General features: G+C 33.0%; 10 protein-coding genes and 1 non-coding gene across 12 annotated transcripts in view; 5 read left to right on the forward strand and 6 right to left on the reverse strand.

Annotated features, from left to right (window-relative positions):
- LOC106434499 (flavone 3'-O-methyltransferase 1) overlaps positions 1–837 on the forward strand; it is a 6,015-nt gene extending 5,178 nt beyond the window's left edge. The window contains exons 2-4 of the mRNA XM_013875373.3: positions 1–43; positions 151–215; positions 325–837. The exon at positions 1–43 is cut by the window's left edge and continues 268 nt beyond it. Coding sequence (XP_013730827.1) covers positions 1–43; positions 151–215; positions 325–627 — 411 coding nt within the window. The 3' untranslated portion in view covers positions 628–837. The remainder of the gene's footprint in view (positions 44–150; positions 216–324) is intronic.
- A 354-nt stretch (positions 838–1,191) lies between these two features.
- Positions 1,192–2,394, reverse strand: LOC106434500. Its single transcript, XM_013875374.3, has 3 exons — positions 1,751–2,394; positions 1,589–1,675; positions 1,192–1,454 (listed from the first exon to the last, which is right to left on the reverse strand). The coding sequence occupies exons 1-3, from the start codon at positions 2,309–2,311 to the stop codon at positions 1,353–1,355; spliced, it is 750 nt and encodes a 249-aa protein (XP_013730828.3). The 5' UTR covers positions 2,312–2,394; the 3' UTR covers positions 1,192–1,352.
- Positions 2,395–15,379: 12,985 nt separating this feature from the next.
- On the forward strand, positions 15,380–18,439 carry LOC106368414 (B3 domain-containing protein REM9-like). Of its 2 annotated transcripts, XM_013808372.3 has the most exons (4): positions 15,384–16,941; positions 17,376–17,801; positions 17,875–18,169; positions 18,261–18,439. In XM_013808372.3, the coding sequence occupies exons 2-4, from the start codon at positions 17,376–17,378 to the stop codon at positions 18,287–18,289; spliced, it is 750 nt and encodes a 249-aa protein (XP_013663826.1). In that variant the 5' UTR covers positions 15,384–16,941; the 3' UTR covers positions 18,290–18,439. The 2 variants fall into 2 exon arrangements, with proteins under 2 accessions (XP_048598764.1, XP_013663826.1); XM_048742807.1 differs by having other exon boundaries at positions 15,380–17,801.
- Positions 18,440–18,833: 394 nt separating this feature from the next.
- Positions 18,834–22,249, forward strand: LOC106434512 (flavone 3'-O-methyltransferase 1). Its single transcript, XM_013875386.3, has 4 exons — positions 18,834–19,413; positions 21,174–21,484; positions 21,569–21,633; positions 21,752–22,249. Exons 1-4 carry the CDS (start codon positions 18,998–19,000, stop codon positions 22,052–22,054), a joined length of 1,095 nt encoding a protein of 364 aa, XP_013730840.1. The 5' UTR covers positions 18,834–18,997; the 3' UTR covers positions 22,055–22,249.
- A 1,439-nt stretch (positions 22,250–23,688) lies between these two features.
- On the reverse strand, positions 23,689–25,773 carry LOC106434511. Its single transcript, XM_013875385.3, has 6 exons — positions 25,332–25,773; positions 25,081–25,243; positions 24,803–24,979; positions 24,623–24,706; positions 24,422–24,503; positions 23,689–24,330 (listed from the first exon to the last, which is right to left on the reverse strand). Exons 1-6 carry the CDS (start codon positions 25,682–25,684, stop codon positions 23,834–23,836), a joined length of 1,356 nt encoding a protein of 451 aa, XP_013730839.2. The 5' UTR covers positions 25,685–25,773; the 3' UTR covers positions 23,689–23,833.
- Positions 25,774–26,287: 514 nt separating this feature from the next.
- LOC106392956 (transcription termination factor MTERF8, chloroplastic-like) lies at positions 26,288–29,516 on the forward strand. The gene is made up of 2 exons (XM_013833721.3): positions 26,288–27,958; positions 28,057–29,516. Exons 1-2 carry the CDS (start codon positions 27,727–27,729, stop codon positions 29,322–29,324), a joined length of 1,500 nt encoding a protein of 499 aa, XP_013689175.2. The 5' UTR covers positions 26,288–27,726; the 3' UTR covers positions 29,325–29,516.
- Positions 29,517–29,857: 341 nt separating this feature from the next.
- Positions 29,858–30,075, forward strand: LOC125579705. Its single transcript, XR_007317760.1, has one exon. It is a non-coding gene; the product is annotated as a small nucleolar RNA U3 (small nucleolar RNA).
- A 507-nt stretch (positions 30,076–30,582) lies between these two features.
- LOC106434515 (protochlorophyllide reductase A, chloroplastic) lies at positions 30,583–32,774 on the reverse strand. Its single transcript, XM_013875388.3, has 5 exons — positions 32,557–32,774; positions 32,365–32,469; positions 31,748–32,288; positions 31,041–31,399; positions 30,583–30,940 (listed from the first exon to the last, which is right to left on the reverse strand). Exons 1-5 carry the CDS (start codon positions 32,608–32,610, stop codon positions 30,785–30,787), a joined length of 1,215 nt encoding a protein of 404 aa, XP_013730842.1. The 5' UTR covers positions 32,611–32,774; the 3' UTR covers positions 30,583–30,784.
- Positions 32,775–32,947: 173 nt separating this feature from the next.
- On the reverse strand, positions 32,948–36,866 carry LOC106434514 (WD repeat-containing protein 44). The gene is made up of 7 exons (XM_013875387.3): positions 35,240–36,866; positions 34,944–35,034; positions 34,503–34,660; positions 34,360–34,411; positions 34,193–34,275; positions 34,011–34,104; positions 32,948–33,880 (listed from the first exon to the last, which is right to left on the reverse strand). The coding sequence occupies exons 1-7, from the start codon at positions 36,644–36,646 to the stop codon at positions 33,330–33,332; spliced, it is 2,436 nt and encodes an 811-aa protein (XP_013730841.2). The 5' UTR covers positions 36,647–36,866; the 3' UTR covers positions 32,948–33,329.
- An 8,410-nt stretch (positions 36,867–45,276) lies between these two features.
- On the reverse strand, positions 45,277–47,186 carry LOC111197956. Its single transcript, XM_022693251.2, has 3 exons — positions 46,985–47,186; positions 46,378–46,887; positions 45,277–45,842 (listed from the first exon to the last, which is right to left on the reverse strand). Exons 2-3 carry the CDS (start codon positions 46,858–46,860, stop codon positions 45,483–45,485), a joined length of 843 nt encoding a protein of 280 aa, XP_022548972.2. The 5' UTR covers positions 46,861–46,887; positions 46,985–47,186; the 3' UTR covers positions 45,277–45,482.
- A 243-nt stretch (positions 47,187–47,429) lies between these two features.
- On the reverse strand, positions 47,430–54,068 carry LOC106434507 (cyclic nucleotide-gated ion channel 4). The gene is made up of 8 exons (XM_013875377.3): positions 53,363–54,068; positions 52,532–52,747; positions 50,343–50,656; positions 50,114–50,222; positions 49,790–50,026; positions 49,602–49,688; positions 47,926–48,290; positions 47,430–47,697 (listed from the first exon to the last, which is right to left on the reverse strand). The coding sequence occupies exons 1-8, from the start codon at positions 53,975–53,977 to the stop codon at positions 47,544–47,546; spliced, it is 2,097 nt and encodes a 698-aa protein (XP_013730831.2). The 5' UTR covers positions 53,978–54,068; the 3' UTR covers positions 47,430–47,543.
- Between the last annotated feature and the right edge of the window lie 7,821 nt (positions 54,069–61,889).

Below are 61,889 nucleotides of genomic sequence, written 5' to 3' on the forward strand. Positions count from 1 at the left end.
TTTGATCTCCCTCATGTCATCGAAGATGCTCCTTCTCATCCCGGTAATAATAACTTCTTTTTTTAATATTAACATATTCTCGGCATGTTGCAAAATCCTGGTTTTTGTGTTTAAATTTGATGAAGATTGGATTCTAAACCAATTTTGTAGGTGTTGAGCATGTTGGAGGAGATATGTTTGTAAGTGTTCCCAAAGGTGATGCTATTTTCATGAAGGTTCGGATCCGAAATAATACTAATTAACTACATATACTGAAAACTCTTGGCATTATAATGAAATGATGATCAAATAACTCTCTTTGGATTCTTCTCATTGTTGTAACAGTGGATATGCCATGACTGGAGTGACGAACACTGTTTAAAATTCTTAAAGAATTGTTACGAGGCGCTTCCAGAGAATGGAAAAGTGATCTTGGCAGAGTGTATACTTCCAGAGACACTAGACTCGAGCCTGTCGACCAAACAAGTAGTCAATGTCGATTGCATTATGTTGGCTCTCAATCCTGGAGGCAAAGAACGGACCGAGAAAGAGTATGAGGCATTAGCCAAAGGATCAGGCTTTGAAGGCATCAAAGTTGTTTGCAACGTTTTTGGTGTTCACGTCATTGAGCTGCTCAAGAAGATCTGAGAAAAAGCTTTCTTAGTGGTGCTTTATAAATAAGCATGCATGCTCTCTCTTGTACGTCTACTTCACCAGCTTAATTGTTGTACTTATGTGATCTTTTCCGATTTAAAGTCTTAGACTATGATGCTTAATCATGGTTGCCGTGCGACCTGTTTATCAATAAATTGTACTTGTGTTTTTATTTCTAAGAATAATATAAAACAATCCTCTATATATGTGATTTGAGACTGATGTGGCAAAAAGCTTAAGGTATATTAAAGCTTGCAAGTTGGGACTTGGGACTAGGGTCCAGATTTGGCATGACATGATTAAACATTACATTTGTTTCAGTCTATTAAACTCATGTGGTTAATATATAAATATCATTCTGTCCCCAAATTAATGATTCAAAGAACATGACTTGCAGGCCGTCCCGGCTTGGGACCAATAATGTGTTTTATGCTTTCTGGACGTTGAAATCGACTCATGACACTGTAAATATTCCCCGTTTTATCGACGTACGTACTGGAACCTCTCAGCAAGCAACAATTTAGCTAAGCAAATGCATTTCCAACAAGAGCACACGCACACACATAACAAATCTCATATTAAGTAATTAGGCATTGTGATTACATAAGTCTTCAAAAGCTATGTTGTTGATCTACTAATCAATTCAAAGGTCTAAATGCAAAGGAGACTGTGAACAAAAGATAATCTAATAACAAAAGATGTAAATAGTTACGCATTTGTCAATCCATAGTTCTCCACTCCATAGAGTCTGCTGAAGCACTGCAATGCGAAGACATCCACTGTGCACAAGGAGCAGGCTTATCGCAGATGCAACAGTAACACTGCATATATTCATGTTGACCTCTGTTGTTAATATAAAAGGCAGTTTCATAGGAGTCTTGAACCAATATAATCCATTCCATACCTTTTTTTTTTACTTGAAACCCTTTACTTAAAATGAGACTGAAGTATATACCAGATGACAATGGGTTGCATTAGGAGTTGATCCAAAGGGAAAATTCAAGCAAAGGTGTCTTGGATGTGGGAAATCTCTACAAGCTACCTGTTCAAAGAGATTCTATCAATTTTTCCAAAAGAAAAAAAAAGAACTACAAAGTATAAGTTTCAAAACTCAAACCTGGCCTGACTCATGGATGATAGCCAGATCTTTGTCACCCTCATGATCACCGGCAAAAGAGAGATTCTTAACGTCAAAAGAATCAAAAGGATTGAAATCGAGGATGAAGCAGTCCTCTGTTTCCTCGATTCTCTTCATGTCTTGTCTGGATTTCAGACATAATATTCCTTTGAGAGGAGTCACTTCTTCTTTCTTCGTCTCCATGTTCTCTCCTTTGAGAAGAGTGCAAGTCCAAACGTCGTACTTCCAGAACAATTGTTTGACTTGTTTCTGACTACTGAGAAAATTGAAATTAGAAGGATCAATTGCTATTACCAAAGCTTTTTGCCTTAGTAACATTAGCCCATAATGGACCCATTTAGTTATCCGGAACGTTTTGAAACAAGCTTTATTCGGTCGATAACATACTCGGCGAAAATTGAGAACAAAAAATACAATAAAGAAAATTTGTAAAAATACCTTCAAACTAAATAATTTAGGCAAATCTCCTAAATAGTCTTTTTTAAATTTTTGTTTCTTAAATAGCCTAAAAAAGATCAAAGTAACCAAATTAAATTCCATTAAAAGGATAAATAGTAATTACACACACTCATTATAATTTTACCCAATTATTTATTAAATATAAAAAATAAATAAATATTAATAATTAAAAGATTAATAAAATTTAAAATTATTTTTTTCAAAAAAATAATTTCTTAAATACTTTTTTTAAGAAAAAATTCAAAAATTTAGGAACCATTTTTTTAGGCTATTTTTTTAGGCTAATATTTAATTTTATTTAGAAAACTTCCATGTAAGTCTTTCAGAGTTTTATTCCGAGATTCTGGTTAACCTTTGGTTATCACAGAAGATTTCCGTATAAGTCTTATGCCGAAAGACTTACATAGAAGTCTTCTAGTTAAAATTAAATATTTAAATTTTATTTTTCAGTTGTAAAAAGTAATCTGAGACGACTTACATGGAAGTTTTCTATCAAAAATAAAATATTAAGTTTATTTTTTTTCGTGAAAGACTTTTGTGTATAGTCTTCTAGAAAAGTTAATTTTTTTGACACAGTTCGGTCAATTGCAAAACTAACATGTTTATCCTAGAAGACTTACCGGGAAAAATCTTCTCTGGTATTTTCAATATTTTTTCAAAAACAAAAGTAAGGCAATATGTACAAAGGAAGACTTCCAAAGAACTTCTACGTCAATGTTTAATAAATTATCATTTTTTTAAATAAATTTTTTTTAATATTTTCTTGTTAATTCATGTATATTAGTCGATATTGCAGTTCCTGAATTAAATTCATAACTTCTTATTTTTAATTATGGGGTTACCAACATTCATGTTATCAATGTTTCTAGCTAATTCAAGAAGACTTCTCTTCTACACTAGTTTTTGTATACTTGTTAAGGAACTTTTAAGATATGTGTTTTAACTTTTAAAAGTGTTAAGTAACTTCAAAAATATTAAGTCATATGGTTTAATGTGTCTTCTTAGATCATAATATATACTTTTTAACTTCCATGAAATTTGAAATTTTAATTTTCACTTAAAATTTGAGTTTTCCGCTTAAATTTTAATTTTACATCTTAAATTTTTCGCTTGAAATTTAAGTATTCTGAGAAGAAGTGTTCCGGAAGACTTCTAGTGAAATTGTTATATGTTTGAACTAATGTAATGTTTGATCTTTTTGTGAATTTTACTAAGTTTTTTTGAGAAATTTTCTCCCTTAGTTGTAGTAAATTTGACTAATTTTTCTTATGTTATTGTGTTTTGCTGTTGAAGTTGTATCAATAAATTTCAATATTGTCAAGTACTTTTGGCAAGATAATATTGTAGACATGAAGATATTTACCAAAAAAAAATTCACTAATATATCTCTTGAAATTTACAAAAGAATTCACAACTAAAAGAGTACACACTTACGAATCACAAAATATAACATAAACAAAACTATTATAGGATCATTCCTCCACAAAGAAAAGCTTGGACTCCACTTGATCTGGGACAAAACTCTGCTAGAAGACTCCGTGGAAGTATTCTGGAAGTCTTCTAGTGCAGTAAATGTTAGAAGACTCTCGAAGCTTCCGAAAAGACTTCTTTGGAAATCTTCCAAGTCTGTCTCAGATCTGAAAATCCCGCTTATCCAAAAGCATTCAATGGTTTCAAAATATAGAAAAGCTTCAAAAATAAGGTAAGAGCTCAAAGCGACCTAAAGAGTTTTCAAAACGTAAGAGCTTTAAGCAACAAGAGGTTACCAAATGAAAAAATACGATTTATATATCTACCTTTAAAGGAGTGAAATATGAAAACCATGTAATGAAAAACCTACAAAATAAGATGAATTAGTGAGAATGATATGAGATAAAAAATGATAAATTGATATAAAGTTTGGTGTTTTCAAGTTTTAAAAGATTAGAGAGAGATTTGACAGTTTTAGTTTGTGAAAAAGAGAAGCGATTTAAGCAACAAGAGGTTATCAAATGAACGAAAATCAGACATAGAAACTTACCAAAACACTCAGATCTGTTACGAAAAAAGATAAATGGGAGAAGACTCCGCCAAAAGTCTTTCAGAAGATTTATAGGAAGTCTTTCAGGAAGTCTTCTAGTGCATTAAATGTTAGAAGATTTCCAAGAAGACTTCCCAGAAAGTTTTCCAAGTTTGTCTAAAATGAGAAAGACATGCATATCCAAAAGCATTTAAATACCTTCAAAACATAGAAAAACTTCAAAAGAGTTATAAGCAACAAAAGATTACCAAATGAAAAAAAATATTATTTATAGATCTACCATTAAAGAAGTAGAAGATGAGAACCATGTAATAAAAAAACTTGCAAAAATAAAATTAATCAGTGAGAAGACATGAGATAACAATAAACTGATATAAAATTTGGTGTTTTAAGTTTAAAGAGTTTAGAAAGAGGATGGAGAGTTCTAAAATGAGAAACACTATATTTTTATTGCAGCTATTGGCGAAGAAGAGAGAGAATGTATAATTTTCTCTATATAGGGAAACAAAAATTTCAATAAGGTTAAATATTTTGATTCAGAAGAATTTCAAGTAAATCTTCTAATAGAAAATTTCCTAAAAGACTTACTTGAAAGTTTTCTAGACCATAAATTTACTATTCGCCGAGAAGACTTTTGCAAAATTCTTCTAGTGCATTACTTGTTGGAAAACTTAAGTCACTTAAACCTTAAATTCAAAATAACTAACTAATTAAAAACAAACAATTCATAAAATTTAGAATAACCTTTAAATGTGTTTAATATACACAAAATTAAACACATATAAGCAAAAATTTAATTTTCCAGAAAAAAATATCTTCCAAAATCTAACCCTAAAAATACATATAATACTACAACATATGTTACCAAACCATTAACCAACTAATACAATGACATACTAAACTCACTCGTCTTTGTTGAAAACAATTCAATTTTACTATATCTTAATTTATATCATTTATAAATGTTTATAATTGCATGATTTCAATTTTTTCCCATCAAAATATTATTTATAAACTTTATAAATTATTTTTAAAATCTACTATATGAGAAGACTTTAAAAAAGTTTTCTAAGACTTACATAACTTCAGAAAACTTTATGAGGTTATATTGTAAGAATGAATTCTGAGTTTTTGTTTGATCACATGAGCTAGTTGTTTCAATAGTCTTTTGGATTATTTTTGGAGTTGATTCAAGTTTGAATATACTTTTGGGATTAAAACTAAGTTTTTAATCATATTTGACAGATTCTCCTATATAAATATATTATATGCACGAATAAGAAATGTACCGAATCATTAGCTTTGAGTTTCATGTTGTGCAACCGACCGAAAAGATGTACAACTCATTCAGTTCAAAAAAAGGATGTGCAAATCATTTCTAGTTATCATTTATTTTAGGTTTACGTCACAAATTATTTAGGTGCCAAAGGTGATAGGTTTACATCGATAACACTTTTTACATCCCACTTATTGGTATAATAGACAAAACGTTTCTGTGATATTGATGTATCACTTTTTTTTGTCAACATTGATGTATCACTTAACACGGTGGAGTAGGTACTTTGGATTCTTTCTTTTTTTTTTTTCTTATAGGACTTTGAAAATTGAGATGTCCCGTGTTTGTTTATCATCTTCTTTGGAATAAAAAGAAGTTGACAATAACAGATTAAAAATGTTTATACATTCTTTAACTGATGCAGATTCATATAGTATAAACTAATGTCAAATGTACCGATTATATTTAGCTGATGTTAAAGCAGTTAACATCAGCAAGATCTTGATCCGCGCGCCCGCACAGGTGTATTTTTCAAAAATATGTTGCTATTTATTTTTCATATCACTATTATATATCATATATGTGCTATCATATAATTAATCATATTTTATATGTACCATCATATAAGTAATCATATAATTAATTGTATTTTATATGTAACATCATATAAATAATCACATATATTATATTTTTAAAACTTAATGTGAAATATAAAACCATAATTTAAGTTGGTGTTTGAAATTGTGCTTTGTATCGTATTTTTCTTATATATATTGGTAACATTTTTTTTATAATGTTTATTGGAAACTATTTTAGTAAAAATAAAATTTTGAATATATGTATATTTTTGAATACATTTTTGATATTAATCAATTTTAAATTATTATTTTGATTTAAAATATGTATATAAAATTGAATTTTGTTTTATGATTATTTTAGATAAAAAATTATTTTTAGATAATTAGATTGGACCATTTTCGTGTATTTTAAAACAGGCTCAGATAGATAATTTAACGTAATATAATGGACTTCTAATTTTTTTTTAATAACATAAATCCATTACTTCTTTTTTTAATATACTGATATTCATGTTTCCAAACAACATTATTCTTCTTTTTATATTGTTATCCATGTTTCAGTTTTTCAAACAATTTTCAAATGTACTTCAGTTTTAATAATAAATATATCATTAATCATTTATTATAAACCATATATTTTAGAGATTTACTGTAAGTAATTTAAAATAGTATAATAGTATCGTTTTATTATACTATTTAATAATGCTACATCATTTTTGACATTTTTATATGTTAACTCACAACAAAACTTGTAGATCTACATAAGACACTCACAAAATCCTGATAAAAGTGTGGGACTTTATGGTCCTGGTAAAGAGATGGGATTGGGATGCCAACTCGTTTCAGGTTCGATCTATCTAATGTACGAAATTAATTTATATTTTTACTGAACACCTACATAGATATGGGTCTCTGGTTATGGTCCAGTGTATATTTGGAAAAAGATCTATGGTGCAGGTTGTTCATACACCACTAAATCATTGTAATTTGTAACTGTACAATATTTTTATTTACATACTATACTCTTAAAATTTTATAATATAACAAATGTTCTTTGATAAAAAAACCTAAAATTTTCAATGGACAGTAAACAGAACGTTGATAAATAGTGAAATTAAATTGCTGATTTATATGATGTATTATATCTCTTTTTATATTAAACTCCATTTTCTTCAGTAAATTAAACTACAATTTCAAAGGACAAAAACATAAATCTAATACTACCCGAAATTAAAAATATTCATGTATTTCCAAAAGATCCACATTTCAGAAAAAAATTGTTTTAAAAAGATATATTTTCTACATTTTAATGTATTAATAATAAATTGTAGATTTCAAAAATAGTAATTATGTTTATTGAGATTCTATGGTTTAAAAGTTGTTGGAAATAGTTAATTGAAAAAAATCAATGTATTGATAATCAAAATTTAATATATTTTTGAACATATGCAAAAATTCTAAAACATGTATTTTTAATAAAAAGAGATTGTCGTCTATACTTATGGGTGAGAGACTCTGTGGTTCTATCAATGTTCAGAAGTGTTCACACAACTTTCAAAGGGGTAGGTGAGATGCTTCTCCTTGTTTGGCATACTAAGCTTAATCATACCCTAAAGTAACATGTGTCTATCAGAACATATACATTATAAAATATCAAACTATTGTGATTTGACTTTTTCTTGTGGTTGTTGTTCTGGTTGGTGTGAATAATTGAATATACAAAAAGGAATATTTGTTTGGTTAAGCAATTTAAAAAAAAAAAAATTTGACATGCACTAATTTACAAAAACAGATGCATTCGATGAATAAGAATTTTAAAGGATATCTCACCAAAAAATTAGAGGAATTTTAATTTTTACTATATTGTTATTTCTATTATTTATGTTTATCTTCACTAAATGGACATTTCACAAATATATTCTTCATTAATACGCAAAAGACTCTTATACCCTTATTATATATATTTATTTAAATAAATAAAAAATTAAATTAAATTAAAAAATAATAATAATTTTTTTATATAGTTTTCGAATTGTAAATTTTCAAATTCAAACTTTTATATAAATTTTTTTTTTGAATTTCTTTTTGAAATTAAAAAATTATTTTTGAAACTATTTTAAAAATTTTAAAGTATTTATTGATATTATATTAGATACACAAACTCTACATTCCAAAACCATACCTCAAGTGATTAAATAAACCAACTACATATTACATATAAAAATCACATGTCTAATTCAAAAATATAATATTATTAATCCAATTTGTGAATATAAATATAAAACTATTTAAATTGAAAGTAAATATTAGTTAACTATCATACTAAATTTTTTTTTTTAATATTTATATCCGTGCATGAGCACAGAAGAATCACCTAGTATAAAGTATGTTGGAATCAAACGTGACAAAAAGACAACATTTAAATTTCTATAAAGAAATATAAAATAATCATAAAATAATTAAAAAAATATATTTTCTTCCATAAATAGAATGATTAATAATTTGGTTTCATATTATAAGAATAATATCAGATTAAATTTGCGTGTGGCATTTCATATTTCAATTTTTTATTATTATTGTACGTATATTTAATTATTGATCTAATATTGTTTAGTATATAATTTGTTTTTGATGAAATTTTGGTTATTTAAGTTCATGGTTGATCCCATTTTTTTATCATAAAAATCAAAGTTAATATTAAATACATATGGAAATCAAATGGAAACTTTGGGAATTTTTTACCGAACTACTTTTCATAATTCAGAAATATTATTAGTTTAACCTAATTTCGAATTGCATGCATATTCCAATTTCACGAATGAGGATCAATGAGAGAGTACACTGTGAGTTCAGAGTAAAAATTGTGGTGGTTTTTATTTGCTTGTTTCGGGTGAGTGGTTGGGAGCCAGGGATCATTCCATACCGAGATGGATGATCCTGATCCCACCCGTTTGATTAGTCCTTTGCTAACCAGAGATCTAGCAGATGTGATACTCCGCCAACCATATGACGGAGAGTATGAACGGATCGGTTCCAGGGGTGATGCATTCCTGTAATATCGACCTTTGAAGACACGAGAAAATAAAGTATCCGGCTTCTCAATCAGACCCCATAACTGTTTACCAAGCATCGCTGTATTGAAATCAGTGATGTCTTTAAACCCCCAATCCTCCTTCCTACTTACTAATACATACCTTATCCTAAGATTTTCAATGCATTCCTCTTGTACTTCCACCAGGACTCCACCAAAAACGTGCTACCGTATTTATCAATTTTTTTGCGGTTACCTTCGGTAATCTATAGCAAAACATCACATGATTTGGCAATGCCGTAACTACTGATTTAATAACTACTTCTTTTTCACCTTTCGTGAAAAATTTGAAAGTCCACCCATTAACCCTTTTGTTAAGTCTATCTTGCACAAAGCTGAAAACCTGAATCTTTGAGCCCCCAAGATTTTCCGGTAATTCAAGATAAGTTCCCATTCCTCCAAAATTCTGAATACCCAAAATATCTCTTAATTCCTGTCTAACTGATTCTTCAATCTTGTGCCCAAATTGGATCGAAGACTTATCAAAATTAATGAGTTGACCTGATACCATCTCATATTCTTTTAAAATCCGGAGAATAGATTGACATTCTTCTCTTTGTGCTTTACAAAAGAAAAGGCTATCGTCCGCGAAAAGCAAATGAGAGATTGATGGACACACTCTGGCTTCCTTCATACCTGTCAGCTGTTTCTCACTCTCCGCCTTTTTAATATTTGCAATCAAAGTCTCAGTACACAAGATAAGAAAATAAGGTGATAAGGGATCTCCTTGTCGTAATCCACGCTGTGGAATAATGAGGCCCCTTGGTTGGCAATTCAGTAAAACTCGATATTGAAACGATGAAATACATTCCATCATTAACTTAATCCAGTAAAGATCAAAACCCACCTTTTCTAGTAAAGCCTGAATAAAATACCTTTGTAAACTATAATGGGAATGTTTTTATTCTTTTATACCTTTGTATTACCAAGTAGATTTTGGAAAGTTATCTTCAGAAAGCGAAAATAATTATTAAAAATTATATATAAATCATAAAAATACGCAAAAAGCAATATTATTATGAGAATATTTTACATTGTTTGATTTACATAAATTGAAATCCAAAACTAATTTGGACATATTGATCTAAATTTGTTAGAATGTATATCAGAACTATTTTTACAAGGATAAAATAGATATTCTAACTTATTTTATACGTTTTATAAAAGATAATTTGTATTTTAAAGTCTTCTCTATGATCTATTTAAATATAGAATATATATGCCTCAGTTCTAACAAAGATTTTTGTTATTAATAAAACATAATATATATTGTTAGCTTTTAATTTTATTGTAGAAAATAAGAAAACTTTAACTTATGTTATATCTTTTACTCTATTATATATTGTAGATCTAATTTGTAGAATGTATATTATAACTATTTTTACAAGGATAAAATAGGTGTTCTATCTTATCTTATACGTTTTATAAAAGATAATCCGTATTGTAAAGTCTTTTCTATGATCTATCTAAATATAGAATATGTATGCCTTAGTTCTAACTTCTAACCAAATTTTTTTGTTATTAATAAAACATAATATATATTGTAGGCTTTTTATTTTACTGTAGAAAATTAAGAAAACGTTAACTTTTGTTCTATCTTTTACTTTATTATATACCATATATAAAACATCGAGTTTTAATATGTATGATATGTTCTAAACATGGTAAATTTAAATTCTAACATTTTCTCTATTTCCTATTTTCTATAATATGTATTCTAACTTTTTGTTTATGTCCTATATATTCTATGTTTTTAAATCTAAGAAAATTTAGGAAGCAACCCTGTCTAATTTTATTCAAAGTTATTTTGCTATTGACGTTTACACTGGATCATGTTGAATTCAACATCTTTTATTCAACGATCTTTCTCTTTTATTTTTCTTCCATATATCTTTTTGAGAGAGAAAACACAGATGAAGACAAAGAAAAAGGAGTTGTGATGTCCGACAGAAAGAACGCTGGAGAGAACATCGGTGATAATGGCGATGAGAACGTGAAAGAATCGTCTTGGTCTAGTTTTTCTTGAAGAGACAGATTGTGAAGAGACGAAATAAACGAGAGATAAAAATTATTAGTTGTAAATTTTTTTAATGAAAAAAAAAATATTAATATGTTAAACTAATAAAATTATGTTATTTGTTAATTATAGGATTAGTTTCATATTTATAAAAGTAAAAGTATATTGAAACAAAAACAATTGACTCAAAGATGTAAGGAGACAAACCATTTTTCAATATGGCCGAATTACCCAATTTTTTCTTTTATGAGTCTTATTTGTTGATAATGATGTATTATCTAATTTTAAAATTGCCTACATTTTCACTTAAAATTTTCATTAGTATACGCTTTTCTTTTTTCTGGCGTTAGAATCATCTAGTGTATTTTGTTTCTATAATCTTCATGGTACATAATGCATATCTAAATATATGAAGCAAATATATAAAATATTGGTTTTACGAATATAAAACTAAAATTGATCCGTATGTAAAAAAAAGAAATAAACTTTATCCATAATGTTTTAAATGATCAAGTAAAATATACCAATTATCAGTTAATATATTCTCAACTTGGTAGTGTAATGGTAAGGGATAGCTTGGAACATAGATACCTAGATTTTTTTGACTAAAACATAGATACCTAGTTTGTGAATTTGATTTTTAATTAAAAAAAAATTGTTGCTATTTTCCTATTTAAATTTGAGATCCAGTCCAATTTAAATCTAAGATCGACAAGTTCAGTCCATACTCCATAACATATATAAAAAGAATTATTATATTTTCATTGATTCCTCAACATATCTACTAAATACCAAATGTTAGCAAAAAAAAAAAACATCTCTACTAAATAACAAAAGAAAATCTAGCGGTACATAGAAGTGTAAAGTACTAGCGAGGTCTCGCTTAAAATAGCATAGTTGTTATCGTTACCGAACTTAATAGCTTTATAGCAAGTTTTTTTTTTTTTTTTTTGTAACATAGCTTTATAACAAGTTTAATAGATTGGATTTTGACCCGTACACCGTGTAAATATTTTTTCATTTTATAAATTTATTTGATATTATTATAAATGTTCTAAATATATAATTTTCATTTCAGTGTTATATATTGTGTAATTCTATAATATTATTATTTATATTTCATATTCGACATTATTAATATATAGTGATTTGTTTAATATATTTTACATTGTTATTAATTTTTTATTACTTACTAATATACTTTCGAGTTAAATACAGTAAAATAAAAATCTGAAATAATCAAATAGTGAACCTCCTTCAAAATATTTTTTCTTTACTTTATACACTTTGTACATAATACTTTTTTAAAATTTATTTACTTATATTATAGAAAAGAATATGTTTAAGATAACTTATAATTACATATTGTTTTAAAAAAAAATACTTTAACATATATCATTTTAGTATTTTACGTGATGTATAAGTAAAAACATTATTTGTTTAAACAATATAGCCCTAATATTTTAGTAAATTTTATACATAGTAGCATCTATCATATTCTTTTAGTAAATATTATTGATATATGATATTTTTGGATGTTATGATATTAAGTTTAATTTTTAATTAATATTTCAAAAAAGTAGATTGATTTAATTTTTACAACATATATTTTTTGTTTTTCGTGGTGCATTTCAAAAAGTGATTATTTATTATCTATGATTTTCTCTCTTTTTTTAATTTGAAATATTATCATTTTGATTTTGAATATTTATTTTTAAAATTTTATATTTTGTTCAGAAAACTTTGGATTTTTTTTTGTTACTGCATTAATATATTATTTTATAAAATTATTTAAATTTTAGGTAATATTTTCTAAATGTATCTCAACAAATTTTGTAATAGTTCAAATAAATAAATAAAAATAGTTTTAAAATCAAATTTTGACTTTTCATTAATATTTAGTTGAATTATTAAATTTCATAGGTTTTAAATAACATATTTTCAATATTATATGAACTAAAGGTTATTATATACTACTATATTTTTGTATGAATATACTATTATATTTTTGTATAAATATATTCTTAAACAATATATTGTTGAGAGTTTCAAAATAAATAAAAATATAGTATATAGTTATATATATAAAAGTTTAACCTATGTTAAGAAATTAATTTTTGTATAAAATATTATATAGTTTACGAATTTTAATCCTTTTTAATGATGGCTGTTAATTTATTTAAATGAAATAATTAAAAAAAAAGTGTTTGTCAATTTACCTATTTAATATATTTTTCATATTTAATTCATATATCACTTCTATTTTTATATAATACAGAATTTAATTATAGAATTTATAAAAAGTTGTCTAGAATTCTTATTTTCTTGTTTTATAGTAAGATTTTAGTTAACATTGATTTATTATAATATTATATTACTAACTACGAAATTAATTAATGTGTTATTTATAAAAATATATAAAATTGTAAGTTAGATTTTATTAGATTCTTTATGAACATATTTTGTTATAATTTAAAAAAACTAATTTTATAGTTAGTTCATTATTAATGTAAATAATAAAGATGTCATATTAACTAATTCTTTATTTGACATAAATACTCGGTAGCAGGAAAAGTTAAGACTATAAGGTGTTTTTGATAGGGACCATATTAACTAATTTTTAAGTGGTCATATTATCTCCTATATATTAATCCTAGAGCATTACAATATGTATGCTTTCGTAGCCATGTGTCATTACTAGGATGATTTTTAGAATCATTAGAAATATAATTTAGTCCATATAAATATATATTATACTTTTATTAAGATAACTATCAAATTTCTTAGTAGTGTACAAAAGAATATTTTTACTTTTTTTATTAAATAAAAGTTACAAAATTACTTAATATTATTAACATATATATGAAAATTAACGAAGATGAATAATAAATATTAGATAACAATTTCTGCATATTCTCTCTTTTTTTGTTTAATTTTATATTATTAAAAGAATTTAAAAAATCACATTAACCATTCAATAAAAGTTTTAAACTTTTACTTATATGTTTTATTTAAATTTTTTAAAACGACTATAAATTACTGAAAATGGTAAAAATCTCACACTGAAAATTTTGTGATTAATAGTTTAACTATTTTTTGTTCAAGAAAGATACAAATGATCGTAAAGTCTCATTAATAGATATTCATATTATATATATATGTATATATCATTTAAATTAAATTATATACTATATAAAAATATATAAAATGTTCATTTAAAGATTTGTATTGAAAAATCTCAAATTAAAATTTTTGTGATTAACGGTTTAAATTTTGTTACCAAAAATATACAAATGTTAATAAAATCATATGATATAATAAACATTTGTATTAAAATATTATAATATATATATATATATATATATATATATATATGTATATGTGTGTGTGTGTCAATATCGTTAAAATTTAATTATATATCATATAAAGTAAATAAAATGATTATTTTGATTTATTTACCAAAAACATGATTGTAAATAAACAAAAAGTATTGCCGTATTGATTTTCATTTATGAGCTTCCTCTAATTTATATATTTCTATGTATACAAATTATTTTTTGAATAGGTGGTCTCTAGTATGTTGTTTGATCCTCGCAATCCCAAAAATATAAATTTTCAAATCAAAGTGATTTTTAATATTGGAAGCACTATATATATATATATATATATATATATATATATATTATTTCAATCATATTAAATAATTTAGTCTTGATTTTTATTCGTTAAAAGTTTTTAATGAAATATCATGACAAAATTCCAATCACCCCCTTTTGAGTTTGTTCTAAGAATGAAAAATTTGATTATTTGTCTAATATTTATTCTCCCTAATACTCTATTTAATTATTATAATTGTAAAAATGGGAGATTTAAACTATTTATTATAAGTTTTTTGGTTTATCATTTAATAAATCAAACAGTTATTAGTTTATATATAGTTTACATATACTAGAATGGTATATATATATATATATATATATAATTTTATCGATATACTCTTAAGTAACTAAACCTCAAACTGTAAGATAATAAAATAAATAATTTGTTTTGTTGTTCTAGAATTAGATGATTTTTAGATCAAATTAGTGAATATATACTAGATAGACATTTATATTCTATAACAGTTTGATATATTAAATTTGAATACTAACCTGTGAATAGAGTTTGCAGGTAATTTTTTTCAAAATTTTGATTCTTAGATATGTATCTGGAGTGAAACTAATTTTTACATGTGTCCATCTTTTTTAATTGACACTTATGTAATTCTCAGAAAAAGTTATATAAAAAAGACAAAAAAAAACTCATATCAGTGAAACAGAAACGAGAACCAAAACACAATTTGTTTTTTGTCGGGGATTTATTTAGATATTACAATTATGAGAAAGATTACAAAGACAATTCGATAACCGGCAATACTACCTGTCTTATGAGGATCTACGCTTAACTGCATCATTTGAGCCGTCCTATGAAGATCACGCCTGATCGGATTTACTTGCACCATGTTGAGAAATCCTTGTAAGCCTTTCTTCCGTAATCGCATAACTGTTGAATAAATCGCTTGCTCTGGGGATTGAAACCTGGATTTCCTGTGCAATCTGCAAGAAATTGCATAATCTGGGATTTGAACCCCAGACCTGGGTGTAGAAGCCTTTAAACTATAACCACTAGGCTACGGTGCTTCCACCAAAACACAATTTTATATATGTATAATATGTAATCACTTATGGAGATTCAATAGTAAACAAATCGAGAGCAAAAAAACTAAATCTCTTTTCGTTATTTTATAATCGATGTTGCCTATCTAATTTTGGTAATTTGTGTCAGCCGCAAAACTTAATTTTCTTTTGTGCATATGAAGTGTTAAAAATAATTAAAATGAGCTATAATACGTTAACTATTCAACAACGATAATACATTTAAGAAACCAATATTTGTATTCGTCATTTTACAATCGATACGGATTGTAGTGTTACAAAATGTTAAAACCCTTTAAATGAACAAACATTAATATAAAAATTTGCTCCGCGCATGCGCGCAGTTTATAATCTAGTGACTTGCTAATAGTAGATAAAAAAATAAAATCATAAATTAATAGATTAGATATGCAATATATGTATATATATATTGACGACAGATGCAATATATATTGTGCTACAGTAGTCGATATTTTTCAGCATAATGAATCATTGTTTGTTTTTGTTAAAGGGTATAAGATGAAATCTGAAAATATAAGGAAAATACTTGTTTCTATAAAGGGACCATAAATTCGTAACTAGTATTTGTTAGACGTATTACTACAGACATACACATTTAATCTTCTTGTGGCCTATTAGGGTCCCTTATTTAAATGATAAAATACAAAAATGACTTGTCTCTATTTCAATTGGACCATGTAAGACCACCCGCATCGGGAGTTTATGAGAGAGTCATGGGCTCGGTATCATAGGCCTTATCGATTAAAAGAAATGAATAAATGGGTTTTAACCCGTGAACCGGGTCTTCCAAGTGAGCCCGTATGATACGGGGTCATGCCACGCGGCGCAGAGGGAGTGGCTACGCGATCGCGCGGGTTGACTGCGAAAAAATGGGTTTCGCGTGAAAGACCCCATTTTCCCTTCTCTCTTCGAAATCTAGGGTTTCTCCGTCTGTGAAGCGATTTCGTGTCGGGGTCCAGAGCCGGAGATTTTGTCGATCAATTCGTCGTCGGAGTCACTCGTAAACGCTCTCAGGTGAGTCTCAATCACTCCGAGGACGAGATAGCTTCGATTTGATCTCGAGAGGTTTCTAGGTTAAGGAAGTCGATTTGGGGGTTTCGTCTTAGGGTGGGAAATCGAGAAGGGGTTTTCGATTTCTTGGTCAAAATCGACATACGGTTTCTTTTTAGGGTTCGTTTATCATGGATTTCATTTCGATTTGGGGGTTTCGTGTAAGGGTTCATGCATGATAGGATTAGAGCTTTGAACCGAATTTTTGACATAGCAATATAGATAGCATCAATGGTTACTAGTCGATTAACAGCTTCAGTATGCTTTCTTGAATGGAAAAACAAACCACATTTTTGATTTCTATAGTTATGTGGTCTTGTGTGGTCTATAGTAGTTTGATGCCATTTTTTAAAATTGGAACTCGATTAATACATGTAATTGGAACTCGATTGTTGCAGATGGAAACTCCCCGAGAACCTCATTTCTTCAAGCCTCTTCTTCCTGGTTTTCAAAGTGGCGTCGCAATACCACTTGACTTCTACTCAAAACACATACAAGGGGCTGAGATCAATAAACCATGGAAGCTAAGATCGGACGCTTCGGATCAAATCTGGAAGGTCATCCGAGAAGGCAGGACACTCACGAAAGGTTGGAAAGAGTTCACCGAAGCACATGATCTTCGAATCGGTGACATTGTCATCTTCAAACACGAAGGAGACATGGTCTTTCATGTGACTCCTTTTGGTCCTAGCTGTTGTGAGATTCAGTTTACAAATCCTCACATCGCTAAGGAAGAAGCCGACGCGGATGATGCTCATACTTTCTCATACGACTACTGCTTCTTGGCTGAGGTTACTCCTACAAATCAAAAGGACGACAAAATGGTGAGTAAAATTTAGTTATTTATTGTGTGATTCTAGTACTGCTTCTTGGCTGATGTTATGTATGTGTTTGTAGTTTCTTCCTGTGGAAGCTATGAGGTGTGGTGCTTTGAACCAACAATGCAAAGAGGTCAAACTTGTCAACAAGGAGGGAAAGTCATGGACTGCGCGCTTCGGATTTAGCGAATCAGACGGTGCATATTACATCAGCAGAGGGTGGAGAAAGTTCTGTCGTGATAACAGATGCACCAACGGAGATTTGTTTGTGTTCAACGTGGTTGGAGACGGGACGACAACTCCATTACTGTGTGTATGTCCGGAAAGGAAGGAGTGTACTGAACTACTGATCAAGCACTTCAGCAGAATCGATGGTAAGTCTTCTCATTTGACTTGTTTTTGTTGTCTATATCTTCAATGTTACTACTTTGCTTATGCTTTAACTTGTGTTCTCTTCTTCTACAGGTAGCATTGCTTCTACCTCACGAAATTAGATGGCTCTTTTGCGGTCTTTCCTCTCTATCATCTTAACTTGTTTCTTTTTGTTTCATTAGCAACTTATCAACTTATGTATTTCGCTTTGTAAAACTTGAATGGTTTTTCTATGTGAACTTTTATCCTAAGTTAAACATTCTCGAACTTAATTCCTTTGTTGAATGCGTAGACTGATCATCGAACAAAATGTTTCTATGAATTGAATTTAAGTTAAGAAACAACATAAAATTTTAAAACATAGCTTTTATACATTTGAAAACACAAACCAAAACTTAAACTCCAAAACTAAAACATAGGTTGAATAAAATGTTTTCATAAATTTTATAACATATTTTAATATTTTATTCATGTATTCTGAATAATTTTAATTTTTTAAAAAAATAAAAAAATTATTATTATTTTATTCCTATGAACTCCTTCTTCGGATTCACTAATGCAGAAAACTACAAATTCGGGTTCATAACTGTTCATGGGCCCACAAAAAAATATTAAAAAAATTTGGTGAACCCCAAAGTGGGGTTCACCAATGCTCATGCTCTAATGAAGCCAGTCAGAAATCTGAGTAAATTAAAAATATGTCAGTCGTCTACCTTCTTTTATTTATTTTCATATAAATAAACCTCTTAACCTCCTACTTCTCACCTATCACACAATCCTCTCAAACACAAAGCATTCTAAGAATATCTTAAAGATTTCAAGAAAAAAACATGGGGTTAACGGAGGAGACACAGATAACTCCGGTGCAAGTCACCGACGATGAAGCTGCTCTCTTCGCCATGCAGCTAGCAAGCGCCTCCGTTCTTCCGATGGTTTTAAAAACGGCTTTAGACCTCGATCTTCTCGAGATCATGGCCAAGAACTCTTCTCAGATGTCTCCCTCTGAGATTGCTTCTCAACTTCAGACCAAAAACCCTGAAGCTCCAATCATGCTCGACCGTATCCTTCGTCTTCTTACGTCTTACTCCATCCTCACCTGCTCCAGTCGTACTATTCCCGGCGGCGACAGCGTCGAGAGGATTTACGGGCTTGGTCCGGTTTGCAAGTATTTGACCAAGAACGAGGATGGTGTGTCCATTGCTGCTCTCTGTCTTATGAACCAAGACAAGGTTCTCATGGAAAGCTGGTAAGTAGTATTTCTATATCACCAAGGAGAATGCTCATATTATTTTCAAAGATCTCGTGCTAATTCTAGTTAGAAAAACTCTTCTTTACTTTTGATAATGTTGTTTCATAAGCTATGATGTGATAATTAATATGCGATTGTTAAAAGGTAAAGGTCAGAGAGTTGGCCACCAAGTGACAATCAGCCAAAACAGACAAAATGATGTCGTTTGACACGTATTTGATACCTGCTGTCCACTAAGAAATTATATTTATATACGATTTCTTTTAGTGATTAAATGAGCTCCATACATATATGAAAATTGTGTTTGTTACTGTACAACAAAAACAATACAACTAATACGAAGAAAATTCAACAATAGATGTTTTAGTTGATCCCAGTCTAGAAGAACTAGAAAAATAACAATAGAAAATACACTCTTTGTTCATTTTTGTTTCATCTAAACTATTAAAAAAAATCACTCCAAAAATCTACTTAAAAAATTTGTTGCACTTATTCATTAACCAATTAATTTTTTGGTCCTACCTTATATTTCCTAATATATATCTAACTATACTAATCATAGTTAATGCTCTCTAACTATACATACTTTATTTTGAACCACCGTTATTTTTACCATCTATATTATTAGAAAAATCACTCCAAAAATCTACTTAAAAAAATTGTTTCACCTATTCATTAACCAATTATTTTTTTGGCTCTATCTTATATTTTCTAATATTTATCTAACTATACTAACCATAGTTAATATTCTCTAACTATACATACTTTATTTTGAACCACCGTTATTTTTACCATCTACATATATACTAATTTTTTGGTATACCAAATTTTTTACATACATAACTCCATCATACTAATCCATATAAATTCATTATACTAACATATGATCTTCTCTAACCGTATCTCATGAATCTCACGACCAAAACATTACTGATTTATCCAAATAAACAGAAATTATATTGTTTTTGGGTGCCATTTTTTTCCATTCATCCAACTGTGTCTATTTAAAACAAAAATCTCCTTTGATGTCTGATGTGACCTGATACATTATAGCTTCACTTTAATAACGGAGAATGTAAATGTAATATTCCAAACAATTTTTTTCCTCCTAAAGCAAAAATACGACATGTCAATACTTTTTTTCAAAAAACTCTTATTTATCTCAAAACCATAAATATTATTTTAAAAAACTATCCTAAAAATCTATTGTTAAATGTTGTTGTACCTATTCATTTTTAATTTAACATGTCTTATAGTAATATAAGTTCTGAACCAATTCAATGATTATATTAAGGTAATTAAATCAACCAAATTTATGGCGACATTTGATATTCAAATTATTTTTGGTCATATCATTAATTAATTTAACTATATAATATTTTTAATTGAATTTTACTATTACTCCTCATTTCATGTGTTATATTTCTTCTCTAAATATTTTTAATTGATTTTGATAAAGAGTATTTAGAATAAAAATTTGTTATTTAAGAAAAAAATTAAAACTATTAAAAACCATATAAATCTATACTATTAAATTAGCCCAAAATCTGTCAATTAAATTTTAAGTCTCAACAACTCAACAAATATAATTCGTATAAAATACACACAAAATATAATAAGATAAAGTAGATATGTGCATTTGGGTCTTGGGTTTGGTTATGTATTGGTTTCTTTCGGGTCCGGATCTTCTAGGTCAAAGTTTAAGGAGTGTGTCTGTGTGTGTTTACTTAAAACCATGCCAACATGACTTGTTATAGGTACCATTTGAAAGATGCAATTCTTGATGGTGGGATTCCATTCAACAAGGCCTATGGAATGAGCGCTTTCGAGTACCATGGGAAGGACCTTAGGTTCAACACGGTGTTCAACAATGGAATGTCTAACCATTCAACCATCACAATGAAGAAGATTCTTGAGACCTATAAGGGTTTCGAAGGACTGACTTCTTTGGTGGATGTTGGTGGTGGCATTGGTGCGACTCTCAAAATGATTGTCTCTAAGTACCCTAACCTTAAAGGCATCAACTTTGATCTCCCTCATGTCATCGAAGAAGCTACTTCTCATCCCGGTATATTACATGATTTTACTAGCGCAAAATTTCAAATTTTCGTTACGTAATTTGAGAAATTGACTTATCGCTGAATAATTTTAGGTATTGAGCATGTTGGAGGAGATATGTTTGTAAGTGTCCCTGAAGGTGATGCAATTTTCATGAAGGTTAGTGATTAATTTAATTACCACGGAAAAATCACATTACAAGTATAATTCATTAAGGGAATGAATGTATTTAATATCTTTAAACATTGTCGTTCGATTTGTCTCATTGTTGTAACAGTGGATATGCCACGATTGGAGCGACAAACATTGCGTGAAATTCTTGAAGAACTGCTACGAGGCGCTTCCAGAGGATGGAAAAGTGATATTAGCAGAGTGTATACTACCAGAGACACCAGACTCGAGCCTGTCGACAAAACAAGTAGTCCATGTGGACTGCATCATGTTGGCTCACAACCCTGGTGGCAAAGAACGGACCGAGAAAGAGTTCGAGAGGTTAGCTAAAGAATCAGGCTTCAAAGGCATCAAAGTTGCTTGCAACGCTTTTGGTGTTTACGTTATTGAGTTGCTCAAGAAGATCTAAACACTGCTCCCATGTCTTATGTCTACGTCAACTTCACCACCTTTGTCATGATGTTTAATAATGGTTTATAAAGAGATTGATCTAGAGTTTTTCATTGATCTGGTTGTATTGATATAATCTTATTTGTGTTTTTGTTTGTTTGGAAAACAATCATGTAATTTTATATTTAAAAATAAAATAATGAGATTGAATCGATCCGATCTTCATAGACTCATATAATCAAATCACATTCACAGAATTTCCACGTGGACTCTGTTGGTTCACCGGACAAACCAGTTTCACTGAATCTAGTCAGACTTCTCTTACCCTTTCCAGACTCTTCTAGCTTGCCTTCTCGTCACGAAACAAACATTTCCAGTTTCAGAAAAGCTTAGAAGAAACACGAATAAAACAGCTGAATAACAATTCAAGAATGATGTAATTCTATTTCGTCCGACAATGAAAACAATAACAAGAACAAAAGTGATCAAACAGATGAGGAGATAGCTCAAGAGCTGGACGGTGTTCATTGTTTCAAAATCATCTTCCTGAAAATGGTTTGGAAACATGAATGACAGTATAAAAAATAAAATACAATATCTTTTTAGTAATTTCTTTAATATAATTATATTTCCATATTTCAGTTTAACAATTTCATTAATTATATTATCATAACAATACACATCACTAATTATACTATTATAATAATAATATTGCATATTTTTATTTATTAGTTAATTAAAATTAACTTTATCCTAACTATAAAATCCAAAATATAAAATAATTGAATTTTACATATAGCTAAACATTCAATTTAGTTTGTTTTACTTAAACTTTTTTATTTATGTTAGTTTCAATCAGTGAAATATTACGTAGCCAAAACATAATTCAAAAACATGTGTTGTGAATAAAATAATAACGTAAATCAAAATAATAAAAATATATTACATTTTTAACGTCTGATTAATTATGTTTTTACAACGCTGAGAAATATTATATAGACGATTCTACAGCTGACAATTCTACCACCATATAAGAATACACGTCTGACTGTGTCACTCAAGCCGCCGTTCTATGAGATTCATGTTCTATGAAATGTTATGCACAATGCTGAAGACCTCTTATAACCATTTTTTACATAATCTACATAATTTGCGTTTTCTGATGTTTAAACCTCAGAAGTCAGACATCCTACATTTATTGTCACTTAATTTTTCACTCCATATAATTATTTTACTAAATAAAAAAATATTTCTATTTATTTATTTAGCCAAACACATATAAAGAGTCATTTTTATTAGTTTATAAAATCATTTACGTATAGAACATTGACTATCTATTTAGGTACGGGTTGTTTTTTCTGGTATCAGTTTTTGAACTAAACTTTGCTTAAATATTATAAATTTATGTGTGGGTTTTGAGTTAGGTCATTTTGGATCTGGATGAATTTGATTCTAATGTATAAAAACTTAAAAGTATCTAAATAACAAATATATCTAAAACGGTTCAAATATTTATACTAAAAATAACTATATTATTGGATTCGGTCAATGTTTATTGAATACAATTAGTTATATTATAACAATTCTAAAATATATAACAGTAATTATAAAAAATAAATAACAATATATAAAAATATATGAACCATATGGATGTGGAGGTTAATCTCTAGTTTACTATTAAATGATTAATACTTTTTTTATTGAGTACTTGTATAAAAACTGTTCCTTATGTATAAAGGTGAACAGGAACAGCTTATTACAGTTCTACAAACTAATCCTGAATCATTTGAACTTCAATCTATGTCGCAGTAGTTTGACTCTGAGTAGTTGTTCTTGAAGTTTCTTGGGGCTCACGTTTTCTCCCACCATTAACAAACCTCTTCCCAAACCCTAAAAGAGCAGGAGGAACAAGAGCTCCTCCTCCACCGGTCAAAGCGCAAACAACCGCAACAGCTCCACCGATAAACAACAACTTCTTCAAATTCGCAGCTACGTTTCCTCCGTTGTGTGTAACGGGAGTTTCACTCACAGGCGAAGCACCGTTGCTGAGGGAGATGAGATGTTCTGATGTGACCTTGGTGTTGATCTGAGCCATTAAAGCTGGCCGAGAAAGCTTGGATCCTGAGAGTCTTTGCTCTTGGTAAGCGCGTAAACCTGGCTCCATCTTCTTAACCGCTCCCCACATCCCTCGTTTCACTCCTAGCTTTGCGATTTCTCTAGGTATCCCCATGTCTTCGTGGTGAAACAGAAGCACTTCGCAGGCACTTGCTACTCCATCCTCTCTTCTTGATTCCACTGCATAGACCGAGAATAGTATCAACTTTGTTTAGTTATTTCAGTTTTCTTGGATAGTCATAAAGTGGTTGATGTGGATTCTTTTAGTTACCTGGTCGAATGCACCAGCTCGAGTAGAACAATTCCACACGTTTCTGTTTGTTGTTGCGTGGTATACAAGGAACTGATACTCCCTGAAGGAAATCTTCTAGTGTTAGTAGTACTAATAATTGATTATGCTTCTTCTCTATTTAGAAACTGGACACTCTTGTTCACATCAAAATGTAGCAGATTCTGTTTTGATACAACATACCTTTGTAACACAGTAATAAGATTTGCCACAGTTCCAGATCCTGCGACCAATCACATACTCTCTATCGCTGCAGAAGAAGGGGAACTGCGACACATAAAAAAGGATTATTAAGTCAACAACACCAGCCATAAAGCAATCAACCAACACAAAACAAACAAAAAAAAAGACTCGCTTGCTTACCTTGCGTATCCATCTAACAATCATGGTTCCAGTACTTGTACACTCTTCAACAGTTGTGGAGCTAGCGAGCATTGTATCCCAAGTTGGTCTAAACTCGTCATCCCAGAAAAAATCTCTTAACATCTCAGGAGTTGCATCTTCAAACACAGTTCTGCTTCTATACTCAGTAGGACCATTCTGAACAACAACAACAGCACAAAACTGTGAGAAAAAAAACAATCCATCAAAGTCACCAAACATAAATCTCTCTCTCTCTCTCTCTCACTCACAAGTGTTACCTTAGGTTCTCTTAACCAAGCTTGATATCTCATACCAGGAGTAAACCGGTCCATCATCTGAATCCAAGCCTGACCACCATCTTTCCTCTCAACCAACTGCACAAGCTGTCTCAAATCTAACTCCGTTACAGTATTAGGCAACCTCTCCTCTGTTTTCTTCCCTCTACCAAAAAATAAAAATAAAAACAAAATCAACAAATAGAACTCCTTTTTTTACACAAGTAAAATTCATCCCCAAATCTAAAGCTTACCCAGCAATCACATCAGAAGAATCACATGATGATGATGAAGAAGAAGAAGAAGAAGAAACATGGGAAACTGTTTTCTGCTGTCTCAAAGCCATAGTCCATGTGTCACAAACAAGAGCTTTCAAGCAAGGAGCAGAACCAAATCCCTTTAACGGAGATGTTGCTGAACGAGGAGACGGAGACGATGGTAAAGACAAATCAAAAGATCGAGTCGGAGCAGAACACTCAAGTTTGACTCTTTCCTTATCCGAAGAAGAAACCCATCTGGGTCTCCATGCCCATCCTATGACCAATCCAACAACGAAAGCTAACCATCCTGCGATTAGCCCTAAGATCAAGCTCACGAGCAAAGCCATAGCCTTTCAAACCAAGAAGCGAAAAGGGTATCTTAAAAAGATTAAAAAAAATTTGTTGGATAAATATAAAAAGAAAGAAAAATCACGAGAGAGGCGGTGAGAGGAAGAGGACAGAGGAAGGGATAACGAGTGGAGAGAATAAACTTATGGTTTATAATAATAATAATAAAGTATTGGACTTTTCATGCCAAGCTTAAAACAGCCATTGATGGAGCTTGAAAGGCCATTGCTTTTTAGAGGAGAGAGGAGAATTAAGAATGGTGGACGGAGAGTGTGAAACGACGACTACCGTCCATCTCAGACCAATTCTGTAATATTTTTCCTCTTTTAGGGTTTATTTTTCTTTCCACGATTAAATCGTGCGGTTTATTATTTAGCGACATTTATATCGATGTTTTCAAAAACCGGATAGGGAACCAAACCGAACAATTTCCCCAGTCCATAGTTCAGTATCGTCTCATCTTACAAATTTTTTTTATTTTTTTTAATATAATAAATATTAAATTTATAATTAGAATACGAATATATATATATACAACATATAATCATTGTAAATATAAACATTAATTTAATAAAAATAACGTTTAATATGACACAATTTATTTTAAATAAAATAAAATATATATAATAAACATTGAAGATAACAAAATTATATAATGACGGTAGCAAAACTTAATAAATATTGTAGTTTCTCATAATTTTGAAAATATAAACTATAGTTTTAGTTTTATTAAATTATAAGATTAGTCAATTTTAACGAAAATTTGAAAAATTAAATGTGAATACATTTAAAGTTTAAAGACATTTATTGAATCTGAATAAATTTACTTATTTTGTCCAGTTTTGAGCTTCTGACTGTTTTAATGGGGTTTTTAATAATCTGAATTGGAATGGACGAGATCAATTGACTAATTTTTTGGGATCGGTTTATCGGTGTCAAATAAACCGAATTGCTCATAATGAGAATTAGATATTTATGTCGCATGATTAAACGGATAAATCTGAGTTTAGTCCGAATCATATATTTAGTTCATAGTTGAATTTGGTCTAATTGCCATGTTGGTCTGCTTTAAAAACACTGATTTTACCGTAACGCTGTGTAAATTGTGTAAATTTTGACCTGACTACGGAATTGTATAAAATTTGACTTTTTGGAAGACTTGACTATGGAATTTTGTTCACTACTCGGCATTAACTCATCCACGTTAACGAAATTTCCTACACACTGTATTAATAGAAGAAAGAAAAAATGTTGGTGGGTCTTCCATATTTAACTGTTGATTTTCCCATGTTTCATTAAAATATTTTTCTCTTGACAACAAAATATTTTTTTCTAAGAAGGTTTTTCTATTGTTCAACTTTGCTTCAGAATTCTTTGACTAGCGTACTTTAAAAGTCAACTATTCAAACTGGAGCTGGTTTATGAGAGATGCCCCATCAAAATGGTAACAAACAAATATTTGACCTATCAGCCGAAATATGAGTTTTCTGTGGCGTATTTGTCTGCCAAATCTTTATAAATAACTTCATAGACTCAGTTTGCTGTTTTAGTATTAATAAAAATTATTTTGACGGAAAAAATTATGAGCAGAAGAAGGGTGTTCATAGACTTATAAAAAAAACTGTAGAATGAATAAATTTGTAAATCAAATTTTTATCTCCTTTGTATTCTGTATCATTGGTTAGTTAGTAACCTATGTAAGTAATTTTCTTTTAATCAATAAAATCTTGCTGATAAAAATCCTTATATAGTTCATTTTTCTGCACCTATTTCATTTTTTTCCGGGTAAAGATCATAAACTAAAAACAATTTAAGGCAGATTTAAAAAGAAAAAACAATTTAGCGGTGATAAACTGATAACTTAAGCTAATCATTTTGGACTTGTTGTCCCAAGCCCAATACTATTTATTTCTCACCTAGGCCCTATATTAATTACAAAAGTGGATGTCAAAGCTTCAATCAAAACCAAGCTGGAATCCAATACGACCGTTGAATGTGGATGTGAATCCCAAATCAGAAACCACCGTTTTTGGATATCGCCATGGTCATCTTATCCCTCGTCTCTTGCTCTGTTTCCCTCTTCTCACCTCCCATTAGTCTCCGGCTTCGTTTCCCCCCTGTTACATCTCTCTTTTCCCATGTAAGCTTCCCTGCTTCTACATTTAAGCCTGAGCTACGGCCGTTGTTTGTCTGCTGCTTACAACGTCGGGAGACCGCTCATATTCACCGATGTAACTGCCTTACTTGTACGATTGATGGGGAAACTCAAATAGGTAAGTTAATTTTCGTACTTCATATGCGTTTCTCCCTCTGAAGCATATTCGCGAACACTTGGTGTGCGTCTTATAAGTCTCACCTTCTTCTTTTCCAGGGTCTCTGTTTTCGCTTTTCCGAGATATTGGGTTTAAAGAGGAAGAAACGGAGATGATTCTGGCGAAGAACCCAGATGTAAAGTCGACACCTTTGGATAAGATCAGCGCTCGTGTCGCTTCTCTTCAGTCTCTGAAACTCGACGGCTTCGCGATTCAAGGTTTGATTGCAAAGTGCCCTTCTTTATTGACCTCAGAAGAGTTAGATCTCGTTATTACCTTCTTGGTTGATGAGCTCGAAGGAAGGCTTGACCCTGAGCTAGTGGAACGCATACTCGCTGTGTCAGACACTTCTTTCTTGCTTAGTTTCAACCAGAAGGTGAGGCTGCTTATCCACCATGGGATACCTAAAGAAAAGATCTCTTACGTGTTGAGCAAAGTGTACCTGAATAAACTCATGTATCAGAAATCTGTTGAAGACATTGAGAGATTGATTAGTTACTTGGAACCTTTTGGTGGAATCGGTATCATTGCGAGGAGACCAGTTATTCTCAACAGTGACTTGGATACTCAGTTGATTCCTAGGGTTGAGTTCATTAGGAATCTCAGCGGGGAAGACGACTTCGCCACTGGAACCGTGCTACGTAGACTACCTGCTATACTGAGTTACAGCGTTGACCATATGAACAGCCACGTTGAGTTCCTTAAGTCTTTTGCTGGCTTGACGAGCGAGCAAGTGTTTAAGATTGTTCATGTGTTCCCTAACGTGATCAGCACTAGTAAAGAGAGGAAACTGAGGCCGAGGATAGAGTTTCTGAAAGAGTCTGGCTTTGATTCCCCCGGCATGTTCAAGTTCTTGAGTAAAGCGCCGTTGTTTCTAGCTCTATCAGAAGACAACCTCTCGCATAAACTAGGGTTTCTGGTGAAGATTGGATACAAGCATAGAACAAGGGAGCTGGCGTTTGCGATGGGGGCTGTGACCAGAACTAGCTCTGACAATATGCAGAGGGTGATTGGGCTGTACTTGAGTTACGGTCTTTCGCTTGAAGACATTCTAGCTATGAGCACAAAGCATCCTCAAGTCCTGCAGTACAGTCATACTTCTTTAGAGGAGAAACTGGAGTATTTGATAGAGTACATGGGTCGTGAAGTGGAGGAGCTTTTGGCTTTCCCTGCGTTTCTTGGGTACAAGCTTGATAGCAGGATCAAGCACCGGTATGAAGAAAAGCTGAAGAGCAGAGGTGAAAACATGTCTCTTAACAAGCTTTTGACAGTCTCAGCTGAAAGATTCTCTAAGACAGCGGATAATATTGAAGTGATTTGCTTGTGATTTGAGTGACAAAAGATTTTAGTGAACCGAGTTTGAGGTCATTGAAAACTTACGATAGTTTAAAAAGCTGAGAGTTTATTTATCACAATTTCTCACTTGGATATCAAACATTCAATCCTTTACTTGCCTTGATTTTTATATAGTGTAGCTAAGCTTTTTTTATGTATATGTTCCTTAAATGTTCTTTGCTCAGAGGTTGGTTAGTGCATCAGTTAATGAATTGGTGAACAATGCAAAACAAATCTTTCACTACCTTTTATTAATTTGAAAATTCTTGTTGTGTTTTGTTTTGTTCTCATGCTTCAACTCTGTTACTATACTTTTGCTAAACCAGATGATTTCTACAAAATTTGTTAATTAATTAGGACTATCTTGTGTAACTTTGAGTTTTGATAGGCGTTAAATACCTAAATGGGCCTTCACCCATCTATGGTCTTACAAAAGTATTGTTTTTGATCTGGATTAGCATCCCACATCGCTGCATTGGCGAAGAAACTCGTAGTATATGTTAGGCTGAACGAGCGATGATGGTCACGACCTTACTTGAACAGGACCCGTTCTATAGGCCGTACCTCTGTGTTCTTGATCTCTAAAGAGACAAGCCCTTAACCCTGGTTGATGGTACATGGCCGTGCGATTAGAGCGTGATTAACGGCTGCGACCATCGTAGGATGTGTTCGGTGCTGTAGAGGATCGTTACTCGGCTCGATTCTATCCTTGCCGGGGTGGTTGCACGGCAGTCTGACAGGCTATCCTTTTTGCTGTGTTTTTTTTTGTTCTTGCTAAGTTAGGTAAGTACGTTGAACACGAAAAGATATGCTGTCTATACGTTTTTATATACTTCTTCAAACTCTTTCAATTTCTTGCAAATGTTAAGTTTTTTTTTTTTTTGCAGTAGTCCATCATGTTGTTTTGCGTTTAACAAAGACTTCTCTACTCTGTGATTTGTTGCTACGGTTTAAAGTCATATTTGACTCTGTATGTTATATAACCAGAATCTAAACAAACCAACCATCCATATATGCATGTCTTATTGTGAATAAAGAAACTCTTGAATATTGGAGATAGAAGAATAAGCAGACTTGATTCAACGGAAACATAAATTAGTCTCAATGTTAAATCCAAGATTTTCTCAGTCCAATTTAGATATATGATCAAATTTAAAGATATGACTTGAAATATGCATTTGGGACTCCTAAATAAAGAAAATGATCAATTAGGGTTTTTTTTTGACGAATCAACTAGGGGTTCTTAAATATCGAACATCTTAAATCAATTGTTATTTATCAAATTTATTTTTAAAAACGGATTTATTTGGTTTGTCAACAAAATAGAATTAGCCAACACACACAACACAAACTCAAAGTTGGTCAAGGTTTATTCGATCATCGATTTTTCCTCTTTTGTTTGTTTCTCTTGGTGACTAAGCCTCAAAGACAGGAGTAGACTCAAATCAAGTTTTAGGCCAAGCCCACGAGCTTCTCGCTAACTTCCCAAACCCTACGAGCCTTCTCAACATCGCTGGCTTCTTGAGACAACTGATTCTCGAATGAAGCCGAGGTCTTGTTCCAGCTCCAGTACACTCCAGACTTCGTCAAGTTCGGATCACCTACCACCTTCAACAAATAAATACATTGGTTGACTTGACTACACTAACACTTCAATAATGTGAAAGAAAGTTTCTTGCGTGACAAGTAATATATAAACTTTTGATACCTGAGCAAGTCTTTTGCCAGCCTCAGCCTCGGAGACGTAACCTTTGGTGATGTATTTCTGGAAAAGAGGGAAGAGTGAACGGAAGAGAGGAATATGCTCTCTGAACAAACCTGTAGTAGCGATACAACCAGGGTAGAGGGAAGCGAAAGTGATGCCAGTTTCTTCATGAAAACGCCTATGAAACTCTTGCATCGTCAACATGTTGCATACTTTACTGTCTTTGTAAGCCTTTGCACCATTGAAATCTCCTCCATCTATCATCGCCGAGCTGTTTAGCCCGTTTAATCCACTAGCTAGTCCCCTTAAATCGCCAAGATTCGCCTTAGGAGGTACGTTACCAGCCAATGTATTAGTGTTTCCTGTTCAAGAAGAAACAAAACGGCTAGGAACTTGAATCTAGGGTTTAGATTAAGTGGTCCAGTCCGTACATAAATCACTCGCTAATACTCCCTCCGTTTTTAATACCTTAACGTTTTAGAAAACTATTTTATTCCAAATTATATAAAGTTTTCATTGTAAAACTTATTAACTTTTCTATGTTATATAACATTTAATATTCTGTATTTAGTTTTTCTATTGGCCGAATTGTGATTAGGTAAAATCATGCATTATTGATGTTTTTGTTTAAAAATGTAAAAAAATAAATGTTCTATTTACATGTACATAATCTTAAAACGTATATGACGAAAAAAAAATGGAGAGAGTACCAGTTATTGATCCAACAATGATGAGACGTTTTGATGGATAATCAGAGTTTTTCAAGTCATCAATCAATAATCTTGAGAGAAGAAAGTGCCCTAAATGGTTCGTCCCAACGCTAAGTTCAAACCCTTCAGCAGTGAAAGTAGGTTTGTTAGCCGTTGGCTGATAAATAGCGGCGTTGGAGACCAACACATCGAGAGGCATCTCGGCTCGCCTGAAGTTATCAACGAACTGCCTCACGCTGTCCAACGATGCTAAGTCCAAATGCATTACGGTGTAGCTGTCCTTAGGCATCCCCGCGGATTTAGCCGCTCTCTCGGCCTTGAGGAAGTCTCTGCACGCCATTATCACGTGCCATTTACCTGTCTCGGCTAATGCCTTTGCCGTTGCTAAACCTAGCCCTGATGAAGCTCCAGTGACGACCACGTTTCCTTTTCTAAGGGTTTTCTTGCGGTCGAAGGTAGATCTTGTGACGGATGGGGTTGTTGAAGTAACGATTGTTTGAGCTCGAATCCTTGCTCCTGTGGTCCTTAAGCTTTGTTTCCTCTGCGAGCATTCTTATCCGTCATTGTATCTAACGAGAGAGGAATTTTAAAACTAATGAGATTATGTTAAAATGTACCTTGCATCTCAAGGAGAAAGAGACAAAATCAGATTTAATTTGGTCTGAAAGTGATGCACCAAAAAGACTAGACTCTTTGAATGATGATGAAGCATTTGATTTTCCCTGCAACCAAAATATATTAATTAGTCTATGAGAGACAGAACATAGTTAAGGAGATGATTAGTAAAAGTAAAAGAAACGAATTATTACGTCTTTTCGGACAGAGAAAGCAGAGGAGACCAAAGAAGCAGCTTGAAGGGCCATTGTCACGTTAGGTTAAAGAGTAAATGTAATGTTTGTATAAATGTGTGTGCTTGTGTGCCTTTATATAGATTCACTTACTAAACGAGTTGGGACATGTGAAAGGTGGTCCCCACAGGATGTTTTCCGAGGTTATATAAGAATATTATCTATAGATGAAGTTTCAGTCACGTCATATTCTTACAGCCAATGAAAATACGAGAATTAGATTTCCTCTTAAGTACATACCCTTTACTTATAAGTTTCATGGGTCTCCCATCTCTGTGTATGGGAGAAGAGCTATGAAACAAAAATATGCTATAATTTGTTATGGAGAATCTGCTCTCTGAGGGCAAACTTGTTCATTGAAATGATGAACTGAAAAACAAATACTTTCACTAAAAATTATTTACATGTATGTATAGATAAGCCTATTAGCAAATACAAAGTGTGAATTGCCATACGCCCATTTCTATTCCTGATTCATATACATACAACTCAAACACTGCGGTATATAAATTTTCTTTTAAAATAATTATATATATATATATATTTGCTAGAGATGTGAATTTTAGAGAACAAATGTGAAAAAAATAAAAGGATGGTGAGAAAAGAGAGAGTTATTGGAAGAACCAACCTTCTCTCAATCTATACACTATTGACTAGAGAAGGTGTTTTTACCAAGTAATTTTTTTTTTCACTTTGCCTTAGGCTTGCTGATATGAAAAACTTTTTCCTTGCCTTCACAGACGAACCGGTAATCCAAAATTCTGAAATGTTCTGATCTCGCCTCGTAAACCGCCAGTCACAATCACCATAGACCAAGCCGAAGCACTCGGTTTTCTATTAACCGGTCCATTAGACATGTCCACGCTCACGCGAGGGCTAGTTCTAGCTCGGTTCTTTGCAGCCAGCAAAAGTTTTTCCTCTGGCCATGTCGCCGAGATTCTATCGAAGAAGTATCGGTTTGTGGCGCTCGAAATGATACCGTTGGTGACGGTCTTGTTATTGATTGGATCGTTGACAGGTGTTGGAGGATTATTGGCTGTGATAGGTGACTCGTCAGGGCTGTTGTTGTTGTTACTGATTTTGCCAGGCCAAGGTACGGCCACAGAGACGTCTCGACAGTAAAAGTGTTCGTACGAGTTTGTGACTGTGACACGTTTGCTTCTTCCGGCACGAGAGTCTGAGTCGTAGTTCCACACATATACATTAGAGTCTTCGCTTGCTGAGACTAGAAACTTCCCGTTTGATGTAAGTGAGGCTGAGATTTGGCTGTTTGTGTTGCGAAATCCTGCAAAGCCGAAATTTGCTAAACGCTTAGCTTCGTTTTAAGACCAAAGCGAGAACACACAAGAACTTTGAGCTTATCCACCTCCGAGTAAGAACGAAGAAGAAAGTTTTCTAGCTTAGTGTTTGTTTACCTTTAAACTTGTGAACAAGGTCAACACCGTCAACAACACGTGTACGTGAATCTGCAGATGTGACAAGTACTTCCGATGAACTTCCCGCCACAAACTGGTTCGTGGGAACAGTAAGAGCATCTGACATTAGTAAGTATAAATCAAAAGAACAGAACAGAACAGCTTGTTGTTTTAAGCTTTACCTGAAAACCAGTGATTTTCTTGTGATTGGATTTCTTTTTCCTGTTCTTAAGATTGATTTCCTTTCTCTGCTGCAATTTGTTATCTAGATAACCAACAAAAAGAAAGTAAGATCGAAAAGATGTTGAAGACTTCTAAGAAAGAGTTATGGTTAATGAGTTTTATATACCTTGTGTATTGTATAAGCAACAAGTCCCCTTGTATGAACCAACCAATGCACCCTTTACAAACCAAAAGAGCTTCATTTAGGTACTTTGTGATTTTAATTTAACTTAAACTCACTCGTTATATAGAAATAATTCAATGGTGTACCTGACCATCCGGTGTATAGCAGGCAGCTGTGACCATCTCATGAAGATCATTCCAGTCAACAACTTGATGATCTGGAATGCTCCATATGCGAACTTTTGCATCCAACGAGCCACTGATGAAGTAATTGTCATCCACAGGATTAAACTGGATGCAAGTCACTGTGTGAACAGGAAACAAAAACCAGATGAGAGAAAAACTTATGTAACATAACCAACGTATATAGATTGTTATCTTTCTTCCTATGTTGAAGTGAAATGGAAGAGCCGGTTGAGAAAAAAATTTCATATCACAAATATTTTGACAAACTAATCTTTCAAACCTAGAGTTAACAATTAAACCGCTAATTTATTCTCCTTTGCGTTGTATGCTTAGTTTCCTAGAGAGTAGCAAAGTAAATCAGGGTCACTGATGGGGAAGAAGAGGGTAAGTATATTCACTCACCGTAGTCACTATGCGAAAAGACTTTCAAACATGACTTGCTAGATAAATCCCATAGACGAACAGTCTTGTCCATAGAAGAGGAAAGCAGGTTCTGAAAAAAAAAACAATGCAAGTACAAAGTCTTGAGTTTTAATGCATCTGATTGAAGAAGAATAGCTGAAAGAAGCAGATTCTCACATAATAATTCAGAAGGCGTATACTTAGAACTAGCACGGTTAAACAAACTATGCATACACAAATTTGCATCCCAAAAGAATAATGGTTGGGAGTAAATAACAAAACAAAATGCTACCAACCTGAGATTTTGACCACGAAAGATCAAGTACATCATCCAAATGCCCTACAAACGAACACACAGGTTTCTCTGAAAGACCAAAGACTGTTTCCGGAACCAAAACATTGTCCAAGCTCACTGATTTTCTGCTAAAAGATGTTCTTCCTCTTCTCATTGGAGACATTGAAGCTGGTTCTGGAGATCCATTTGCCAAAAGGAACAAATTTATGCTTGCATCGTCTTGCTGTTTATCCATCGACAAAAGCTCCCCCTTCCTTTCCGATTCAACAACTTTCCAAATCTGAATAACACAATCCTCTCCAGCAGTAGCAAGATACCTCCCATCCAAACTGAACTTAATGCTCCAAATGGACCCTTTATGAGCTTGAATCTCTTGGCTCTTGAAAAGCGCAGTGAGTTCTTTACATGACTTTCCATACTGCCTAACCTTAACTCTCTCAGGGTCGTGAAAGGACATGTCTCTGCTATCATCAGTTGCAGAGCTAAACCTGTGACCTCCTCGCTCAGACAGTGAATCTCTATCATCGGTGCTTCGTCTCTCTTTGTACCCTGCCACACTACTAGCAACGTTCTTGATACTCTTAAGCCAGCTCCCTCTCCGTCTATGCTTAGTTACTCTGCTTCCACTTACACTAGTACTCAAATCCACAGAGTCTTTACCAACATCTTCAACATTCTGCCTCCTCATCAGCTCGAGAACGATGGGAGATGTCCCAACACACATCTCAAACTCCTCCAGAGTCAGTTGACGATCAGTGCCTACCTCCTTCAACTTCTCCAACACTCCGTCCTCTCTGACTTCGTTCACCACAAACTCTTTGCCGTTATCAAGATTCCTAATGGTGCACATTTGCACATCTCTGCCATTCAACCTCTGCTTCTCTACAATGTCTGTTTCTATCGGTTCTTTGCTTATGAAACCAAAAGGCACATTGTTACCATCGTTACGCGGCTTATGATGATCATTAAGCTTATTTACAGATCCGGTGTACTGTCGAAGCTTACCAGAATCGACATTCTCGCATTGGCCGCGATGATTCGAGAACGAGACGTCTGATGAAACCGATCTGGCGAAATGAGAGCTGCAGATTCCTTTTCTACGGCTCTTAGAGCGGAGATCCGGCTCGTCGCTGAGTCCCAAACCGCGTAAGAGCCTGATTCGTCTCTCGGTAACAGATTCGGGCTCCGATTTCCACAGCTCGAAGCCGGAGGGGAGTGGAAACGGAGTCGGAGTCGGAGTCGGATCGTGGATCGGATCGGAGGTGTTGGGGTTGTCGGAGTCGTAGTCTGAGTTGGAGGTTGAGCAAGAGCAGGAAGAGAGAACGCGGTCGAGAGACTCGTAGAAACAATCGTCATTATCTTCCTCTACGACGTCGTTTCGTCCGTTCATCACCATCATTTTAATCATAGCAGCATCTTCTCAACAGTTTGCGAGATTTGACTTTGCTCTGGCTTTGAGCGCTTCGAAGTTTAGAGCAATTAGGGTTTCCGAGAATCAAACAGGCTCGGCCAATGAGAGAGAGAGAGAGTCAGATCGGAGTAATGGGAGAGAGGAGAGAGAAAGCTGTTTTAATGTTTATTGTACTACTGCCAAAGAGCGAGGAGGGAGAAGACGCACCGCAACGATTTTTAATTCAATTTAATGTTTTCTTTTCTTTTCCTTTAATTTCGTTTTGTTTTTCAAGATTTGCTAAAAACATTTTTTTCTCACCCTTTTTTCCTTTTATGACGATCGTATATTTAATTCGTACCATTTATTACTCCACTAATCAAAACATCATGAGACTATTTATTTTAGTTAAAAAATTTTGATTACGGGATTTTGGTTAATACTTAATACATAAAAAAATAATAAAAAGTTAGATTCAAAGTAAAATAGTAATCAGAGTAAAGTAAATGAAGTCGATAATTGATATAAGCTGGTGTGACCAGTTCATGAAATTTTAAGAAATTATTTATAATTTTGTTTTAAGATTTTTTTACCCAATTTTACTTGTTTGGTAAAAAGGTTTTAACATAAATACGATAATCTTTTTAGGGATATATAATTATTTAGTTGAATTTAATAACTAACTAGGATGTTACTTTGCTGTATATAATATGCTTTGCTAGTCTTAATTATTGTAGAAATCGTGCCTAGTAACTAGTATAATGGAAAGCATATGCACATGCTCGTAGACAGTATTATTATGAGGAACGAAAATAGCTCTGTTGTTTCATACGCAGAGAGGCATATAGCTTTCAATTGGATGTACATATAAGAGGAAAACGATATATCAAAAGTTATCAATAAATTTTTGACCTAAACTATTGTTATTAATGTGACAAGTGCCATAATGAAAATTGAAATGACTAAAATTTTATATTATAAATAATTGAAGTACAAACTTTTCGTTTGTATAAATATTAAATCTCAATCAAAATATTCAACTTTTAGAACAGATAATTATTTAATCTTGTTCTCTTTTTATTTGTAGATCGCCAGGTAATTTGGATCTTAAAGCCGGACTAATTTTCCAATGACCAGATATAAGAGTCGGTTGCTTAATCTTTATTTCCACAAAACCAGTGGACCAACACTGTGTTTGTTATTTAATCTTGTTTTCAAATAAAGTTTAAATTCTTTTTTTTACCTTAGAAAATAATGAATATGCGATGAAGTGTAATCAATAGATTTGGGATAAATTAAAATGAGAGACAAGATGAAAACTAAAATCGTAAGTTCGTAACCACTAATAAAATAGTATTAAATAAATGTAACTTGTTTTTTGGTCAAAAAATAAAGTAACTATAACTAGTGTTCTTTTAGATATTGAAAAAAACATAATTTCTCCTTAGTTTTTTCTTTCAAAAGTTTGTGTGATTACTTAAACTAGTAACAAGAATTTTATTTCTTTTTTGACAAAAACAAGAATATTTGTTTTTTTTAATCTAAGAGCATTTCCATTTGCAAAGATATAATGGGATATCTCAAAACATAATCTAATTAAGAATGATAGTAGAAAACTAATAAGATATTTCAAATTCAAGAAATTAAATTTAATAAAAAAATTAATTTTGAAATATCCAGTCAATATTTTATAGTTATTTTTATATTATTCTCACCTTACAATCTATGTGCTCTGATAACAAACAAAAAAAAAACTAATTAACATGAGTTGGATATACAATACTAGTAGTTTTTTTTTTACACAATAATAGTAGTATTTTCCAACACATTATTAATGCACGTTGGAAGCATATAGGGACAAAGCTTTTCTTAATTTTTGTCATCGAAGGAATAAAAAGAACGAAAAAAATCATATGACAGTGCATATATATTTTAAAGGCTATATTAAAAAGTCGTCAAAGTTTAGTAGTAAAACACGCTGCTAAACGTGACCGATGATATTGACGTAACAGTATGTAAAGCCTCTCCTCTAAAGTCTAAACTAACCGAGACAAGAGCTATGACTCACCTCTATAGACTCTAACAGCGAACGGCCTGCACCGGCCTTGAGTGTGCCTATACCCGTACCTCTTCAATACATTCATATATATTCACATTCGATTGAACTTGCATATTCATTAGTGACTATACAAAACTCGTTAAAACGCGATTAAAAACAATCCAAGTTTAGTGGTTTACTAATATTGTCATTTTATCATAGTCAGAATTCAAATCTACTAGTATGCATTTGTAAATTGTAAATAACTTTATAATTTGCGTAGTCTTATTCAGATGCTGCTAATATCACTTTATCAAGCTTGTGAACAGTGAACCGTATATCAGTATGGCTAATAGGCTATAAATACCTTATCACAGTCATTCATATTATAAGCTTCAATACACAGAGGGGTCATTACATAAAAAAAATATACTCCATTTTCTTTCACAAACAGTGTCCCTCTAGTTTTTTTCTTTTCAAAAGTGTCTTTCTACATTTTCAATATAATTTTATACATCAAATATACTTTTACCTTTTTGAATATGTAATAGATTTTTATTTAATTAAGCATACATTTAATAATGATATATTAGTCTATTATACAGTTATATTAATCTAAATGTATCAAATTGACACTTTTTATGAGTATAATACAACCAAATCCTTTTAAGAATCCATTTATATTGGTAATTATCGACTGACTAATAATAGAAAGAATTATGTATATGTAGAACAGGTTTCAATATAATAATCATAGACATAGCACATGGGTTGATTCTTCTAACACAGCTGTTTAGTTAATTAAGCCTATGAAGACGATTACTGTCCTAAACCACTGAATACCCCCCCCCCCCCCCCCCCCCCCCCCAACAAAAAAAAAATATAGTATTTAAATGATGAATAATGTTAATATTATTATTACTTTTGTATATATGTGAGGTGCTGGTGATTATTGTTTAATTATACTTCAATCGTAAACTAAGTTGCCTTAACAGTACCCAACTCTACTGTCATGGCCATTTGCAAAATAATATTTGTTATCGTATCTTTACTTTCTTTAATTTTCTTGATTTATCGTATCTTTACTCATTGAAAAGATCGTGATGCTGTAATTTGTTTTAGCGTCGGTCCTCAAACAGTATTGCAATTTTGATAAATCCAGCTAAAAGAATCTCGTTAACCATTTACTTGAACTAGCTAATAATCCGCACTTTGCGCAAAAAATCTGTTAAGAAAGATAATTATTTTTAAACTATTGATATTAGAAATGTAAATATCATTATAATATATATATATATATTCTATTATGTAAAACTACTTAAAAAAATTATATCAAAATTCAAAATTTTTTTTATCTATTAACAGAGATTACTCTCATTTCGTTTGGATACAGAAAAAAAACATCATTTTTCATTATAATCAACTATTTTAGTATTTTAAACTTATTTTTTTGTTAAATAGATTCCAATAATAATCATTTCAACACCCAAAACTCTTCTAATTTTCTGTTTAACTTCCAAAATCCCAACAATGATCAATTTCAAAACCAAACTTCAAACCAACTCCAAAATATACCAAATTATGGTTTCCTACCAAATTGTTTCATGCCATCATCTGTTTCGAATTATCCTCCAAATTACGGATCAGTGATGCAATATTTTTCTCAAACACCTCCACTTTCTTCTACTCCAACGGGTGATGAAAATGTTCCGAGAGCAATTAAATTTCCCGAATTTTCTACCCAAATAGTTTTTGGTGGCATGAGCGGTGCTAGCAAACCCATTCCCGAGGAAAATGCAGATGAATCAGTTCAAGCTCGCCGTAGAAGCCCTAAATGGACCACCGATCAAAATTTGGTTCTACTTAGTGGATAGATTAAATATGGAACATACATCATTATTGGCAGGAACCAGAAAAGCCAAGCATACTGGAGCAAGTTAAGTATAATAATTTCAAATAAATATTATTAAATATTATGTTGTTTTAGTTTTTAGGCTAATTATGATAAAATTATAAATATGTATTTATTATGTTGTAATAACAAAAATATAAATTAAAAGTTATGGGGTAGGGTGTTAAATTTTTTTAAACAAACTATTGTAGAGGTTTAGAATGAAGTGAGTGTTGAATAAATGAGGTGGAAGAGAGAAAAGATGATGTTGAATGTTAAAAAGAGAAAAAAATGGTGTTGAATATAGAGAGGGTGTTGAAACCATTGTACATGATCTAACAAGATATATTGTTTCAAAATTATTCTCTTAAAAGTTTACAACTATCAATTATGTAAGTCTTATCACCAGAGCCGGTCCTTGTTTTGGTGAGGCTACAAGCCAAAAATAATAATGTGGCTGCTAAGGTTTGAACTCCTCACCTCTAATAGAAGATAGAGGTGTTTAACCACTGGACTAAAGTTACTTTAGTATAATATGGTGGCCGATATTTTACTTAATAATATAAAGGCTGCAAGCCCAAGTTTATTGGCTTCTAGCAAGAGCCGGCTCTGCTTATCATAATAAATTACTAGATTTTGATCCGCCCTTTCAAAGGGCGGGATTTATGTCCTTTTCAAATTCTATAAATTCTAAAATTTTAAGTTCTATTATGTCATAGCTAATCTTCTCAACTGCTACACAAAGCCATGTCTAAAAGTCATTCTTCTCATGCCTTATTTTGGGGTCACAAATTTTTAAAAATTATAGTTTAATGGTTTAGACTTTTTGTTGTAAAAAACACTTCGAGGAGAGTTCAACTAATTCACTTTCTGAACTTAACTATTTTATCTATATGATATAAGCATATTTATATTATAAATTTATTTTTAACAGTTTTAGATTTGCGTATTTGGTGAAAATGATATATATATATATATATATATAAGTTATATATAGTTATAAATAAGTTTATTTTTGAAACTTGCCTTTTAAGTCCTAAAATCATTTTCATGGCACTGCGGCTAGGTCTCATGTCTTCCGTAGGAGTGACGGTGAATGTTGCTTCGATCTTCTTGAAGAAGTCCGAGATGTGATTCCAAAATATGCTCATCTTCACTGTTCTTTTCTTAAAATACTTCGGTTCGCGGTTTGGAACCTCAACTCCACTACTATGAAACATATAAATTAATTAAGGGTTTTCATCGTTGATCAAGAAACAAAAAAATGAAAGTTGGAAGATAGTTAAGGGTCATTTACCTGCAGTCAGGGCCGGCTTACAAGGGGGGACAAGCGGTGTGACCGCCCCGGGTCCGAGCCCGTGTCCCTCCGTGTAATGATAAATAAGGGGCCCAATTTTTTATAAATCTATATTTTTATATATAAAAAAAATTATAAATACAATAAATAAAATTGAAAAGGGCCCAAAATTATTTGATATGTATATAGTTTTATTTTTATTACAAAATATACAAAATATTATTGATTAAATTTTAAAAATATTTTAAACATTATCTCTATATAAATTTTAGAGAGTAAAATTTTTTTTTTTTACCCTAGGGCCCCTAACAGTGTTGAGCCGGCCCTGCTGTCTGCAGTAAATGAGAACGAATCATGATTGTAGCACTTCCATTCTCTCTTCCTGGTAAATATTTAATTGATTCGTCTTCCGGAGATTCTATGTCAGCACCTCCATTAAAAGAACCGTGTAGCATTGATAGAAAATATATCGAAGATTTTAACACTGCCCTTCTATATGTTTTTGTAAGTACTGTATATGTTTTGTGGGTTTGATTATAATCCTCTATCGATGAATGTGTTTATATAGAGAGAGACTTCAGTGCAATTTTCTTAAAATAATGGTCAATATATTATAGGAATAGAATCATTTAGTTTAGGAAGTCCCTATATTATTGGTGATACAATATATTTTAAAATAGCTAAAAATATAAAACTAATAATTGATACTAATCTCATGAGCAAAATCATAACTATATATGGTTTCAAGTTACTATAAAATAGGAATAGCGATATTTAATTTAAATATTCTTACAGTATTTAATGGTGTAGTTAATAGTTAAATTGTTACCCAAGTTGAAAATCGTGGATTTTAAAACGTCTTGTCTATGATTGGTCGAATATATAATTGTAATATTTAAAAATACATCTAAAAATGGCAGTGGTATTCTATTGTAAATAACTTCAAAAAATAAGGGTAGAATCCTATTAGGGATTCTGCTTTAATAGTATAGATCAATTTTACAACTCTTTTTATATGTCAAATCGTTAATCAGCTACCATCTCTCATTTAGTTTCCAGTAAGAAATTAAATCCAAATATAAAGAGTTTTTGTTTTTCACCTAGGACTACTATATAAACTAAGATTTTCAAAAAAAAATTCTTTTATTATCTTGTTCTTTTTAAAGATTTTCAAACTTCATTACATCATTACTTGCATTTCCTTCTTTCTCAATTTTATTAGTAATTATGTTACAAAAATATGTATGTTTTGATGTTTTATATATAGTATTTTGTGATTAGTTATTTTTCATAATTTAAAGCCAATAGAAATACTATAAACACAACTAATTCTTTTGAAGTTTACAATTTGAAATTATTATCTAATAAAATGTATAAAAATTGTATTTTGTCACATTTGTTTTTGCAAACATTGATCTTTCCAAAACGGATAAAATATTATTGTATCCACAAATGAATATAAAACACCTGGTATTCACAATAACATCAAACTTTAGATGTATATTATATTGGGAATATTATCAAATAGTTATGTATTAAAAAATCGTCACCACTAGTTCATAAATTTTACTTTTTGTGTTGCTTAGTAAACACAAAAAAAAGCTCACGCACAAATGTAGCTACATTTCACCAAGTCACTATATCATCTTATCCTTTTATACTACATTATATTATTTACCAACTATAGTATCATATGATTCATCATGGTTTTCATATATATTATATGTATAGTTTGCTTTTAACTAAAAAAGGACTCTAAATTTATTTTAAATCAAGATTTTCATATAAAAATCAACAAAACATTTGTAAACTAAAAACAACTATTGACGTTCGATTTGGTTTTATGTTCATATACAATATAGACTAAACCAATCTAGCATCCAAAGTGTGGAATATGCTTGCTGTTCTGATTTGAATCCGGTTTTTCATATTTTGGGTCCATGAAATATTATTGCCGAATTCGGTTTGACTGCTCTCAGATTTGGTTCTGATCTGTTTATACACAATATCTTAGATCATTCAGAGGTATGGAATGAAACTATGAAATTGATCAAAATATCTAAAATATAAAAACTATTCAAACAATCTTATAAAGACTAGTCAAACTATCTAAACTAGCTATAAATATTCTAAAGAACCAAAAATTGGTATAAAAACTACTAAAATCTCTAAAATACTTAAAACTAGGTGATTTTCCCGTTTTCATGCATTGACATAAATATTTACAAATAATTAAATAATAATAATTTTTAAATAAATATTTGTTTTTGTTGTTTATGATTTTTAAGTAATTATATCATTTATATTTACGATAAATAAATAAATAATTGCATTAAGTATAATTATATTCTATGAATTGATATTGATATTTACGTATTTATTTATAAGTTTTAAGTCATTTTTATTTATATTATATAAATAAATAAATAATGTATTAAGTAGCATTATGTTCTCGTATTAATTATATACTAGAGCTTGATCCGCGCGGTGTTGGTTTTCATTTTTTATGAATTGTTTAGTAACTTTTTTAAACATATAGATTATTTGTCTAATACTAGGTTCCTATGAACCTACATGGACCTGTAAGAATCCGATTCCAAACCCATCTAGAAATTTTGTTATATTCGAAAGGAGTTTAATTTAAAAATTCAAAAAAATCAGTACCCGAAAAACTGATTTGTACTTTGAATATCCTTGTCTAGCTAATTATGTAAACAAATAAAAATTTCTTTGTTAACTGGTTTAAATTCTTGTCATGAAATGGAGTAACTTCATTCAAAACATGTGAAATTATTTTGGTTAACACGTAAAATAAATTATGTCGATGTATTATGGTAACTGCAATCAATGAAGTAGTTTAGAAAATTGAAAAAAAAAAGAATGTAAAATATATAATAGTTATGTTTTGTAATTCTGTAATAAATGAATTCGAATTATTTAGAAAAAATAATAAATTAAGTGGTTAGAATTAGTTTAAAAATGAATGAAAATATGTAAAAATCACTTAAAGTTAGACAATTATTATTTTGTACTTCAGTTTTAATAGAGTAGACGTGATTCTATGCATAATAATTTAGATTGGTTCTCTTCTTTTGCATCCCAAAAATACTGTTTTTTTTTGGATAAATATGGGAATTTCATTAACAATGTAATGAGCAATCTGATACAAACATTTTGCATCCCAGTCTGCTAGAAACTAGCAAGAAGGAACCAAAAGACCCCCAAAAAGATTTAAAAAAAAACAAAACAAAAAGATCAATTGGCACGACACAAATGCGTGAGAAAGTTTTGTGGGTGGAAGACGTTTGAACGTTTATAAGCTGCATGAATTGAAATTATTTTATAGGGCAGCACGTACATGTACATCCGCCACTGAGTCCGAGTAGTAACGCAACACGAAGTAGTAGGATAACAATGTCATGGACAAATGACTCAAATCTGATCTTTCGAGTTTATTAATTTGCATCAAAACTAATATGTTTCGTTGAGAGCATCGAACTAGGACATATCGGAAACACTATGTTCATCACTTGTCAGCATTTTAAAAGGTCATATGATTTAATAAACAAAATATGAATGAACTCAAAATGGCAAATGTAATAGATTCAGAACTTTTGTTTATTTTTTGTCATATCTCATCAGGCAATTGAAAACTCTGCGTACCAAAAATTTGAAGAGATGCGTTCTGAAGAAAAACAGCGACTCCACATTTAGCACTGTTGAACCCATCCCATACCGTGAAATGAGCCGTTTCCGAGACCGTTTTCTTGGCCGCTAAATCTTTTACGGTGCATAACTTTTCTAGCTTTCTTACAACGTAGTCATTGGCCAAGACTCTTCCCGAGTTCTCTCCTCGAGGGCAATCAGTCACTAGTCCGTTCTCGTATAGCGCCACCATTATATCGATCCCGGTCGAGTCCACTTTCATCCTCAAAGCTCCTGTTAGAGACACTTGAAGGGTTTCTGAGGTTGGTCTTTGGAATGTAGCCTGGTAATAAGAGAAACCAATAAAAATTTCACTGACCTTGATTACAATGTAGTTAAAAGCACATCTAAAAGGTTACTGTGTAGATCTTATAACCAATTTATGTCTTTACTTCATATATGCAAAAGTGTTCAACTACTTCTCTTCTCTATCTATGCTGAGTCAAAACCTTTCTCCAAAAACCTAATAAGAAACTTTGATCACAATCAAATTTATATTTATGGTAAGAGAGAGATGCAATAAGAACATGTACCTTAAATGCACAAAGATCTAATGCTTTTGATACATAGAGTTATGTTACGCTACAAACACACATTGATCCGAAACCATTAACATTCATGTGTGACATAATCAAAATTTCTCCATGAACATCTTAAAGAAAAACTCCATAGAAGTGTAGTCAATATAGTATAAAATGTGAGATTTATTCCATAAACATTTATAATAATAATCGAGGATTCTAACATGTAAATTACTTGTTCTAATGATGCCTCAACTTATAGATTAATCAACATGGCAATGTTATGTAAGTAGTCACCTGAAACGCCGGAGAAGGAAACCTAGGCGCTTCGACGATGGACTTGAGCAGAGTCTCTTCCTCATTGCCAAGGAACTGGACGCGACCTTGAACCACAAACTGCGGAGTAAACATCGTATCTTGATTCAACGCCTCGATGTAGGCCTTTTGCCTCACCGTCCATTGGCTCGATCCATACGGATCCTTCCACCCCATGTAATCCCAATAATCAACGTGGAAAACAAGAATCATCGCCGGAGAACCAGATCCACCTTCACGACGGATCTGACCGTCGAAATCTCCACGGCCAAGACGCGACACAAGCATCTCGGCCTCAGGAGAAGTCTTACATCCTTGAGACGAGAAGAGCTGAACGAGAACAGGTCCGTCACCGGCGGGAACATCCGCAGCCACGACGGCAGCGTTATGTCCTGAGATGCCTTTTCCGGTGGTGGAAGTTGAAGATCCTTTGACGCCGAAACAGGATAAAAGACGCGGCGCCATCGGAGGAAGAGAAAGTTCCCGTCGTCTCTTCAACAAACAAGTCAAAATGATTAGAAATGTTTCCCCAAGAAAATGCGAGAACGTTCAGAGAAACAATGAAATATTGGAGGAGAAATGATATTACAGGCTAGAGGTGAAGAGACAAAGGCGGCAACAAGTGTCTTTAGCTAATTGTTCTCTGTTATTTAATATAATAAATTAAATTATTTTAGGTCGTTTGGTGGCAAAAGCTGTAAAGTTTTAGGTTTCTGTCCTTTGGAGAATTTGTTAATTGCTTTGAAAGCAAGGAAGTGTTGGGTGACACGTCCCACATGAATCTATGACAGGTCAGCGAATCTTTCAGCTAACTCTCTTTTTCACCGGTTAGTCCACATCACGGTACGGTACAGAGCTGAACCGGCGATCTAAGCTATTAACATTTTCTAATAGGCCCACTCGGTAAAGAGATCATCGGTGTGCAGCCCCATCATTTTCTTGGAAACAAGTTAGTCTTATTTTTTAAAAATGGTTTCTCATTTTAAACAGTAAAGGTTACAGTCTATATATCATCTATTTTATATTGGACTAAATGCTATCAACTAAAATAATATAATACGCTGAACGTCAAGATATATACTAAAAATATTATCATTTTATATGATAGTATAATAATTGTAGATCGATGTAATTTAAATAAGTATTAACTAATAATCATCGAAATCGTCAGGGTTGGGTTTAGGAGAGGTTAAGATTGCTGTGTAGAGCCTCAGTTTATCTTCTCCAAGTGATGCACATCTCGACAATGGTCTCCTCGGCCTTATAAACGACAGTGACGTCAACGTTAACCTATGCTTGTACCTATCACATTAACAAGAACATATGTAAACCAATTCACACCTAATTCCAGTTCAAAACCCAAAAAGTCAGAAAGGTTTTGAATTTGTAATATTGTTTTTAAGCTATTTATTTATTCTTAATTGACTATGTTTCTTCCCAAATCCTAAAACTCAAAGTTGAAAAGAAAACATTTCAGATGTTATAAAGTTGAAAAAGGGAAATTCATATATTTCAAGAAATGAGACGTACCTCCTCCAAGCAAGCTGAACGGCAACCGCGGCCCAAGTTCGCCACCCAGGAGAATAATAGCGGGCACTACGTTTGACTTTCTCGTTGACAAAAGTGTAACGGAAATGTTGGGTCACGTACTTAACATCTTCAGCGTCCAGTCCAAACGCTTCGGTTGTCTCGAGCGTCACGAGCGTTGACGTAGACGGCGGTAGCCTCTCCACGAAGGGTCGTCGGAGACACCACGAGAGAAGCTCGTCACCGCTAAAATTACCCGGACCTAACATGCAACAGCTTCTGACGCCATCTCTTAGTAACTGACTACTCTGAAGATGGCCTCTCACTACGAACAACATTCTCTGAACTGCATCTCCTTCTTTTTGGATCTGCACTTCCAAACATTTTTACTTTGAGTTCATCATTGAGAGATTTCTTGGATCCCACGTTACCAACAGCTGGATAATTTTTGGGGGTAAAAACTTAAACGATTCAGCATTTTTCTTTTTAGCATTTGTTTTCCTTCTAATAATAATATTGGGATTTTATGTTGGTATCATGCTACAATTGCTACGAAGAGTCACATATATCTGTGCATTGTTTTCCTAACTATATAGATGGGCTTCACGACATTGAGCACATAGAGCATCTCCAAAAATTTTTTTTATTTTAGAGTTTGCAAAGTTCTATATTTGAGGTTCTAAGAGCATGTTCAATGGTAAAACTCTTAAATGTCTCTTAAGTGGGGTCAGAGAGAGAGACAAACAAAAGATGAAGAAGTAGTGGAAGCAACGTCCCTTCCTTTGTTTAAATAAGGTACGTCCCTCCTCTTTTCTTCCTTTTCTTCTTTATTTTAATTGTAATTATGTTTAACAACTCTTCTTTAAAGGACACCAATAAACCTGCTCTAAGGTGTTATTCTCTAAAAGTAAAACTTCAAACTCAACTTCAAAATTATTTGTAATTTACTCTATTTGTCATAATTAATGTAGATCCATAAAACTTTTATAAATAACTATAACATATATAAAGCATAATACAACAATACTAATTAATAAAATCTTACACTAGAATATAAAACTATAAATAGAAATACAATATATTTACATATTAAAACACAAGAAAATACTACATTACTCCTTAAAATTATTTCTGTAATGCTTCATCTTCGGGTACACAAAATTTGTTTGGATAATATTTTAGAAATTTTGGAAGTCCCGGAGCAAATTTACCAGACTATTAGTGTTGTTGTAATATTTAAATGTCTGTAAATTTTTTTGTCTTCATGTAGGTACCTTTTAACAAAGTTTTATTATTAAGTTTCTTTTGTAATATTCTTGCTGTCTAACTCTAGTTTTAAGATAATATAAATTTTATTTTTAATTTTTAATTTAATTTTACGTGTAAAACTTGAATTTATAAAATAAATCTGAAATAATTATGAGATAATTTTTTTAAAGATTAGAAAGAAATAAACAAAAAAATACTTAAGAATCGTAAATATGATGTGTAATTAATTGTAAGGACCAAAATGTAAATAAAATATAAAATTTCAAATTTGAAGTTTTGGGTAGTGAAGGTTCTCTCCCCAAAACTCTAAACTTGAAGTTTTAAAATTTCTTTTTGGAAAGCAAAACATTATATATTTGAAGTTATAGAGTTTATTTTGGTAATCCGTAAAATGGGTTAAAGTTACTTACGGTTTCTCCTTTGGTGAAAATAAGTGACTTCACACGATCGCATATATTCTCGAGTACCAAATCATCCATATGCTGAAACAATGGAACCTAGAAGAATGCAAATACTCATCGACATCAATTATCTATCTATATATATATATATTATTTTTTCTCTTAAATTATTGATTAATTGCAATGGCCAATCTGACCTGCCGGACTAAGTCTAAACAAAGATGGTACTTGATGTCTCTTCTAAGACCTTCTGGAAGGTTTTGAACCATCTCACACTCGTTTACACCGCGCATAGCAGCCCATCTCTGCCGCTCATAGTTGCGGACTCGTTGCCTATACCCTAATGGTAATTGTCTCTTCTTCATCCACCACTCTATGTTCCTCATTTTCAGGTGCATTGCTTGCTTCTTTGAAGTTGTTGCATGCAGAAACACCTACATTTATATATTGGAGACAAACTCTAATTTCTTAAGTAATGATATTTTAAAATAAATGGTAAGAAAACAAGCTACTGCCATTACCTTTATGTTACCGATCAACATGGTAACGAGAAGAAGACCACTTGTTAGAACTATTATATTGAAGACAACTTCAGACCACTCTGTTGTGCTCTCCAAATTCCCAAATGTGCTGATTAATTATATCGATCAAAAAATCAATTGAATGTTTCTTATATATTCAGTATTGGTAGTTCTATATACATACATAAGGAAAGGGTTATGTAAGTGGAATATGTGAACTGTGAAATACCTGAGAGTCATGAGACCCCAAAATATAGGGAAAAGAATTTTCTCCAACCGGCTTTCATTGCTCACAAGTTGAATGGTCCATTTATAAGCACCATAAGTGTAGTTAGTGTTGATATCTAAGCAAATGGATCGTGCTTGTTTGTTTTGTGCCCAAGCCAGTCTAGCCCTGTCAAGGACCATCTCGGTCGTGCCATAGTACACTGGTTCCTTACATGACAACATTCTTAGGTCGCATCCCATTGTGCTTTCACATTGTTCTTTAAGACATTTCGCTGATCTTTGGACCCCTAGCAAGTACCAACATGCTCCTGCTGCCTGTAGTTTAGACATATATATGAGTGATTACTATTGTTAATTGACGAACTAATAGCTTTTCTTGCGGATTTTAGTTGATTTTTTTTAGTTGATTATTAAACAATTTATACGGTTTATGATTGATTTAGGAAAACTAAGAAATTTTCATACGAGGTTAGCTAAAAGGTGCTGATGAGTCATTGAGGGACAACTAAAACTCTTTTTTTTTAAACACTAAAATTATATTATTAAGATGAGATACATGGTGGAATGCGGTTGTAAGATACAAAGCCAGCAAGCAACGAGTACTTTTGGAAACTAGGCCAGCAAGCAACTGAGTGCTTCTGGAAAGTAAGCCCTATCAAAGGGAAACAAGATAGAAACATAAGACAAGTAAAACTAAACACAGGGGAATGAAACGACGTAACAAATATAAACGAGACAGATGCAGTCCAAATGATGAAGTTCAAACCCAATCGCATAAATCAACCTTACTCCTCCAGGCCTCTGACAAGAGTTACCAAAACTGTGTTGATAACTTAACCCACCTATAGTGAATAAGCGTAGAATAATCAAGCACGGCTTCCAAACCGGAAGGAAAGAACCGATAACGGTTCGAGATCCAACTTCCGAACGGCGAAGTCGACAGAGAGCGACGGTGGAGCGCCTAATGAGAAGCGAGTCAAAGAAGCGAGATCACGACCAGATCTCATGGGAAATGACAAGGAGCGGTTACGATCTTGACCGAACAAACCAATCTCATGCGAACAAGAGTAGGAAGGATCGAATCCGGCAAGATCCAAAGAAGCCACGGAGAACAAGGGCATGCAGATCAAGATTAGAAACAATCACCATAAAGACATCACTGTTAAATCTGAGATCAAACGGTGAGCATGCAAGGGAAAACTGAGTTGAACCACAGATCTAGAACTAGATTGAGACGACAAGAGAGGCAAAAGGACAAGCCACTCCAATGATCCATAAGATCCAGAACCTCTAGCCGCTTAACCAGACTAAATCACAGCCAAAAGAATTTTGACAGCATCAATAAAGCATCACCGAATGATTTTGCGTCGAAACAAAATCCCCTTACATCACAAACAAACTAAACGAAAAGGACATAAGAAAAAGATACCGGCTCCGGTGCTAAGAGAGCCACCGGAGCCGATGAACAAAGTCTACGATCTGAGATCAGAAGATTCTAGAGAGAAGGGAGAGAAAATAAAGAAGAGAGAAGTATATGTCCGGACAACTAAAACTCTAAAAAGTGAAAACGTGAATATGTATTTGGAAAAAAAAAGCTAATGATTGCATAATTTATTAGTTAATCCTACGTAAAAACCAATGCAACTTGTGTCTAATTCATTAAATAATTTGATTGCGACTTGTGTGATTCAGAGAATCATACCTTCTTCCTAACAAATCTTTTCTTATTTTGGCATTTTCTGATATATTTAGAAGACTCCCACAGCAATGGAAAAGGTCCATGTGAAAATATTATAGGTAACATCTTAAATAATCTCACAACCAAAACCATATAACATAAAATTACCTGGCACCTGAAAATTAATTATTTCCCATATCTTATTAGTAATTTACTTTACAGAATCTACCCACACACACACACACACACACACACACACACACACACACACACACACACAAACACACACACACAAACATATGCAAAACAAAATTTCGTAAACATGCATTATTACATGACTGAAACTTGTAATCTATTGATGAACAAAGTGAATACAAAGTATATAGTTAGATTTATTAACAACTGCTCACAATATTTAGATGGACAATGCAGATTGACTTATTGTTGAATTTTGTATCTTAATTGTTGCGATTTTAGTAAGTAATAGTTCATGTTTTATCAAAAAAACTTACATGAGCAGCGACGAAATAAGCGATCATGTTGAGTGCGATTCCCCACCAGACGGTGCCGAAAATGTAACCTGATAAAGTAGCGTTTTGACGGAGATGGCGAACGGAGTGATAGATCTTCGGTAGATATTGGAAGAGGAATGTTACAAGCAAAACTGACACCACTAAAGTCACCGAGCCTCTCTTTAGAAGAGAAGGTATGACCACCCACAACACTACCTGCTCTCATTTTCAAAATAATTTATAAGTAAATTATTTAAACCAAAAAAACAAAAATGTACCAAACGAAAAGATAGGATGAAAACGAATATGTATTATTTCATTTGGTCCACACACGAACATGATTAGGTTAGACTAAGTTTGAATTCTTTCAGACCATATAATTAATTATCCAAGTTTTTTTCCTAGATTAGTCAATTTCAGACCATATAATACAAGTTTTTTTTCCTAAATTAGTCAATTTTATTTGAGTTCTAGATTTGATTCCTATGTTTGTGCCTTTAAACAAAAGTTGGTAACTGTCTCAATTATTAACTCACAAGAAATCTCTCTTGCTTAGTTAATGTAGAAGTATTGTTAAATGTTAGTCGCTATGTATAGTAGACTTTGCATTTGCAGCGACTGAAGTGTCTATATAAAATTAAACATCTGCCTTGAGTCATTGACTAACGTATACATAACAAAAGTGCCTCAGAGTACAACTACTTGATTATGATTATTACTGCATATTAAGTAATTACATACGATGATGAGATTAATATGTCGTAGAAACGAAGAAAATAATAATATATCGTTGTAGGTAAATAAAAAGAATAAAAATATTGGTTAACTAACCTGAGGTACTGGTAAAATGACGAAGAGATCGAAGAAGAACGTCCCTTTCTTCTTAACGTAAGGCGGAGCAACTCTTCTACTCGTACGGAGACGTGTCTCATCTCCTTTATTAGTATCGCCGTCGCTATCTCCGCCGGGGTAAGGCCACCGGCGAGCAATCTTGAACTGAATCCAAATGTTCCATAAGTGCAAAAGATCGGTCATGGAGCGCACGGCAGTGATGGAGAGAGCGAGCCAACCATCGACAAGGAGACACATACATGCATCGTTCACCGATATGGTGTAGAGAAAAAGTGGGTCTACGAAAAGGCCCGTCGCGCACACAAGGAGAAAGACTTTGTTCCATTCTTGAACCAATTTGGATCTCGGGTCAAGTATTCGACCCAACACCATCCATTTATTATAGCTACTCGATGACCCGTTTCTTCTTCTTATTCCGCACGTGACCCCCACATGTGTCTCTTCTTCTTCCTCCTCCTCTTCCTCAAGTTCTTCCATCTCTTCTTCTTCGTCCTCCTCTTCCTCCGTCGTGTAGTCTTCGTCTGAGTAATATCCTATGCTGCTTGAGGCGCGTGAGACGCGTGATGCACGTGTGAATTCTTGCTCGGTTGCCATGGGGAAGTACTAACGCATGCAAGAGAGATAGAGAGAGAGAGAGAGAGAGGTGATAAATTAATAGAATGTGAAGTTCTACAATGAAAATAAGTTTTTGAGAGAGATATGTCGTCTTAGATAAAAAGGATATTCTTATTTTTTACTTAACTTACCATAGTACCCTTGTGATTTTCTTGTTGTTTTTTTTTTGATATAATGATTTTCTGAATTTTTCTGTTATATTTTACTTAAGATTTTTCTTTTGACTGAATTTTATTTAAGCATGTTATTTATGGATTATACATTTACTTATAGCATTAAAACAACTAAATAGAAGATAAAAATATATCAAACATGCGTTTTTGATTTTGAGATACCATAAAAATAATTTACTAATATCTGTTTAATATATTTATAGAACTTTTATGACAACCCCTCGTTGAAGATTCTTGTTACTTTCTTCCGTCATCAAAGTTTTCTCCCTTGATGATTTTGAACTCTTTTCGTTCTGTTCTTGATTTTCTCACTACAAGAAAACGTAATTTTAACGAGGAAGTTTAACGAGGAAAAATAATCCTCGTAAAGAAACGTTGATTTTGCGAGGAAAGTACGTTGAGAAAGAAAAGCATCGTTATTTCGTCGTAAGCTAACGACAAAAAATATTCGTCGTAAAGACGATGTAAATTAACGTGGCTTTTACGAGGAAATAGTTTTTCCTCGTAAAAGCCACGTAAATTTCGCGAGTGCTTTACGACGAAATATTTTACGTGTACTTAACGAGGAAATTTTGAATCCACCAACTTGGTAGGTGGCTCACGTTTTTTTTTGGCCATACAATTAATTTTCGTCGTAATTTCATAGTAAAATTACAACTACCAGATTCGAAATTTTCTATAAATATGGATGTTGGAACATCATTTTAAACACACCAACAACAAAAAACGTGAAAGAAAAAAAAATGGCTGGCTCTGGGACTATTTACGAGTTGCGGAATTGGATGTATATGCATAGAGATGCTAACGGGAGAGTGACGAAAGAATACCTTGCGGGGCTGGAGACATTTATGCACCAAGCAGATTCAACACCGCTCGCCCAAGAAAGTGGTAAGATGTTCTGTCCTTGTCGGAAATGCAACAATTCGAAATTGGCAAACCGTGAAAATGTTTGGAAGCATTTAATAAATAGAGGTTTCACGCCAAATTACTATATCTGGTTTCAACATGGGGAAGGTTATAATTATGATCAGAATGAAGCTAGTAGTAGTAATAGCAATTTTCAGGAAGAACCGGTTAATCATCATTTGCATAATGAACATAGTTACCATCAGGAGGAGATGGTAGATTATGATAGGGTTCATGATATGGTAGCTGATGCATTCGTAGCTCATGATGAAGATGAAGAACCTAATATAGATGCAAAAAAGTTTTACGGAATGTTAAACGCGGCGAATCAACCACTTTACAGTGGTTGTAGAGAAGGTCTCTCTAAATTGTCGTTGGCTGCTAGAATGATGAATATTAAAACTGATCACAATCTACCTGAAAGTTGCATGAACGAATGGGCGGACTTGTTTAAAGAGTATTTGCCGGAAGACAATGTGTCTGCTGATTCTTATTATGAGATTCAGAAATTAGTTTATAGTCTTGGGTTGCCTTCGGAGATGATAGATGTCTGCATCGACAACTGCATGATCTATTGGGGAGATGATGAGAAGCTAGAAGTATGTCGATTCTGCAAGAAGCCACGATTCAAGCCGCAAGGACGGGGACGTAATAGGGTACCGTACCAAAGGATGTGGTACCTACCAATTACAGACAGATTGAAAAGATTGTATCAATCAGAGCAGACTGCTGCAAAGATGAGATGGCATGCCGAGCATACTCAGACGGATGGTGAGATGACTCATCCATCAGATGCAAGAGCCTGGAAACATTTCAACAAAGTACATCCGGATTTTGCTAGCAATAGCCGGAATGTGTATCTCGGATTATGCACAGATGGATTTAGTCCGTTCGGAATGTCAGGGAGACAATATTCATTGTGGCCAGTCTTTCTTACGCCATACAACCTGCCACCGGAGATGTGCATGCAACGGGAGTTGCTATTCTTGACGATATTGATACCTGGTCCGAACCATCCAAAAAGGTCCCTGGATGTTTTCCTACAACCACTGATAAAAGAGTTGAAGGATTTGTGGTCAACAGGGGTGAGGACGTATGACTGTTCAACGAAGACGAATTTTACGATGCGAGCTATGCTTTTGTGGACCATAAGTGACTTTCCTGCATATGGGATGTTGTCTGGATGGACTACACATGGGAGATTAGCTTGTCCATATTGTAATGGAACGACAGATGCGTTTCAACTGAAGAATGGTAGGAAGACAAGTTGGTTTGATTGTCATCGTCGATTTCTTCCCATTGGCCATCCTTACCGAAGAAACAAGAATTTGTTTAGGCACAAAAGGGTTGTGAGAGACACTTCTCCACCATATCTAACTGGAGAACAAATTGAAGCACAAATCGACTACTACGGAGCTAACGAAACAGTTCGTTGGGGTGGTAATTGGCATGTCCCTCGTAATATGCCTGATTCTTACGGTGTTCATCACAACTGGCACAAGAAGAGTATATTTTGGGAGTTGCCATATTGGAAGGATCTTCTTCTGCGCCACAACCTCGATGTGATGCATATAGAGAAGAATTTCTTTGAGAACATCATGAATACAATATTGAATGTCCCAGGGAAGACAAAAGACAACATAAAATCGAGGTTGGACTTGCCGGATATTTGCTCAAGAAGCGAGTTACATATTAAAAGCAATGGACAAGTTCCCGTTCCGATATTCAGACTGTCTTCAGAAAAAAAGTCGGTGTTGTTCAACTGGGTGGCATCAGAAGTGAAGTTCCCCGATGGGTATGTTTCAAATCTCTCTAGATGTGTTGAAAAGGGTCAAAAGTTCTCTGGGATGAAGAGTCATGATTGTCATGTCTTTATGCAACGACTACTGCCCTTTGCATTTGCGGAGCTACTTCCAACAAACGTACATGAAGCACTTGCAGGTTCGTAGTGTTTTATATCACAATAATTTTATAACGGTCTAGTTTGCAAAATAATATACGACTAACAATGTGTTTAATTGTTTTTGGAATATAAAAGGCATTGGAGCATTTTTCAGGGATCTGAGCACACGCACTCTTAAAGAAGAAGTTGTAGAACAGCTTCAGGAGAACATTCCCATCTTATTGTGCAACTTGGAGAAGATATTTCCTCCTGGATTTTTTGACGTCATGGAGCATCTAGCTGTCCACCTCCCATATGAAGCATTGCTTCGTGGACCTGTACATTACGGATGGATGTATCAGTATGAGCGAGCCATGAAATATTTGAAGGGAAAAGCAAAGAACCTCGCCAAAGTTGAAGGTTCTATAATTGCTGGAAGTTTGACGGAAGAAGTTTCTCACTTCACATCGTACTACTTTGCGTCAAAAGTACGTACCCGTAGAAGAGCTCCAAGAAGATATGATGATGGTGGAGTTGCGCCAACATATGCAGTTGCTGGTGTTCCAGACATCTTTAGCCAGATTGGACGACTCGGTGGGAAGTCTAAAGAGGTTTGGTGGTCGAGTGAACAAGACGCTCATAGTGCACACACCTATATTCTACTCAATTGCGAGGATCCATTGATGCGTTATTTTGAAAGGTAACATATATGGACACTTCAAAACACATATAATTAATTATATAATTGCAAGAGATTCATTCCTATGAAATGTGATTAATTTTACAGCCTATTTGTTTCTCAAGTCGAAGAAACATTTCCTGGTATATCCACAAGTGACGTAGACAAAAGGAAAGATCAGCACTTCATTAAGTGGTTGCGGAATCAGGTATTATAACTCAAACTATTTTTTCATACATGATTTGTATTTTAATGTTCTCTTTATTTTTGCAGGTTGATTATGACGACGATGCAGATTATCCTAAGTGGTTACACGAAGTAATTCAATCTCCACTTGTAAAGGTCACCACATCACAGATGTATTTCACACGAGGCTACACTTTTCACACATATGAGTATGGTAGACAGCGGGCGACCAGTAACTATGGAATATGTGTGAAAGGGGAAACAGATTTCTACGGGATCTTGACGGAGATTATTGAAGTCGAATTTCCAGGGATACTGAAGCTGAAATGCGTCATCTTCAAATGTGAATGGTTCGACCCCGTCGTCAACAGAGGTGTTCGGTCTAACAAATTTGGTGTAGTTGATGTCAACGGTGGACGTCGGTACAACAAATTCGAGCCTTTCATCTTAGCTTCACAAGCAGACCAAGTTAGCTTCCTTCCATACCCTCGGATGAGAGATTCGGGTATAAATTGGTTAGCAGTGATCAAAGTTACACCTCGAGGACGAATCATCAGTGGAGAAGAACCACCATTGCAAGAAGAACAGATAAATGAAGTCGAGGAACCTGAACAAGAAGTTGATGACATCCTTCTCATTGATCCGCATAATCACGAATACGAAGATCTTACCGATGATGCCACAGACGAAGCTGTAGAAGACGACTTTAATGAAAATGATGATATTTCTAGTGATGACGAGAATGTCGATGTATCCGATTGATGTATTTGATTTTGTGTAGTTTGTTTTATGAATAAGGTAATGTGATATGAATAAGGTAATGTGGGAGTTTGTTTTATGAATAAGAAATTGTGGGAGTTTGTTTTATAAATAAGTAAATGTGGGAATTGTGGTTTGGAATAGAAATAAACACGGGGTTTGGAATATATGAAGTAGAAGATAAGGAATATGGGGTTTTGGGGTTTGGGGTTTCGGATTTTAGGGATTTAAACGTACTGCTCGTTAATTCCTCGTAATTTGACGTCGAATGTACGACGAAATCGTCGTTTATTCCACGTAGGACAGAATCGTTGTAAAGACCTCGTAAGGTAAATTGACGTAAATACCACGTAAAGTAAATGACGAAGGAGGCACTCTTTAATTCCACGTAGGATGATTTCGTCGTAAACACCTCGTAAGGCCACGAGGATTTTACGACGAAATTAAAAAAGCGGGGCACGCTAATTCCACGTAAGCCAGAATCGTCGTAAAAGAGTCGTAAACTAACGACGATATTACGACGAAAATATTAAAAATACTAAAAAAAGAAGAGAAGAAAGATGCTTGAATCACATTTGGCGAGACTTACGTAAGTCTCGACCACATGAGTTCCAAATATCTTCTTCTCTTTTTTTTTTTCCAAATTTTCTAAATTGGTGAAAGCGGGACTTGCTACTTCCTCATAGTATAAAAACTAGAAAAAAAGAAAAAAAGAAAGATACTGGAATTATATGTGGCGAGACTTAAGTCTCACCCACATAAATTCTAATATCTTCTTTTCTTCTTTTTTTTTTCAAATATTTCTAATTTGAAAAGTATTTTGGTGAGGAGTGTGACTTGTGTGTGTGGGACTTGTGTGTGTGGTTTGAGAAGGAAAGTTGTGGGTATTTATAGAAAATAAAGGCTCGCTAATTCCTCGTAACTGGTTAACTCGTTAATTCCACGTAACCCTTTTCGTCGTAAAAACGTCGTTAACGAAAACGCGGGCCTTTGTATTTCGTCGCTATTTCGTCGTAACTGAAAACGCGGGCCTCTGTAATTCCTCGTAAGTTTACGAGGAAATTACGAGGACAAGTAATCTTATATATATCCCGAGCGAGCTCGCTCCGTCTTTCCTCTCCACTTCCTCTCCACTTCCTCCCTAATTCGTAGCAATGGTAAGTCTCTCTAATTCCTCTCTAGTTTGATTAGTTTAGGATAGATTAGGTGGTTAGTATAGGGAATTTAGATAGGTTTACGGATCTTATGTTATTTAGTGTTGATTAGGTGGATAATGTTGGGAAGTATATGTTTACGAAAATTTAAAAAATTAAATTTTTTTCTCAGGTTCGAAAAGGTAGACTTACTGCCCATTACAGAGAGATGTTCGGTGAGCCGGGTAGTCGTTTAGACCCGTCGTCTTCTTCAGCTCCCGGTTCTTCGGGTCAGGAGACTGTCCCCGAGACTCAGTACACTCAGAGAGTCATTGGATCTCCTTCTTCTAGTGCACCATCGGTTCTTCACGTGCCTCCCCAGATGCCTCCTCCTCCTGTGCCTCCTACGATGCCGGCACCTCCGATGCCCGCGGCCGAGATTCATCCCGATTTGATGGTGCCTCCGAGTGCTCCTTACTCGCAGTACACCGTAGAGGACATTCTCCGTCTGCCAGGCAGAGAAGGTTTACCAGTCATCGACCCCGACCGACCGGACGGAACTTTATGGTATGTTTCATTATTTTTTTATTCTTTTTAAATTATTTTATAACTTTAAAAAATAATTTATATTTTAAATTTGTATTTTTCAGGTGGGGGATTGACGGATGTCTTGCATCGGACGTAACCGACACGATAAAAGGTTACTTCTCCATGGCACATCCGAACTGGAAAATGACGCCCCACTACGTCAGAAAGACGTGGTTCAAAATTTACGCTGTAAGTTCTATTAATTAAATATATATCTTTAAATTTTTTAATTATTTATATATATATTTTTTTCTGAAAAACTAATTATAAATTATTTTTTCCAACAGCAAAAATATAATTGGGCCTTCGGGATCACTGAGAGGGTGAGGAAGAAGTTTGAAGCGAAGGCGAAAGTTCGCTTGTTGGACACGGTCTCCAACTGGAAGGGTGACTGGATCGTGAAGGGGTATGAGCGTGGCAAACCCGCTGAGCTCACCACGGATGTCTGGGATGGCCTCATCCGATATTGGCGTCTTCCTGATTCCATTAGAATCGCCCAGTCTTGCTCTAACTCCCGTAACACAGTCGATGAGCACGGGAACGGGCCGATGCTTCACACTACGGGCCAAAAACCCCACGCTGGTGTCCGTTTGGAAATGGTAATTAAAAATTTAATTATATTAAATTTTTAGTATATTTTTATATATATTCTAATTAACAACTTTCTTAAATGTTTTTTTAGGCCAAAGAGACGGGAGAATTCCCGTCTCTTATGCAACTTTACGAGAGGACCCACAAGAACAAGGCGGGCCGATTTATAGATGGCAAGTCCGAGCAAATCTACAACGATTTGGCTGCTCGGGTTGAAGAACGCCAGACCCAGCTGACCCAACAGTCCACCGATGGATTACCCGTCACCTTATCCACACCTGAAGTGGATAAGCTTTACGAGGAGGTAAATTTTCTAAAATTTTAATTTTTTTAAATATTCATTTAATTTAACTTTAAATTTTTACTAACAAAATTTATTTTTTGTTTTTAAGGTTGTCCCTAAAAAAAAGGGACGGACGTTGGGGATTGGTTCCGTCAACGATGTTCCGAGAGCGACATCGTCTTATGTTCAGCGACGGGATGATGAAGTCTCTCAGCTGCGTAGGGAGTCCGAAGAGCTGCGTAGAGAGTCTACTCAGCTGCGTAGAGATTCTACTCAGCTGCGATCTCGTATGGGTGGACTCGAGGGCTTCTTGGACGTTGTAGCGGCCACAAATCCGGAATGGGCGACTTTGTTGAGGACCATGCGACAACAAAATCCTATCCCAGGCCAGTCACCGACCGACGACTCACATGCCGAGGCGGATGTTCAGGCGAGGAGTGATGAATTCTACGAGGCGATTAATTAACGACCACCCAAGTTCTTTTTAATTTCGGTTCTTGTATTATGAATTCAAAACTTATTTATATATAAAATATTTTGGTTTTGATTTTTTTAGAATTTTAATTTCATTAATAATTTAAATAATTTAAATTATATTTATAATTATAATTTTTTATATTTCTATAAAATAATGAAACGAAGTAAATTCGTAGCTAATTTTGCGGCTTCTTTACGTGGAAGCTTAACGTGGTTTTTACGAGGAAACGTTTG

Source organism: Brassica napus, chromosome A10 (assembly GCF_020379485.1).
Source record: "Brassica napus cultivar Da-Ae chromosome A10, Da-Ae, whole genome shotgun sequence".
NCBI classification, from domain to species: Eukaryota; Viridiplantae; Streptophyta; class Magnoliopsida; order Brassicales; family Brassicaceae; genus Brassica; species Brassica napus.

Bases quoted from the DNA above. Each gene is read 5' to 3' on its own strand.
- LOC106434500 (XM_013875374.3), bottom strand. From the start codon at position 2,311: ATGGAATTTAATTTGGTTACTTTGATCTTTTTTAGGCTATTTAAGAAA. The intron at 1,676-1,750 runs GTTTGAGTTTTG...CTCTTTGAACAG, and splicing joins TCATCCATGAGTCAGGCCAG to GTAGCTTGTAGAGATTTCCC. The intron at 1,455-1,588 runs GTATATACTTCA...GAATATATGCAG, and splicing joins ATGCAACCCATTGTCATCTG to TGTTACTGTTGCATCTGCGA.
- LOC106368414 (XM_048742807.1), top strand. From the start codon at position 17,250: ATGGAAAAACAAACCACATTTTTGATTTCTATAGTTATGTGGTCTTGT. The intron at 17,802-17,874 runs GTGAGTAAAATT...ATGTGTTTGTAG, and splicing joins ATCAAAAGGACGACAAAATG to TTTCTTCCTGTGGAAGCTAT. The intron at 18,170-18,260 runs GTAAGTCTTCTC...CTTCTTCTACAG, and splicing joins GCACTTCAGCAGAATCGATG to GTAGCATTGCTTCTACCTCA.
- LOC106434512 (XM_013875386.3), top strand. From the start codon at position 18,998: ATGGGGTTAACGGAGGAGACACAGATAACTCCGGTGCAAGTCACCGAC. The intron at 19,414-21,173 runs GTAAGTAGTATT...GACTTGTTATAG, and splicing joins AAGGTTCTCATGGAAAGCTG to GTACCATTTGAAAGATGCAA. The intron at 21,485-21,568 runs GTATATTACATG...GAATAATTTTAG, and splicing joins AGAAGCTACTTCTCATCCCG to GTATTGAGCATGTTGGAGGA.
- LOC106434511 (XM_013875385.3), bottom strand. From the start codon at position 25,684: ATGGCTTTGCTCGTGAGCTTGATCTTAGGGCTAATCGCAGGATGGTTA. The intron at 24,707-24,802 runs GTAAGCAAGCGA...TATGTGTCGCAG, and splicing joins TTGTTAGATGGATACGCAAG to TTCCCCTTCTTCTGCAGCGA. The intron at 24,331-24,421 runs GTAACTAAAAGA...CGGTCTATGCAG, and splicing joins GAGCTGGTGCATTCGACCAG to TGGAATCAAGAAGAGAGGAT.
- LOC106392956 (XM_013833721.3), top strand. From the start codon at position 27,727: ATGGTCATCTTATCCCTCGTCTCTTGCTCTGTTTCCCTCTTCTCACCT. The intron at 27,959-28,056 runs GTAAGTTAATTT...CTTCTTTTCCAG, and splicing joins TGATGGGGAAACTCAAATAG to GGTCTCTGTTTTCGCTTTTC.
- LOC106434515 (XM_013875388.3), bottom strand. From the start codon at position 32,610: ATGGCCCTTCAAGCTGCTTCTTTGGTCTCCTCTGCTTTCTCTGTCCGA. The intron at 32,470-32,556 runs GTAATAATTCGT...TTTTGGTTGCAG, and splicing joins CTTTCTCTGTCCGAAAAGAC to GGAAAATCAAATGCTTCATC. The intron at 32,289-32,364 runs GTACATTTTAAC...GAATGCTCGCAG, and splicing joins CTTTCTCCTTGAGATGCAAG to AGGAAACAAAGCTTAAGGAC.
- LOC106434514 (XM_013875387.3), bottom strand. From the start codon at position 36,646: ATGATTAAAATGATGGTGATGAACGGACGAAACGACGTCGTAGAGGAA. The intron at 34,412-34,502 runs GTACACCATTGA...TGGTTTGTAAAG, and splicing joins GCTATACACCGGATGGTCAG to GGTGCATTGGTTGGTTCATA. The intron at 34,276-34,359 runs GTATATAAAACT...TTGGTTATCTAG, and splicing joins TTGCTTATACAATACACAAG to ATAACAAATTGCAGCAGAGA.
- LOC111197956 (XM_022693251.2), bottom strand. From the start codon at position 46,860: ATGGCGCCGCGTCTTTTATCCTGTTTCGGCGTCAAAGGATCTTCAACT. The intron at 45,843-46,377 runs GTGACTACTTAC...TCTTATTACCAG, and splicing joins TTCCTTCTCCGGCGTTTCAG to GCTACATTCCAAAGACCAAC.
- LOC106434507 (XM_013875377.3), bottom strand. From the start codon at position 53,977: ATGGCAACCGAGCAAGAATTCACACGTGCATCACGCGTCTCACGCGCC. The intron at 50,223-50,342 runs GTATTTCACAGT...ATAATTAATCAG, and splicing joins TGGGGTCTCATGACTCTCAG to CACATTTGGGAATTTGGAGA. The intron at 50,027-50,113 runs GTAATGGCAGTA...ATATAAATGTAG, and splicing joins TGTTGATCGGTAACATAAAG to GTGTTTCTGCATGCAACAAC.